General features: G+C 43.9%; 1 long non-coding RNA gene across 1 annotated transcript; it reads right to left on the bottom strand.

Moving 5' to 3' along the window:
• Nucleotides 1-49070: 49070 nt before the first annotated feature.
• On the bottom strand, nt 49071-71767 carry LOC129047860 (uncharacterized). The gene is made up of 3 exons (XR_008509702.2): nt 71645-71767; nt 69274-69391; nt 49071-49336 (listed from the first exon to the last, which is right to left on the bottom strand). It is a non-coding gene; the product is annotated as an uncharacterized LOC129047860 (long non-coding RNA).
• Nucleotides 71768-72089: the final 322 nt, after the last annotated feature.

Here is a 72089-nt window from a genome sequence, read left to right as displayed (position 1 = left end):
AATGTTTGGCTATAGAAAGAAAGAAAGGATTTGGAGCCATAAAATGCAATAAATCCATCAGAGTGGGATCCTCTCCCAATAATAGCTCCAGCCAGGATTTTGGAATTGCTCAGGAGACATACTTCTAATAACCTACTTAAATACCTGTGGGGAAGGGTGGAGCTAGGAACTCTGGTCCACCCTTGAAATTGATGACTGCAGAGCCTTTTCTGTGGTGGAGCCCTTTTGTAAGTTCTCAGCCACACCATTATCACTACCTTGAGTGCTGCCATCAAGAAGCCCCTAACCAGAGCCATCATCTGCTAAGTGTCCAGTGACTGTGAATGTAAGCGGAAGGTAGAAAATGGTAGCTTGTTGGAAAATATGGGGGTGGTAACCCAAAAATAGCTGTAAGAGAAGAGAGCTATCATGAAAGTCTTGGGAGCTAGTTTTTTGGGGGTTGTTTTTTAAAGCAGAGTCTCACTCTGTCACCAGGCTGTAGTGCAGTGGTACGATCTCAGCTCACTCCAACCTCTGCCTCCTGGGTTCAAGCGATTCTCCTGCCTCAGCCTCCTGAGTAGCTGGGATTACAGACATGTGCCACCATACCTAGCTAATTTTTGTATTTTTAGTAGAGACGGGGTTTCAACATGTTGGCCAGGCTGGTCTCAAACTCCTGGCCTCAAGTGATCCACTCGCCTCGGCTTCCCAAAGTGCTGAGATTACAAGCGTGACCACCACGCACGGCCTTGGGAGCTAGTTTCAGGTGGTATTTTTGAGGAGTACCGGGGTGAAGCACCAGTGAGGGAAGAATTCCGTCTCCAGCCTGTTTCCACTGAGGAGACTGCACCATAAAGCACTGGGGAAATCTGACCTCCACAGCCTTTGGCTTCCAACTGAGAATCAAAGCAGGGACAGACCTGAGTCATAGTAGAGTCCCCTTAAACCCTTAGCTGGTGAGCGTTATTTCACCACAAGCCATGGCTATTTCCTGTGGCCAACAGGAAAAGGCTGCATAGTCATTTCTGAATTCCTGTGGAAGAACTATTCTGAGGCAGTCTTATCAAGCAAGTCTAGCTCTGTTTCTGGGCAGTGACCTGAAGGCATCTTCCTTACCTTTGACAGCTGATCCCAGACTAACTTGACACATAGGGGTTGGACATTGGTTGTGCCATACTAACCCCAGTAGGAGGAAGTGGAGGAGCTGACCGAGAGGAGAGGTTACCACTTGCTAATGAAGTTAAGGGAATCCTCATTGCCCAAGGACGTTTCAGCTCTTCTGCCTGCTCTGAAGGTGGAGCATGCTGCAGTCATCACTTTGGTCAAACATGAACAACAGCCTAATAGGAGAGCAGGTGGAGCTAACGGAGGAACAAAGATAAAAATCGTGTTTAACATTTTCAGAAGCACTGAAGATGATGGGGTTAATCAGCCAGTGGTCTGGTCCTCCTTGTGCTCACAGAGGGAGGCTGAAACGCCTGACCACCTCTGGTTTCTCCCTGCAAAAACTGAAGAGATCCTGGAGCTAAGATAGGGGACTTTTTTTTTTGGGAGAAGGAGTCCCACTCTGTCGCCCAGACTGGAGTGCAGTAGCGCGATCTCCGCTCACTGCAACCTCCGACTCCCAGGTTTAAGTGATTCTCTTGCCTCAGCCTTCTGAGTAACTGGGATTACAGGCACCCACCACCACTCCTGGCTTTTTTTTTTTTTTTTGTATTTTTAGTAGGGATGGATTTTAGCCATGTTGGCCAAGCTGGTTTCGAACTCCTGACCTCAGGTGGTCCACCCGCCTTAGCCTCCCAAAGTGCTGGGATTATAGGCATGAGCCACCGCACCTGGCCAAGATAGGGGACTTCTCACACCTGCTTCAGAGAGAGCCGAGGGCAGGCAAGGCAGTCCACATGGCAGCTGGCTTCCAACCCCATGCACGGCTGCTTCTCTGTGCTGCTTCCCTGCTGAGCTTCAACTCCCTTCTAGGGATGCCATTTTCCTAACAACCAAAATGGCAGGCAGAACCAGCCTCGTTTGCTGAGGTTGAGAGGAGGGCACCTGACACACAGTAGGGTTCAGAACCTGTCCAATGAGGTGAATTTTGCAGGCTGTTTGTGGCTAGTCTTTTTTTTTTTTTTTTTTTTTTTTTTTTTTTGAGAGGGAGTCTCACTCTGTCACCAGGCTAGAGTGCAGTGGTGCGATCTTGGCTCACTGCAACCTCCGCCTCCCAAGTTCAAGCAATTCTCCTGCCTCAGCCTCCTGAGTAGCTGGGATTACAGGCGCCCACCACCACGCCCAGCTAATTTTTTGTATTTTTAGTAGAGACAAGGTCTCACACTATGTTGGCCAGGCTGGTCTCGAACTCCTGACCTCGTGATCTGCCTGCCTCGGCCTCCCAAAGTGCTGGGATTAAAGACGTGAGCCACCGCGCCCGTTCATGGCATGTCTTAAGGCTGTCAGTAACACATCTGAAGGGGGCCATTATGCCAACAGGAAAGAGACACGTTCTGTGCTTTTCCAGGAGGAAGAAGGTCCAAGTGCTGAGCTGAAAATCCAACAACTAGCACACATTTAAATGGGCTCCCCCAGGCAGGAATGAGGCAGGGAAGGTTTCTTCAAATAAACAGACACTTGTTCAACTAAACTCCAAACGAGCACCACTCGCCCCCCTGTGAAAGGCCTTAGTAAGGAGTGCAAGAGGTTAGCTGAGTGGGGTCCCAACCAGCACAGACATTACTACTACCTGCAACCCCACCAGTTCCCTTCACTCCTCAGCCTGACCTATCAGCTCCCTCTAGTGGCCAGTGGTAGACACATCCAAGCATGAGCCAGCCTCCCAATAACAACGTTTAATTTAATTTAATTAATTTATTTATTTAGAGACAGAGTCTCCCTCTGTCACCCAGGGTGGAATGCAGTGGCATGATTTCAGCTCATTGCAACCTCCACCTCCCAGATTCAAGCGATTCTTCTGCCTCAGCCTCCCAAATAGCTGGGATTATAGGCACACACTACCAAATTGGCTAATTTGTGTATTTTTAGTAGAGACGGGGTTTCACACCATGTTGGCCAGGCTGGTCTCGAACTCCTGACCTCAGGTGATCCACCTGCCTTGGCCTTCCAAAGTGCTGGGATTACAGGCATGAGCCACCATGCCCAGCCAACAATGTTTTTTAAACAGGACATAATGGGTTACAAAATTAATGTAACTACAAGCATTTTTTAAAGTTGAATAAATCCGAAATCTTGATTGTATCAGATATATTAATGGTCAACATTTCATGAAACTTTAAGTGTGTGTGTATATATGCATCATCTCAGTCACAAAATAAGATGCGTTTCCGGTTTTTTGGTTTCTCCTTAAGACAGGGACTCACTCTGTCACCCAGGCTGGAGTGCAGTTGTGCAATCATGGCTCACTGCAGCCTCAACCTCGTGGGCTCAAGCAATCCTCCCACTTAAGCCTCCCAAGTGGGTGGGACCACAGGCACACTCTACCACACCCGGCTAATGCTAAGGCAGGATCTCACTATGTTGCCGAGGCTAGTCACTTTTTTTTCTGGTAGCCTCAAGGTCTAGAAAAGTTTATAGCAAAGTAACTTTTTCTTTCAACATCAGCCTACTTCACTCTTCTTTTTAATTATGTTTGACTTTTTTATTGTAGTAAAACATACATAGTATGAAGTTTGCTATTTTTACTATTTGAAGTGTATAATTCAGCGGCATGAAGTGCATTTACAATATTTTATAACTAGAACCACTATCCAGATCCAAAACTTTTTCATCACCATAAAAGAAACTCCATAACCATTAAGCAATACCGTCCATATCCCCTCCCTCATCCCCTGGTAGCTTCAGTTCCACTTCCTGCCTCTATGCCTTTGCCTGTTCTAATTAGCTCACATAGTGGAATCACGCAACAGTTGTCCTTTTGTGTCTGATTTATTTCTCTTAGCATCATGTCCTCAAGGTTCATCCATGTTGTAGCACAAGTCAGAACTTAATTCCTTTTCATGGCTGAATAATACTGCGCTGTATGTATATTCTGCCTTTCGTTTATCCATTCATCTGTTATCACCACCTCATCTTATTTTATTTGAGACAAGGTCTTACTCTGTCACCCAGGCTGGAGTGCAGTGGCACAATCATGGCTCACTGCAGCCTGGACATCTCGGGCTCAGGTGATCCTCCCACCTCAAGCCTCCCAGGTAACTGGGATTGCAGGTGTGCACTGCCACGCCTGGCGAATTTTTTGTAGAGATGGGGTTTCACCGTGTTGCCCAGGTTGGTCTCAAATGATCCTCCTGCCTCGGCCTCCCTAAGTGCTAGGATTACAGGCATGAGCCACCACACCCAGCTACCACCTCATTTTAAAATAAAGTAAGTGAAGCTCAGACTGGCTCAGGGTGAGCCCACTACTTAGCGGGAAGGCTGATCAGAAAAGAGCAGGCCTCCTGCCTTCTAAGCCAAGACTTTTGTCACTCCTCCAAGCTACTGACAAGCCTGCTTTGCCTTGACACCCTTTATTTCATATTCTGTTCCAATTCCAAGTCGTGAAAAATAACAAACCCTTAGATAGCACTTAACCACACAGCAGGCGCTGTTCTGAGTGGTTTGTTCTTGTTCACTCATTTTCTCCTTTCCAGAAACATATAAAGTAGTTGAACACCATTACTATCCCCTTTTTATAGATGAAGCAACAGAAACATCGAGAGGTTAAGTAACTTGTCCGAGATTACACAGCTATTAGTGAGAAAGCCAGGCAGACCTGCGCCAAGTCCCTGCACTGAATCACTTCGCCGCACTGCCCCTCTTGCAGAGAGAAAAGCATTCTTCACCAAAGCAACATCGTATTTCTAGTGATAAGAGACTCAAATTCCAGACAAGAAATCAAATAAGGTGTCCTGTAACAGATGAACTTAGGAAGACAAACGTATTCCAAGGGCAAGACTGCAAGTTATACCTGCCTTTACACAAACACCGACGGTCCCAAATTCTGCATGGGGCTTGTGAGACAGTCTCTTCCTCTGACCATGACAATCTAGGAACAACAGGACAAATGACAATTCTTCAGGCCCAGAACTGGTTCCCTGACACATTCTAGACCCTGCTTAAGGACACAGAAGTCTGACTCTGGAGATGCCCTTGCTCTTGAAATCCCAACTGTGCAGTGTTCTGTGTGCCTGAGTCCCACACCCCAGCCCACAATGGCCACCATGGCAGGTTTGGCCAGTACTCTACAAAGCCCAGAAGCATCAGGCACCTGAGAACCCTGCCCTTGTTACATTTAAGTCATGTGACTCGTTGACTAGGAAGACAAACTTCTAGAAAGAAAGCCAAAGAGAATTCACAGCTGCTTTCTCCAAGCCAGATTTACTTGAAAATGCAAGTGATGAGGCTGTCACTCCCACCCTGAGGATGAGGGGAAGGAGGAGGGAGGCTTTGCTGTCTCCCAGAAAACCAACAAGGACACAATTTCCAGGCGCTGTGGAGAAAATATATTATTAGAAAGTCTGAGCTCCAAGAGACTCCTTGTCCTTGCAGTGGGGCCATCTATGTTCTCTAGGTTGTGGTTTTCCCTGGCAAGTCTAAACACTTCCATTGATAGGTCAACAAGAACAGATCTTATTTACCTGCCACAGTACCTCGGACTGTAGCTCTGATAAGGGGCCCTCAAGGTGCCCTTTCCAAGCGACCAGCCTGCTTGCTTCTGCTATTTCCTTTTTATTCAGGAATGCCTCACGCTAGTAAAATAGCAGACAAGGTTTAAATCCACTACTACTCTGTGTGTTTAGCCATTTTAAAAAATTATTTTCAATCTTACCACCAGTATTAACATCTCCTATATCGGAAGGAAGGTGCCACAGGAATCAGGGTGCTACACAGCATAGGGTTTGGGGGGCACAGTCCTGTAATACTCCATTGTATTAGGGCTCTCCAGAGGAGCAGAACCAATAGGATATATATAGATGTATAGAAAGTGATCGATTACAAGGGGCTGGCATATGCAATTACTGAGGCCGGGAAGTCCTGTGGTCTGCCATCCGTGAGCTGGAGGCCCAGGAAAGCCAGGGGGTGGCTCCAGCCCAGACTGAAAGGCCTGAGAACCAGGGAAGCCAGTGTCTGAGGGCAGGAGAGGATGGAGGTCCCAGCTCAAGCAGAACGGGAACTCTACCTTCCTACACGTTTTTGTCCTATTCAAGCCCTCTGTAGACTGAATGGTACCCACCCGCAGTGATGAGGAAAGCCTTCTTTACTCGGTCACCAATTCAAATGCTCATCCCTTTCAGAGACACCCGCGCAGAGGTTTGCCAGCTTTCTGGGCATCCCTTGACAGTCAAATTGACACATAAAAGAACCATTATACCTTCTTGTCCAGAAGTCTTTGCAGATAACCATCCTTGAATTCTAATGAAGCCTGGGAACCTATCCAGAGCTGGGGCAAGAAAGAATCCATGCAAGTAGGAAACTGGCAAAACCTGCACTCTCCAGCATCCTGCCAGTCATCTGCAGACCCCAGAGAGTCTACAAGCAAGTGCTCAACAACACTGTCCTAGTTACATTCAGGTCATGTGGCTTCTTGACCAAGAAGAGAGAAACCTCTCAAACAAAAGCTAAAGAGAATCCACAGCTGCCTTCTCCAAACCTGTTACAGCTGGAAAAGCAAGTGATGAGGAAATCACATGAGCTCATGCTTGTGAAACACTCTGTACAAACAGGCTCTGTACAAACTGTGGAAGCATTCGCTATTTTGCTAATGATAAGGTTATTTTTTTCCTCAAAGTCAGGTTGTTCATTCCAGTTTCACTCACTGGCATCTCTCCCCAGAGCACACAGGCACTCACACAAAAATAACTGTCTTCCAAGTCATCCCACAGGTATGGACAATAGCTGCTCTGACCATTGGATTGTCCACTGCCTTGCTGAGTTCCAGCAGGCTGCTCTGATGGGGAACAACAACAACAAAAAAAGCAACCTGTGGGCAGCGAGGAGGTTTTTCTAGGGAATCTACGTAGACTGTCTTTGTCAAATGTGTGAAGGAAAGGGGTCCTCCCAGGAATTAGGATCTGCTGTGAGGTTGCGCCAGGGCATCCACGCCTGCGTTCCTCTCAGTGTTGGCCTCGCTAATCCCACCATCCCTCCAGGTGCGCTGTAGAACTTCAAGACTCATTCCCATGAATATGTTAGCTAGGTGGTCGTCAAGTCTACAGGTTCTTCCTCCCCACAGCTCTTGGGTCCACCCTCTTCCACTGCTGCTAACACAGTTCAGAGCACCATCATTTCTTCTGCACTGCCGCAAGGCCATCTGAACTGGTCTCCCCACTGTCAGCCCCATCCCTTTCAGTACAGTCATGTCATTCCCTGTTGAAAGCCACTCAATGGCTTCAGCTTGGTCTGGCATGATGAAGCTTCCTCCGTAATCTGGGTTCAGCTCCATCACACTCCTCGCACACCTCCAACTGAGCTAAACCAAAATGCCACAGGAGTTCCTGACCTTAAGCCCTTGTGTCACTCACTTTATTATTCATAGTTTGTCCCCAGTGTTGCAACCAAGAGCTGAGGCTCCTTGGACTCTCTCATTTTTGAACATCAAATGCAGGTCTCCTTTGCCACGCAATGTGACTGCCTGATTCACAGGAGCACGGCCCTGCAAGTGTATGCCAGGTGGCCCTACCCATATCAGCAGATACATTGGCAGACAATCAGGATGGATCAGGACAATCTCTCTGAATATATCCATCCATTTGGAAGGAAGGCAATCAAGATGGAGATTAAAACCAGCTTAACATGGGACTAGAGAGGCAAAACAGCCTCCCTTGTGAGGTTCCGAGTTGTAGAGTAGGAAGGTGGCATGTCCTTGGCTCAGTGCCCCTTCGTTCCCATTCGGTGGCTGACAGCTTCAGTTTCCCATTTCTTATTAGACTAAAGCTTGACTCTTGCTCTGCTGTTTCTTTTCATTGATGAAGCTTAAATAACCAGTAATCACAGCATGCAAAATAGTGTGCTCCAGACTTCATATGGTTAAAGTGAGAGTCTTCATTTTTAAAAACATGCTCCAGGCAACTTTGGAAAAGGCAGAATTACTTCCTCATGTAGGCCACCGGACAGACCCTACTTCGTCCTAAAGTAGGTGAAGGCCAAAAGATGGGCTTCCAGGGCCAGCTACACTAGACCTACCTTTTGCCTTAACTTTATTCACTTGTGGGCAACATCAAAAGATGAGCCTATTTTGGGGCCGGGCACAGTGGCTCACGCCTGTAATCCCAGCACTTTGGGAGGCCGAGGCAGGTGGATCACGAGATCAGGAGATCGAGACCATCCTGGCTAACACGGTGAAACCCCATCTCTACTAAAAATACAAAAAATTAGCTGGGCGTGGTGGCTCACGCTTGTAGTCCCAGGTACTTGGGAGGCTGAGGCAGGAGAATGGCGTGAACCCAGGAGGCGGAGCTCGCAGCAAGCCGAGATTGCGCCACCGCACTCCAGCTTGGGCGACAGAGCGAGACTCCATCTCAAAATAAATAAATAAATAAATAAATAATAAAAATTCAAAGGGAACTACTTCTTTCAAAAACTAGGTGGAGGTCGGGCACAGTGGCTCATGCCTGTAATCATAGCACTTTGGAAGGCCAAGGCAGGCGGATCACTCGAGATCAGGAGTTCGAGACCAGCCTGGCCAACATGGCGAAACTCCCTCTCTACTGAAAATACAAAAAAATTAGCTGGGCATGGTGGTGGGCGCCTGTAATCCCAGCTACTCCGGAAGCTGAGGCAGGAGAATCGCTTGAGCTGAGGAGGCAGACGTTGCAGTAAGTAGAGATGGCACCACTGCACTCCAGCCTGGGTGACAGAGTAAAATAAAAATAATTTTTAAAACTAAGTGGAAATTAAATGAAATTTAATTAAATGAAATTTAAATGAATTTAATGTTTCCAAATAAAACATTACAATTTATTAAAATCTTTTAAAAAACTTTAAAAATCTTTTTGAAAAAACTTTCTAAAAAGCAATTTAAAGGGAATCTTTGCCTTTTACACTATTGAGTCCACTGCTCTTTTCCTTTCCACTTTCGTCTTTCGTTAATTCCTTCATGTCTCACAATAAAGGAAGAAACATGTACAGTTTGGGCATATATCTAGTTGCACATATCCTGGCCCTACTGTAAAAGACCACAGGGTTTACAGGAGCGCGTAGCCTTTTCTTAATTTAAAAGAATACAGGACGCAGGAGAGAACCACACCCCTCAGATCCAGGCGTACGGAGCTGTCTGCCCTGTGGCACTCTGCCACCTAGTGTCTGAATCTGCATACTGCACCCTCCTCGATATCCCTTGGTCTGCGAAGGATGAAGTTCCTTCCACCATATGGCCACCGCCATCACCAACACCATCACCTTATGACCAACCCCAATGCTCTGCAATGGAGAACAAGCGCCACCATGTTGCAGGGTTCCAGAAAGCAGCAGCGCTGGAACCAGACAGACCTAACTTAAGACTCCCAGCTTCCCGTTTACCAGCCGAGACTTTGAGCAAGGGACTTTACCTTTTTAAGCCCTAGTTTCTACATCTATAGAATATGGATGGTAAAAATGCCTGTCTCTAGACTTGTAACCACTGAACTTCTAGAAAGCCAAATGGGTATGATGTTATAAACATTAAATGAAATATCACAGATAAAGTGCCTGCAAAGCATAGATCAGGCTGGGTGCAGTGGCTCAGGCCTAAAATCCCAGCACTTTGGGAGGCTGAGGCAAGCAGATCACTTGAGGTCAGGAGTTCAAGACCAGCCTGGGCAACAGGGTGAAACCCCACGAGGACTAAATTATGTTTTTTTTATCTTGCCCAAACTCCTATCTAAGGGGTCTGGGGCATCACGCCCTACAAATCATAAATTCTCATCAGATGGGTTTTAATTAGCCCTATATATTGTGACTTACTTTCCAACCTGACTCTGGCGTAACATTATGAGACAAGGGAGAAAATCAAAATATTTTACCCCAAAACATGTTCGTCATATTTTGTAATGGCCATGCAAAGCTGTTCTGTATAGGGGAAAATTTGCCTCTGTAAAGAATCTATTAACATAGCTAGATCTTTTTCTTCCAGACCCTCCCAATCCTAAAGAGATTAACTAAGATCTAAAGAGGAAACATTTGTCATCTATTGTCTCTAAGGGCAGCACTATGAGACTCAAAAGAACTTAGGTCTCCACAATCTTTATCTTAACCTGAACATTCCTTTTCTATGAATCCCAGGTCTTCAGACAAACTCAACCAATTGTCAACCAGAAAATATTTACACTCACCTATAGCCTGGAAACCCGCGCCCCACCCTTTCAACTCTTTGACTTGCCCCACCTTTCTGGACTAAACCAATGTAGTTCTCAAATGTATTTGATTGATGTCTCTTGCCTCCCTAAAATGTATATAAACCAAGCTGCACCCTGACCACTTTGGGCACATGTTTTCAGGACTTCCTGAGGGCTGTGTCACTCATTTTTGGCTCAGAATAAATGTCTTCAAATACTTTACAGAGTTTGACTCTTTTCGTCGACACGCTCTAAACCTTGACTCAGTCTCTCCCTCTGCCTTATGCCCCTCAAATTCTTTCTTCTGAGGCGGCAAGCACTGAAGTTGCTGGAGACCCATACAGATTCGCTGCCAACATCCTGACCTGTCATTTTACGGGTAAGGAAACTAAACTACAAGGTCCTTAAATGGTCTCTGCACAGTATTAGCCAAACCTGAACAAGATCCCAGGTGTTCTGGATTCCCATCCAAAAGAAAAAGAGAAACCCAATCCCGTTTCCATCTCACCCAGGATCTCCTGTCTTCCCAAAGCACTTTACCTTCTTTCCTGCCCAGCTGTTGAAATATCAAACTGTACCAAGATTTTGGCCATGATGGACTCTTCTCTGCACACTAAGATATTTATCTTCCTGGTCATCATAAATATTAATAAGTAATATTTGTTGCCATTTACTGAGCAGTGTATAAGCATCCATATTATTTAATGGATGTTTTTCTAGCTGTGTTTTAAAGTTGCAGCATTTGAATGAATGAATGACTTCTGAGCCAAAGTGAGAAAAAGCAAACAAGACACAAATGAGTTTTCTAAACTATTTTTCTCCCCAAAATTAGCTCTGCTACTTTGCACAAGTCTCCTTTTCTAAGATCCAGCTTCTCATCTGTTCATTGGGGATATGAACATCTACAAGGTTATGGTAAAGTTTAAAAGCATATCTGTCTGATACTAAGTAGCCAATAAACAATCATTACTGTCATTACCTCAGTTGGCAATTTGGGCAGGGCTTGACAGGGAGTTTGGGTGACAGGCAATAAAGTAAACGACATCATGGAAAGTCTGAAAGGATGTAATAAGGATAATATATTTTAGATGTATTTTTCTCTTTTATATTTTGTGAATGACTTTTCCCCTAGTAAGCCTAAGGTGATTCTTATGCCTCAGGGAGGTTTGAGACTATAATAGGAGGAATGTAAATAGAAAAAAAAAAGATAGATCTAGTTTGATTTCCAATTTGAGTTCCTAGAAAAACTGAGGACTGGGGGTGGCTCTGGCAAGATGGCCAAATAGGAACAGCTTTGGTCTGCAGCTCCCAGCAAGACCAATGCAGAAGGCGGGTGATTTCTGCATTGCCAACTGAGGTACCCTGTCCCTCTCATTAGGACTGGTTAGACAGTGGGTGCAGCCCACAGAGGGCAAGCAGAAGCAGGGTGAGGCGTTGCCTTACCCTGGAAGCGCAAGGACCCTGGGGCCTCCCTCCCCAAGCCAAGGGAAGTTGTAAGGGACTGTGCTATCTGGCCCAGGTACTATGCTTTCCCCATGGTTTTTGCAATCTGCAGATGAGCTTCTCTCGTGTGCCTATACCACCAGGGCCCTGGGTTTCAAGTTCAAAACTAGGTGGCTGTTTGGGCAGACACCAACCTAGCTACAGGAGGTATTTTTCTGTACCCCAGCAGTGCCCGGAACCCCAGAGAGACAGAACTGTTCACTAACCTGGAAAGGGGGCTAAAGCCAGGGAGCCAAGTGGTCTCACTCAGCAGGTCCCACTCCCATGGAACCCAGCAAGCTAAAAACCACTGGCTTGAAATACTTGCGGCCAGCACACCAGTCTGAAGTCCACCTGGGACGTTCGAGCTTGGTTGGGGGAGGGATGTCCACCATTACTGAGGCTTGGGTAGGTGGCTTTCCCCTGACAGTGCTAAGGATGCCAGGAAGTTTGGACTGGGCGGAACTCACCACAGCACTGCAAAGCAGCTGTGGCCAGACTGCCTCTCTAGAGTCCTCCTCACTGGGCAGGGCATCTCTGAAAGAAAGGCAGCAGCCCCAGTCAGGGGCTTATAGATAAAACTCCCATCTACCTGGGACAGAGCACTTGGGGGAAGGGGCAGCTGTGGGCGCAGCTTCAGCAGACTTAAACGCTCCTGCCTGCTGGCTCTGAAGAGAGCAGCAGATCTCCCAGCACAGTACTCGAGCTCTGCTAAGGGACAGACTGCCTCAAATAGGTCCCTGACCTTGGTGCCTCCTGACTGGGAGAGACCACCCAACAGGGGTCGACAGACACCTCATACAGGAGAGCTCTGGTTGGCATCAGGCTAGTGCTCCTCTGGGACGAAGCTTCCAGAGGAAGGCCAGGCAGCAATCTTTCTGTTCTGCAGCCTCCGCTGGTGATACCCAGGCAAACAGGGCCTGGAGTGGACCTCCAGCAAGCTGCAGCAGACCTGCAGAAGACAGTCCTGTTAGAAAAGAAACTGACAGAAAGCAGTAACATCAACATCAATAAAAAGGATCCCCACACAAAAACCCCATCCAAAGGTCACCAGCCTCAAAGATTGAGGGTAGAAAAATCCACAAAGATGAGGAAAAAGCAGCGCAAAAATGCTGAAACTTCCAAAAACCAGAATGCCTCTTCTCCTCCAAATGATTGCAACTCCTCTCCAGCAAGGGCACAAAACTGGATGGAGAGTGAGTTTGACAAATTAACAGAAGTAGGCTACAGAAGGTGGGTAATAAACTCCTCTGAGCTAAAGGAGCATGTTCTAACCAAATGCAAAGAAGCTAAGAACCTTGATAAAATATTACAGAGACTACTAACTAGAATAACCAGTTTAGAAAAGAACATAAATGACCTGATGGAGCTGAAAAACATAGCACAAGAACTTCGTGAAGCGTACACAAGTATCAATAGCCAAATCAATCAAGTGGGAAAAAGGATCAGAGATTGAAGATCAACTTACCGAAATACAGTGTGAAGACAAGATTAGAGAAAAAAGAATGAAAAGGAATGAACAAAGCCTCCAAGAAACATCGGACTATGTGAAAAGACCTACAACTGATTGGTGTACCTGAAAGTGAAAGGGAGAAAGGAATCAAGTTGGAAAACACATTTCAGGGTATTATCCAGGAGAACTTCCACAACCTAGTAAGACAGGCCAACATTCAAATTCAGGAAATACAGAGAACACTACTAAAATACTCAAGAAGAACAACCCCAAGACACATAATTCTCAGATTCTTCAAGGTTGAAACGAAGGAAAAAATGTTAAGGGCAGCCAGAGAGAAAGGTCACGTTACCCACAAAGGGAAGCCCATCAGTCTAAGAGCAGATCTCTCTGCAGAAACCCTACAAGCCAGAAGAGAGTGGGGGCACTCGCTTCGGAAGTGAAGAATATTCAACATTCTTAAAGAATTTTCAACCCAGAATTTCATATCCAGCCAACTAAGCTTCATAAGCAAAGGAGAATTAAAATCCTTTATACACAAGCAAATGCTGAGGGATTTTGTCACCACCAGGCCTGCCTTACAAGAGCTCCTGAAGGAAGCGCTAAATATGGAAGAGAAAAACTGGTACCAGCCACTGCAAAAACATACCAAAATGTAAAGACCAATGACACTATGAAGAAATTGCATCAATTAATCTGCAAAATAACCAGCTAGCATCATGATGACAGGATCAAATTCACATATAACAATATTAACCTTAAATGTAGATGGGCTAACTGCCCCAGTTAAAAGACACAGACTGGCAAATTGGATAAAGAGACCCATCAGTGTGCTGTATTCAGGAGACCCATCACACGTGCAAAGACGCACATAGGCTCAAAATAAAGGGATGGAGGAATATTTACCAAGCAAATGAAAAGCAAAAAAAAAAAGCAGAGGTTGCAATCCTAGTCTCTGATAAGACAGACTTTAAACCAACAAAGCTCAAAAAAGACAAAGAAGGGCAATACATAATGGTAAAGGGATCAATGCAAGAAGAGCTAACTATCTTAAATACATATGCACCCAATACAGGAGCATCCAGATTCATAAAGCAAGTTCTTAGAGACCTACAAAGAGACTTAGACTCCCACACAATAATAGTGGGAGACTTTAATACTCCGCTGTCAATGTTAGATTGACGAGACAGAAAATTAACAAGGATATTCAGGACTTGAACTCAGCTCTGGAACAAGTAGACCTAATAGAATCCTACAGAACCCTCCACCCCAAATCAACAGAATATACATTCTTCTCAGTACCACATCTCACTTTTTCTAAAATTGACCACATAATTGGAAGTAAGACACTCCTCAGCAAATGCAAAAGAATGGAAATCATAACAGTCTCTCAGACCATGGTGCAATCAAATTAGAACTCAGGATTAAGAAACTCACTAAAAACCACACAACTACATGGAAACTGAACAACCTGCTCCTGAATGACTACTGGGCAAATAACAAAATTAAGGCAGAAATAAATAAGTTCTTTGAAATCAATGAAAACAAAGACACAACGTACCAGAATCTCTGGCACACAGCTAAAGCAGTGCTATAAGGGAAATTTATAGCACTAAATGCCCACATCAGAAAGCGGGAAAGATCTGAAATTGACACCCTAATGTCACAATTAAAAGAACTAGAGAAGAAAGAGAAAACAAATTCAAAAGCTAGCAGAAGACAAGAAATAACTAAGATCAGATTAGAACTGAATGAGAAAGACATGAAAAACCCTTGGAAAAAAAAAATCAATGAATCCAGGAGCTGTTTTTTTGAAAAGATTAACAAAATAGATAAACCGCTAGCCAGACTAATACAGAAAAGAGAGAAGAATCAAACAGACACAATAAAAAATGATAAAGGGGATATCACCACTAATCCCACAGAAATACAAACTACCATCAGAGAATACTATAAACACCTCTACACAAATAAACTAGAAAATCTAGAAGAAATGGATAAATTCCCAGACACATACACCCAAGACTAAACCAAGAAGTTTAATCCCTGAATAGACCAATAACAAGTTCTGAAATTGAGACAGTAATTAATAGCCTACCAACCATAAAAAGCCCAAGAACAGATGGATTCACAGCCAAATTCTACCAGAGGTACAAAGAGAAGCTGGTACATTCCTTCTGAAACTATTCCAAACAATAGAAAAAGAGGGACTCCTCCCTAACTCATTTTATGAGGCCAGCATCATCCTGATACCAAAACCTGGCAGAGACACAACAAAAAAAGAAAATTTCAGGCCAATAGCCCTGATGAACATCAATGCGAAAATCCTCAAAATACTGGCAAACCAAATCCAGCAGAACATCAAAAAGCTTATCTATCATGATCAAGTTAGCTTCATCCCTGGGATGCAAGGCTGGTTCAACATATGCAAATCAATAAACATAATCCATCACATAAACAGAACCAATGGCAAAAACCACAATTATCTCAATAGACACAGAAAATGCCTTCGATAAAATTCAACACCTCTTCATGCTAAAAACTCAAACTAGGTATTGATGGAACATCTCAAAATAATAAAAGCTATTAATGACAAATCCATAGCCAATATCATACTTAATGGCCAAAAGCAGGAAGCATTCCCTTTGAAAACCAGAACAAGACAGGGATGTCCTCTCTCACCACTCCTATTCAACTTAGTATTGGAAGCTCTGGCCAGGAAAATCAGGCAAGAGAAAGAGATATAGAGTGTTCAAATAGGAAATCAAATTGTCTCTGTTCATAGATGACATGATTATATATTTAGAAACCCCATTGTCTCAGCCCCAAAACTCCTTAAGCTGATAAGGAACTTCACCAAAGTCTCAGGATACAAAAATCAATGTGCAAAAATCACAAGCATTTCTATACACCAATAATAGAGAGCCAAATCATGAGTGAACTCCCATTCACAACTGCTATAAAGAGAATAAAATACCTAGGAATACAACTTACAAGGGATGTGAATGACCTCTTCAAGAACTACAAACCACTGCTCAAGGAAATAAAAGAGGATACAAACAAATGGGAAAAAAAAAAATTCCATGCTCACAAATAGGAAGAATCAATATCGTGAAAAATGGCCATACTGCCCAAAGTAATTTATAGATTTAATGCTATCCCCATCAAGCTACCATTGATTTTCTTCACAGAATTAGAAAAAACTACTTTAAATTTCATATGGAACAAAAAAAAGAGTCCATATAGCCAAGACAATCTTAAGCAAAAAGAACAAAGCTGGAGGCATCATGCTACCTGACTTCAAACTATACTACAAGGCTACAGTAACCAAAACAGCATGGTACTGGTACCAAAACAGATATATAGAACAATGGAACAGAACAGAGTCCTCAGAAATAACACCACACATCTATAACCATCTGATCTTTGAGAAACCTGACAAGAACAAGCAATGGGAAAAGGATTCCCTATTTAATAAATGGTGTTGGGAAAACTGGCTAGCCATACGCAGAAAACTGAAACTGGACCCCTTCCTTACACCTTATACAAAAATTAACTCGAGATGGATTAAAGACTTAAACATAAAACCTAAAACCATAAAAACCCTAGAAGAAAACCAAGACAATACCATTCAGGACATAGGCATGTGCAAAGACTTCATAACTAAAACACCAAAGGCAATTGCAACAAAAGCCAAAATTGTCAAATGGTATCTAATTAAGCTAAAGAGCTTCTGCACAGCAAAACAAACTATGAGAGTGAACAGACAACCTACAGAATGGGAGAAAATTTTTGCAATCTATGCATCTGACAAAGGTCTAATATCCAGAATCTACAAGGAACTTAAATTTGCAAGAAAGAAACAACCCCATCAAAAAGTGGGTGAAGGATATGAACAGACACTTCTCAAAAGAAGACATGTATGCAAGCCAACAAACATGAAAAAAAGCCCATCATCACTGGTCATTAGAGAAATGCAAATCAAAACCACAATGAGATACCATCTCACACCAGTTAGAGTGGTGATCATTAAAATCTCAGGAAACAACAGATGCTGGAGAGGATGTGGAGAAATAGGAATGCTTTTACACTGTTGGTGGGAGTGTAAATTAGTTCAACCATTGTGGAAGACAGTGTGGCAATTCCTCAAGGATCTAGAACCAGAAATACCATTTGACCCAGCAATCCCATTACTGGGTATATATCTAAAGGATTATAAATCATTCTACTATAAAAAATACATGCACACATGTTTATTGCAGCACTATTTACAATAGCAAAGGCTTCAAACCAACCCAAATGCCCATCAATGATAGAATGGATAAAGAAAATGTGGCACATATACACCATGGAACACTATGCAGCCATAAAAATGAATGAGTTCATATCCTTTGCAGGGACATGGATGAAACTGGAAACCATCATTCTCAGCAAACTAACATAGGAACACAAAAACAACCACCACATGTTCTCACTCATAAGTGGGAGTTGAACAATGAGAACACATGGACACAGGGAGGGGAACATCACACACTGGGGCCTGTCAGGCGGTGGGGGGCAAGGGGAGGGAGAGCATTAGGATAAATATTTAATGCATGCGGGGCTTAAAACCTAGATGAGTTGATGGGTGCAGCAAACCACCATGGCACATGTATACCTATGTAACAAACCTGCATGTTCTGCACATGTATCCCAGAATTCAAAGTAAAATGAAATAAAAAAGAAAAGCTGAGGATTAAGAATGCCCCTATCTATAGACTCTAGATATTGAACTTCTAGAAGGCTAAATGGTATAGATTGATTTTTTTCATCCATCTGCCTCTAAAGAGTCAACTGGTTCAAGTATCATTTTTATCCCTATCTTAAATATAAGAAAATTAGGCCGGGCACAGTGGCTCACACCTGTAATGCCAGCACTTTGGGAGGCGGAGGCAGGTGGATCACCTGAGGTCAGGAGTTCGAGACCAGCCTGGCCAACATGGCAAAACCCTGTTTCTACTAAAAATATAAAAAATTAGCTGGGTGTGGTTTCACATGCCTGTAATCCCAGCTACTCGGGAGGCTGAGGCATGAGAATTGCTTGAACCCAGGAGGCAGAGGTTGCAGTGAGCTGAAATTGCGCTCCAGCCTAGGCAACACAGCAAAACTCTATCTCAAAAAAAAAAAAAGAAAAGAAAAGAAAAGAAAATTAATGCCCAGAGAAGTGAACCCAAGTCCTCCACATTCTAGTTTAGGTCTCCTTCCATGATAGCCTCCAGAGAAAACATTTGGGTTTTTAGAGACAATTCCATGAAGGCTTGATGAGAGGCTTCACCTTCTGGACATGACACCCATTGCCAACTAGTATGTTTTTAATCTTTTTTTTTTTTTTTTTTTTTTTTTTGAGATGGAGTCTCACTGTGTCGCCCAAGCTGGAGTGCAGTGGCATGATCTCGGCTCACTGCAACCTCCACCTCCCGGGTTCAAGCAATTCTGTCTCAGCCTCTGGAGTAGCTGGAACTACTGGGGCCTGGCACCATGGCCGGCCTTTTTTTTATTATTATTACTTTTTATTTATTTATTTTTTTTAAAGTAGAGACAGGATTTCACCATATTAGCCAGGCTGGTCTCGAACTCTTGACCTCAGGTGGTCCACCCACCTCAACCTCCTTAAGTGCTGAGATTATTTTAATCTTTGATGACCCTCCACCTATTTGAGGTAAGGATTCAGAAGAAAAAAAAAAAAAAAAGCCTGTAATCCCAGCACTTTGGGAGGCTGAGGCGGGCAAATCATTCGAAGTCAGAAGTTCAAGACCAGTCTGCCCCGTCTCTACTAAAAATACAAAATTAGCCAGGCATAGTGGCGTGCACCTGAAATCCCAGCTACTTGGGAGAATGAGGCAGGAGAACCACTTGAATCCAGGAGGCAGAGGTTGCAGTGAGCTGAGATCGCACCATTGCACTCCAGCCTGGGCAAGAAGAGCAAAACTCCGTCTCAAAAAAAAAAAAATTCGATCTTTCCTATTAGCTTTATTAAATACACTTTAACTTTAGAAGCACAATAATTAGAAATGAGCATAACTTTTAAAAAATTTTTCACAAGGAAATTAGTAACTTGTAGGGTCATTTATAGTCTTTTTTTCTGTTGATTTTTAAAGTTTTAAAACTTTAATACAACATTTTATTTATTTTTTGAGACGGAGTCTTGCTCTTGTCACCCAGGTTGGAGTGCAGTGGTACAATTTTGGCTCACTGCAACCTCCGCCTCCCAGGTTCAAGCGATTCTCGTGCGTCAGCCTCCCGAGTAGCTGGGATTATAGGCACTGGCCACCACACTCAGCTAGCTTTTTTTTTTTTTTTTTTTTTTTTGAGACCAAATCTTGCTCTGTCGCCCCAGCTGGAGTGCAGTGGCACAATCTCAGCTCACTGCAACCTCCACCTCCCAGGTTCAAGCCATGCTCCTGCCTCAGCCTTCTGAGTAGCTAGGATTACAGGTGCATGCCACCACGCCCAGCTAATTTTTATATTTTTAGTAGTGACAGAGTTTCACCATGTTGACCAGGCTGGTCTCGAACTCCTGACTTCAGGTGAGCCGCCCGCCTCAGCCTCCCAAAGTGCTGGAATTACAGGCATGTGCCACCACACCCCAGCCAATAGTTTTGTACTTTTAGTAGAGACGGGGTTTCACCATGTTGGCCAGGCTGGTCTCAAACTCCTGACCTCAGGTGATCCACCCACCTCAGCCTCCCAAAGTGCTGGGATTATAGGCATGAGCCACTGCATCTGGCCCAATATTTTTAAAATAGTACATTATTACAGAAGCTAGATGTGTACTTTAAATTATTAGAAAATTGGCCCAGTGCAGTAGCTTACACCTGTAATCCCAATACTTTGGGAGGCCAAGGCGGGTGGATCACCTGAGGTCAGAGTTCGTGACCATCCTGACCAACATGGATAAACCCTGTCTCTACTAAAAATACAAAATTAGTCAGGCATGGTGATGCATGCCTGTAATCCCGGCTACTCAGGAGGTTGAAGCAGGAGAATCGCTTGAACCTCGGAGGCAGAGGTTGCAGTGAGCCAAGATCACGCCATTGAACTCCAGCCTAGGCAACAAGAACAAAACTCTATCTCAAAAAAAAAATATATATATATATATATACACACACATATATATACATAATCAGAAAATTAGTGTGGCAGACAGATTCTATGCTTGTCCCATCATCTGGGCCTGTGACATTCACACCTTTGTGATGTGCATCTCCGACTGTGGGTGGGACCTGGGACTTGCATCAATCAAAACAATATGGCAAAGGGTGATAGAATGTCACTTGTGATATTACGTAGCGGCCTTTTTTTTTTTTTTTTTTTGAGACAGTCTTGCTCTGTTGCTCAGGCTAGCAACGTTACCATTGCAGTGATCCATTCTCGGCTCACTGCCTCCTAGGTTCAAGTGATTCTTGTGCCTCAACCTCCCGAGTAGTTGGGATTACAGGCATGCACCACCACACCCGGCTAATTTTTGTATTTTTAGTAGAGATGAGGTTTTGCCATGTTGATCAGGCTGGTCTTAAGCTCCTGGCCTCAAGTGATCTGCCCACTTTGGCCTCCGAAAGTGCTGAGACTAGAGGAGTAAGCCACCGCGCCTGGCCCATATTACGTAGCTTCTAATGCCTGTCTTGTGAAAAACATTCTTCCATGTTGGCTTTGAGGAAGACCAAAAAAAAAAAAAAACAAACAACTGTATTATGACTAGAGTGATGGAGAAAAAATGCTGGAAAGCACCATTGGAGTGGTGAAATCCCTGCAGGGCACAGAAGCTCAGGATGGCACCACAGAGAGGGACGTGAGACATCCTGCCTCTGACACACAGTCTCCCCAACTGGATTCAGCTCAGAGCCAGAGGAGACCTCTTCTTACGGGGGAAAAAGGTAAGCTGGAGACCCTCACAGGTCCCCACCACTGCCACAAACGCCAGAAGTCATTGCTATAGGAGGGTCTCCCAGTCCTCACAGGCCTTAAATCCAGGAGAAACTGTTGCCAGGAGTCCACACCACTACCTTGCCCCAGGACAGGGACACTCTTGGCACTCCCAACCTCCATGATCTAAGCTGGTAGGGCACAAAACCATCTTGAAACCAGACCCGCAGCTGGAGTACATCCTGTCCTAGGGGCCAGTAGCCACTGACACCCCTCCATTCCTGAGGCCCTGCCATCATCCCACTACGTTCACATGGTACTTACAGCACCGATACTCCAACTGCTCAGAGCCTAGGCCTGGAGGAATGACCAAAACCACAATATCTGAACCCATGAGAAACCCTATTCCCCAGGGAAACAGGAGGATCTGCATAGTGGGGAAGCCGTGACAGCAGCCTGGCCTGCATGTGCCTGCCCCTGGCATGACAACCAGCCTAGAGATGCCCCCTACTTGCCAAAGAGCTACTCATAGCTACCCAGCTCTTATGTACCCACCCTCAGCCAAATATCCAGCCAAGAGGATGCAATCCTGTTCCTCCAGAGAGCCCCACACAGCTCCCTGGCATGCATGCCCGCACCCAGCCTAGTGCTGGCCCTGCTCTTCTGCAGAGCTCACTGCACAGCTTGCCAGCTCATCACACACACACACACACACACACCCCTCCTCTGACCTGACAACCAACCCAGTGCCCCCAGCCCCAGCAAAACTGCAACACCACTGTCACGAACCCCCATGGCCTAGGTCACTGAGACAATTGCAGACATCACAATCAAGTATTACAACGGAAGAATCTGTACAAAGACCATGTTACTGAGTTCATCCAGAACCAAAAGCAATGCACCATTCCCAATCAACATCCTAGGACCCAATTACAGGGAAAAAACCTCTTCCTATAAAAGCCACTCCATAAAATTGGAAAAAGTGCCTGTTCCACTAGATGCATAGATCTCAATGTAGGGATATAAGAAACATGAGAAAAATCAAGGAAACATGACAACCCCAATGGAACACGATACATCTCCATAACAGATCCCAAAGAAAAGGGTATTTATGAAATGGCTGAAAAGAAAAAGAAATTCCAAGTAATGATCTTAAGGAAACACAGCAAGATACAAGAGAATACAATTTAGTGAAACCAGGAAACAATTTATAATCTGAATGAGAAATTCAACAGAGATAGATATCATAAAAAGGAATCAAAAAAGAAATCTTGGAGCTGGAGAGTTCAATGAATGAAACAAAAAAATACAACTGAGAGCTTCAACAGCAGACTAGATTAAGCAAAAGAATTTCTAAACTTTAAGACAGGTATTGACTGGGCATGGTGGCTCTTGCCTGTAATCCCAGCACTTTGGGAGGCTGAGATGGGCGGATTGTTTGAGCTCAGGAGTTCAAGATCAGCCTGGGCAATATGGCAAAACCTCATGTCTACAAAAGACATAAAAATTAGCCAGCCATGATGGCAAGTGCCTGTGGTCCTAGCTACTCAGGAGGCTAAGGCAGGAAGATTGCTTGAGCCTTGGAGGTTGAGGTTGCAATAAGCCATGTTCACACCACTGCATTCCAGCCTGGGTGACAAAAAATAATAAAAAAAAAAAAGAAATGAAAATTTAATACTTGTTTAAGCAAACAAGTATTTATATTATAGAAATGTCAAAAGGAGAGGAAATAGAGAAAGGAATATAAACCTTATTTAATGAAATAACAGCTGAAGACTTCCTAAATCTTGAGAGAGAGATGTATATCCGAATCCAAGAAGCTTAAAAGTCCCCAATGAGACCAGGCATGGTGGCTTATGTCTGCAATCTTAGCACTTTGAGAGGCTGAGGCGGGAGGATCACTTGAGTCCAAAAGTTTGAGACCAGCCCGGGCAACACAGTGATACCCTGTCTCTACAAAAAAACAAAAAAAACAAAAAAAACCTAATACTAATACTAACTACTAGCTACTTGGGAGGCTAGGGCAGGAGGATCACTTGAGTCCAGGAATTTGAGGTTGCAATGAGCTATGATCACACTACTACACTCAAGTCTGGACAACAGAGAGCAAGATCCTGCCTCAAAAAAAAAAAGTCCCCAGTAAGATTCAACCCCCAGAAACCCTTTCAAGGTACATTATATCAAACTGTCAAAAGGCAAAGGCAAACTAAGGATTCTAAAAGCTGTAAGAGAAAACATCAAGTCATATATAAGAGAATCTCCATTAGACTATCAGCAGATTTATCAGCAGAAACTTTATAGGTCAGGAGACAATGGGATTATAAACTTCAAGGTGTTGAAAGAAAAAAAACTTTCCACCAACAATAAACTATTTGGCAAAGCTATCCTTCAGAAATGAAGGCAAAATGAAGACCTCCCCAGACAAGCAAAAGCTAAGAAATCTCAGTAGGCCACAAAACAAGTTTTAACAAACTGAAATAGTAAGTATCTTTTTGGAATGCAATGGTATAAAACTAGAAATCAATAGGAAAAACTTTAGAAACTATAAATAAATGGAGCATGCTTCTAAATAACCAGTGGGTCAACGAAGACAATAAGGAGGGGAAATTTAAAAATTCCTTAAGACAAATGAGACTGGAAGCACACTCCAAAACCTATGGGTCACAGCAAAACAGTTCTAAGAGGGAGAAGTTCATAACAACAATTGCCTACATCAACAAAGGAGAAAGATTTATAATAAACAAGCTAACCACGCACCTCAAGGAACTACAAGAACAAACTAAACCCAACACTGGTAGAAGGGAGAAAAGAATAAAGCTCAGAGCAGAAATAAACAAAATATAGACTAAACATTTCAGAAGATCAACAAAATGAAGAGTTGGTTTTTTGAAAAGATAAACAAAAATCAATAAACCTTTAGCTAGACTAAGAAAAAAAGACCCGAATAAATGAAATCAGAGATGAAAAAGTAGACATTACAACTTATAGAAATACGAAGGATCATAAGACACCATTATGAGTAACTATATGCCAACAAATGTGAGAACACTCAAGAAATGGATAAATTCCTAGACACATACAACCTACCAAAATTAAATTATGAATAAATAGAAAATCTGAACAGACTAGTAACAACTCAGAAAATCTGAAGTCTTCCCAAAAAAAACAAAAAAAAGGCCCAGAACCTGATGACTTCACTACTGAATTCTACTACACATTTAGAGAAGAACTAACACCATTCTCCTCAAACTATTTCAGAAACTTGAGAGGAGGGAATACTTTCAAACTCATTTCATGAGGCCAATATTACCCTGATTCCAAAACCAAACAAGGACACAACAAAAAAGAAAACTACAGGCCAATATCTCTGATAAACATAGATGCAAAAATTCTCAGCAAGATACTAGTAAAGGAAATTCAATAGCACACTAAAAAGATAATTCATTATGATCAAATAGGATTCATCCAAGAGATACAAGGATGGTTCAATATACTCAATAAATGTGATATATCACATTAACTAAAAGAAACAAAAATAACCATTATCATTTCAATCAATATAGAAAAAGTATTTGACAAAATTCATCGCTTCATGAAAAAACTCTCAACAGATTACACAGAGAAAGAATGTACCTCAACACAATAAAGGCTATATATGACAAACCCATAGCTAACATACTGAATGGGGTATGATCAGGAACAAGATAAGGATGCCCACTTTTACCACTCCTATTCAACATAGTACTGGAAGTCCTAGTCACAGCAATTAGACAATAAAAAAAGGCATCCAAATTGGAAAGAGGGGAGTCGAACTGTCCCTCTTTTCAGACTACATGATCTTACATATAGAAAACCCTAAAGACTCCACCAAAAAGCTGTTAGAACTAATAAATGAATTTAAAGTCACAGGAAACAAAATCAACATACAAAAATCGTTTCTATTTGTTAATAGTTAACTATCTGAAAAAGAAATTAACAATTCTATTTACAATAGCTACAAAACCAATAAGATACCTTGGGATAAACTTTACCAAGACAGTGAAAGATCTCTACAATTAAAACTATAAAACAGTGATGAAAGATGACACAAATAAATGGAAAGCTATCCTATGTTAATGGATTAGAATAATTTTGTTAAGATGGCCATACTATCCAAAGTGATCTACAGATTCAATGCAATCCCTATCAAAATGCCAATGACATTCTTCACAGAAATAGAAAAAATACTAAAACTCATATGGAACCACAAAAGACCTCAAAATAGCCAAAGCAATCCTGAGCAAAAAGAACAAATCTAGAGGTATCATACTACTTTATTTCAAATTATACTCTAGTAAACAAAACAACATGATTAAAGTTGGCATACATACAGACACACAGAACAATGGAACAGTATAGAGGGCCCAAAAATAAGTTCATACACCCACAGTCAACTTTTTTTTTTTTTTTTTTTTTTGAGACAGAGTCTCACTCTGTCACCCAAGCTGGAGTGCGATGGCGCCATCTCGGCTCACTGCAGACTCCGCCTCCCAAGTTCAAGCGATTCTCCCATCTCAGCCTCCTGAATAGCTGGGACTACAGGTACAGATCACCACACCTGGCTAATATTTTTGTATTTTTAGTAGAGAGGGGGTTTCACCATGTTGGCCAGGCTGGTCTCAAACTCCTGATCTCAAGTGATCCACCCACCTTGGCCTCCCAAAATGCTGGGATTACAGGCGTGAGCCACCATGCCCCACCTGATTTTCAATAAATGTATCAAGAACATACATTAGGGAAAAGGTAGTCTCTTCAATAAATGGTGTTGGGAAAATTGGATATCCACATACAGAAAAATGAAACTAGACCCCTACCTCTCACCTTATACAAAAATCAATTCAAAATGGATTAAAGACTTAAACGTAAAACCCAACACTATAAAACTACTAGAAGAAAACATAGGGGAAATGCTTTACAACATTGGGCTCCACAAGGGTTTTTTAAAGAAGACCTCAAAAGCACAGGTAACAAAAGCAAAACTAGACAAATTGGATTACATCAAACTGAAAAGCTCTTGCATAGCAAAGGAAACAACAGAGTGAAGAGAAAATCTACAGAATGGGAGAAAATATTTACAAACTCTACATCTGACAAGGGATTGATATCCAGAATATATAAGGAATTTTTCCCCCACCCAAGACAGAGTCTTGCTGTGTAGCCCAGGCTGGAGTGGAGTGGCCCAATCTCGGCTCACTGCAACCTCTGCCTCCCAGGTTCGAGCAATTCTCCTACCTCAGCCTCCCAAGTAGCTGGGATTAGAGGCGTGTGCCACCACACCTGGCTAATTTTGTATTTTTAGTAGAGACAAGGTTTCACCATGTTGGCCAGGCTGGTCTCGAACTCCTGACCCTCAGGTGATCCACCTGCCTCGCTCTCCCAAAGTGCTGGGATTATAGGCATGAGCCACCACTCCTGGCCCAGAATATATAAGAAACTTAACAGCAAATAATAATAACCTGATTTTAAAATGGGCAAAATACCTTAATAGACATTTCTTAAAAGAAGACATATAAATGGCTAGAGGGTACAGGAAAAAATTTTCAACATCACTAATTGTCAGGGAAATGCAAATCAAAGCCACAATGAGATACCACCTCACTCCAATTACAATGACTATAATAAAAAACAAAGAAAACATGATTTGTCAAGGATGTGGAGAAAAGGGAACACACAGTGTTGATGGGACTGTATTTTAGTATAGTGGAAAATAGTACAGACGTTCCACAAAAAATTAAAAATAGAACTACCACATGATCTAGCAGTCTCACTACCAGATAGCTAAAGGAAATCCAGTATGTCGGAGAGATAGCTGTACATCCATGTTTATTGCAGGACTAGTCACAATAGCCAAACTATAGAATCAACCTAAGTGACCAGCAAGTGACAAATGGATAAAGAAAATGTAGTATCATAGAAAATACTATTCCACCATAAAAAAGAATGAAGTCCTGTCATTTGTGACAATATGCATGAAGCTGCAGGACATTATGTTAAGTGAAAATAAGGACTGGGGAGGGGAGAAGGAAAGGGGAAAATGGGGAGAAGCTGGGCAACATGTACCAGGTTACAATTAGATAGAAGTAAGTTCTGATGTTGTGTTACAGTCAGGTGATGACGATTAACGGTAAGGTACTGTATATTATAAAACAGCTAAAATAGAGGCTTTTGCATGTTCTCACCACAAAGAAATAAGTGCATGAGGTGAAACATTAAATACCCTGGTTTGATCATTATACAGTATATAATATCAAAACATCAAACTGTATTTCATAAATATCTATAATTACAAGATGTCAATTAAAAAAAAAAAGCACCTGAAAATGTTCTGTGCTAAGCAGGTCTATGTAAACCTACCCTCAAAGTCTGAGGAAGCTGAGGGGCCAGAGGAGGAGGCAACAAATCCAGTTTATCAGGGGGAAAACAAAACAAAACAAAACAAAAAAACGAAAAACAAAAATGTAATGGGCCCTTAAAAACACAAGCCATGCCTCAGGCTGCACGCGAAGAGATGGTGTATCCCCTCTCTGTTACCCCCATCCCAGACCCAGGGCTTATATATTAGAGGGAAAATTGCCTCAGGGCAGTATTTGTGGTAAGTATGTGTTTACATTAACATCAGGGTAAACAATCTAATGGCAGGATTTGTGATACAGGAAAGTAGAAATCTTACAGGCATTCCTGGGACTAGCATTGAAGAAGTCAACGTGGCAGATGAGCATCAAAGATGGAGCTGCTTTAGCCTCAGCACTGACTAGACTAAAATAGTCAAGAAGTTAACTATGTTTTTAAAAGAATCACTAGCCTAGCCTAAAAATGTTTGTGACTGCTTGAGATTTTAAATGATCCTTGTAATGATGTCTTGTAATTATAGATATTTATGGGATACAATTTGATGTTTTGATATTATATACTGTATAACGATCAAATCAGAGTTTTTAATGTGTCACCTCATGCACTTATTTCTTTGCAGCGAGAACATGCAAAAGCCTCTATTTTAGCTGTTTTATAATATTCAGTACCTTACCATTAATCATCGTCACCTGACTAACAGAACACCAGAACTTACTTCTGTCTAATTGAAACCTGGTACCTGCTGGCCAGCTTCTGCCCATTTTCCCCTTTCCTTCTCCCCTCCCCAGTCCTTAGTTCACTTATTCCTCCCCTCCCCGCTGCCCACCATCACTTTGGAGCAGCAAACAGTCTGAGAATGCTGTTCATCCCCCAAGGAGGTTGTGAGGTCAAATCACAAACTGTCTTTCCTCTATGCTCATTCCACAATAATCAACACTGAGGGCTTCTGTGGCCAGATGTGTTGGGGTTTTTCCCTAGGTGCCAAGCAAGTAAATCAACGTGCAGTGACATCATCTGGGTATCCTCCAATCCAGTCCAACTCCAACACTATCTACCTGGAGACAGTGTCAGACACCACATGCTGAGGGCTCAGTCCCACAAGACTGCCCCCAATTCTGATGCCAGTTGAAAGCCTAAGGTTGTGTTACATGCTTCCAACCAACTAGCCGTAAACTGGGGATCCCACAACCTCCTCTTTGAGTTTGATTTGCTAGGATGGCTTACAGAACTCAGGGAAACACTTAGGTTTACTGGTTTATTAGAAAGAATATTACAGGCCAGGCGCAGTGGCTCACTCCTGTAATCCCAGCACTTTGGGAGGCCAAGGTGGGTGGATCACCTGAGGTCAGGAGTTCGAGACCAACCTGGCCAACATGGTGAAACCCTGTCTCTACTAAAAATACAAAAACATTAGCCAGGCATAGCAGTGCACACCTGTAACGCCAGCTACTCAGGAGGCTGAAGCAGGAGAACCACTTGAGCCCGGGAGGTGGAGATTGCAGTGAGCTGAGATCACGCCACTGTACTCCAGCCTGGGTGACACAGCGAGATGCCATCTCAAAAAAAAAAGAATATTACAAAGGATACAGATAAAAAGATACATAGAGATGTATGGAAGGGGTATGGAGCTTCCATGCCCTCCCTAGGGACACTGCATTCCAGGAACCTCCACATATTCAGCTATCCAGAAGTTCTCCATACTTTTAGAGAGGTATGGAGAATCCACCCCCTTGGGCCTTTTACAGAGACTTCGTTCAATAGGCATGACTGAAAGATGGATAGCCATGTGGAAATGGCTGGACAAAAAAGGTATGATCTAATAAATACTAATAGACTGAGTGGGGAAACCCAGCAAGGCCTGTCTGTTCAGATTCTTCTTGGCCTCTCTGTGCAGCATTCCTTCCTCCTGGGTATGGGGCAGGACCCTTTCTTTACATCTTATGGCCTATAATCAGACAAGATAGATCAGAGAATTTCTTTATGGTCAGCTCCAAGACCAAAAGGCTGGGGAAGATTCCTACCTTGGAAAGGAAACAAGCAAGTGATAGGAGGGCAGGAAAAAGAGAGATTCTGTTTTCTAAGGCCTAAAGTGCCCTAACATTATAACAAGGGCTGTGGGAGTTATGAGCCGGGAAATGTGGATGAAAACCTGTGTGTATTCTTTCAAATATATGACATATATATTGTAATATATAACAGAGCATCTCACTAATGCCCTCTTCAGATGATACCCAGGAAAGTAAAGAAAAAACAAAGCAGAACCAAAGGACATGGAGAACACAGACAGGGAACTACTCGTGGGAGCTGACCCAGGGTTGCCGATTCAAGAAACATACCGTCTCCGCAAGAGTGGAGGTCTCGGAACGTCTGCCCACCCTTAGTCTACTTCAGAATTGCTATGGACCAGCAAATGCTGTGTATCTCCCACTTCTCTCATTTCCACTGGGAGAATTTAATGCTGTTATCCCAGCCTTATTCAACGATTGCATTTTTAGAGAGAGGAGAACACGAATAGCTCATTTTCCTAGTTCGCTGGTTTCAAAATCAAGAGGAGCCGTACTCCACATCAGTGAGACTGTGCCTCACTCACTAAAGTAGACACCATCATGAGATCCTAAACTTTGAGCTGAATACTGAAACTGGATGGGATGCTTGGGCTCCCTGGGAAATGGGAGGGGGATGGGTATATTGTGTGTGAAGGAGGGCTGAATTGAATATTTGGTTACCAGATGGGTCGACTGTTACAGATATTAGTGATGTTCACCAAGAATTCTAGTTCTTTCTTATTCTGGGGACAGGGTAGGACTGTACTTCCTGTCCCCCTTATAGTTGGTAGAGACTGAATGACTAGTTCTGACCAATGAATCATGAGCAGAAGTGACATAGGTCACTTCTGAGCCTGAGCATGTAATTGTCAGTGTGAGACCCTCGAGAGCTCCCTTTCCAATGACTGGGAATGTTCTAGAGAGTGGCTGCTCCATTAGCCTGGGGCCTGCAGGAAGGATGCAAAGCAGAGCCTCCAGCCAACGGTGCACTGATGGACAAGTTGGATGAGCAAAAACCCAACAGGCCAGGCTCAGTGGCTCACCCTGTAATCCCAGCACTGTGGGGGTCTGAGGGGGGTGGATTGTTTGAGCTCTGAAGTTCAAAACCAGCTTAAGCAACAAAGTAAAACCTGTCTCTACAAAAAACAAAACAAAACAAAAAAACAAACATTAACCAGGTATGCACCTAGAGTCCCAGCTATTTGGGAGGCTGAGAGGGGAGGATCACTTGACCCTCAGAAGTAGACGTTGCAGTGAGCTGAGATCATGCCACTTCTCTCCAGCCTGAGCAACAGAGCAAAGCTGTCTCAAAAACAAAAAAGCAAAAACATCTTTGTCATTTTAAGCCACTGAAATTTTTCACTTGTAGGTTTCTACAGCATAACCTAGCCCATCCTAATACTAGCGCAGAAAGGACTAAAAATCAAGCCTCTTCCTAACAGCTACTCCAAAACTCTTTCTACAGTGATTTAATCCCTAATAAGGGAAGAGTCTGCTCAGTTTTTAGGGAATTTCAATAAAGCTGATTCCACAATACCCTTTGGGAGCTAAAAGTTTTATAAATCTTAGCATCTTCACTGATTGTCTCACACTGTAGTTCAGGCCTTTTTGTGTGGATATCCCTGAAGACTTTGATTAAACCACAAAATCTCCCCACCTCCCCAACCTTCTGGAGCCTAAAGTTTCCTGTTAATGTGCAAGCCACTGTATTCGGTTTCTAGGGCTGCAGGAACAAAGCGCCACAGACTGGGCGGCCTCACAGCAGTGTATGCCTCACAGTTCTGCAGGATGGGTCTCACAGCAAGGTTTCTGGAGGGTCGGTTCCTTCCAAGACCACACAAAAAAAGGATCTGTTCAAGCCTCTTTAGGTTGTACATGCCATCTTTCCCAGGTGTATTCACATCTTTCCATGTATGTTTGTATCCAAATTTCTTTTTTTTTTTTTGAGACAGAGTTTCACTCTTGTCACCCAGTGTGGAGTGCAATGGCCTTATTTCAGCTCACTGCAACCTCCTCCTCCTGGGTTCAAGCAATTCTCCTGCCTCAGCTTCCCAAGTAGCTAGGATTACAGGTGCCCACCATTACACCTGGCTAATTTTTGTATTTTTAGTAGAAAAAGGGTTTCACCATGTTGGCCAGGCTGGTCACGAACTCCTCAGGTGATCCACCCACCTTGGCCTCCCAAAGGTCTAGGATTACAGGTGTGAGCCACCGTGCCCGGCCAAATTTCCTCTTCTTAGAGGGCCACCAGTCATACTGGATCAGGGCCCACCCTATTGATCTCATGTTAATGGAATTACTTCTTTAAAGACCCTATCTCCAAATATAGTCACATTCTAAGGTCCTCCAAGGTTAGGACTTCAACACAGGAATTTTGGTGGGAAGCACACAATTCAGTCCATAATAGCCACCCTCCAAAAGGTACTGTTTGGAGTCTTCATGAACTTGCGAAGATATTTGTATATAGTCAGTTCGTTTGCAGGATGCATTTGGTCGAAGAAAGATGAAAAGGATTGAGAAAATCTTAGCTCTCTTCTCATCTATGGGGTCTTATCCTATCACAAGCTTCTGTAGCAGGGGAGGCCGCCCTTTTGAGGCCCCTTTTGCCCAGTATGTAGCAGAGAGCACAACAGAAAGGGGTGTCATGACCTTGAACCCACAAAACTGAGCTGAATACACCTGATTCCATGACAATAAATGAATACATATTTGGAATCAATTAATATAAGTTGTTATTTCTTCCATTCAACAGACACCTTGGAGCGCTCAGCTTATCACTCTTAGGCATCACTTTACTTACCAACAGTTCTAAGAAGCTGAAAGTATTAGAGTTCATATTTTATAGATGAAGAAATGAAAGCTGAGGTATTCTGGCCAGGATCAAAGCTTTTAGGAAAAGGTGCTGGGAAGTTTCCAGATGGGCTCCTTGGAGGGTGGGATTGTATCTTATTCTAAGAGACACACAGGCCTCAGTGGTAAAGAACACAGGCCTTGAGCTGGTCTAGCTCTACGACTTTGAACAAGTCACCTGCCATCACTGTGCCTGTTTCCTCACCTGTAAAATAGAAAATTTTCTATTATCTATTTAGTGGGGTTGTGAAGATTGGAAGAGATAATATATGCAAATCCTTCAGCACAGTGCCTAACAGAGTGCTAAGTATCTGCTGTTATTCCTAGCTTGTCCAGTGTCCAGCACATAAATGAGCTCCGTCTATCTATGCTGAATAAGGAAATGGACATTTGAATGGGGAAAGGTGGTTGGCTAAATGGCAGTAGCTAGGGCTGCAAGATGGAGGAAAAGTATTTTTGTTGTCGCTTCAGTTGATTTTGTTTAGGAGAGATATAGATATGTAGTAAGCAAATAAAGGAACAACATGCTGTGCGGCGCTGGAATCCAGCTAGGATGCTATGGTAGGGTGTGGCTGCTTCTTGGGCCACTGCACATACCCTGCAGGTCAGGGCACAGGGTCTAATGAGGGAAGGCTAGTGTGACTGGCACCTCTGCACCACACTGAGTGGTGCTGGTTTCTCACTTGTTTTCTGTTGATGAGCACTTTGCCCTGTAAAATACCCTAACTGCACAGTGCTACACGGACTCTTAAAAAGTCACACGGGGCACAGTGCGGTGGCTCATGCCTGTAATCCCAACACTTTGGGAGGCCAAGGCGGGCAGATCATGAGGTCAGGAGCGTGAGACCATCCTGGCCAACATGGTGAAACCCCATCTCTACTAAAACTATAAAAATTAGCTGGGCATGGTGGCACACACCTGTAGTCCCAGCTACTCAGGAGGCTGAGGCAGGAGAATCACTTGAACCTGGGAGGTGGAGGTTGCAATGAGCCAAGATCGCGCCACTGCACTCCAGCCTGGCAATAAAGTGAGACTCCAAAAAAAAAAAAAAAAAAAAAAAGTCACAGGGACTGGGTGTGGTGGCTCACACCTGTAATCCCAGCTCCTTGGGAGGCCAAAACAGGAGGACTGCTTGATTCCAGGAGTTTGACACCAGCCTGGGCAACATAGTATGACCTCATCTCTACAAAAAATTTTAAAATTAGCCAGGCATGGTGGCACATGCCTGTAGTCCCAGCTACTTGGATGGCTAAAGTGGAAGGATTGCCTGAGCCCTGGTTGAGACTGCAGTGAGCCGTGATGGTGCCACTGCACTTCAGCCTGGGCAACAGAGTGAGACCTTGGCCAAAAAAAAAAAAGTCACAGAGAAAGCTTTTGTCAGTGCTGCTGCTGCAGCGTTTCTGAGTTCAGTAATTAATGTTCTAAGTAATTAATGCATGTTCTAAGATCCTCCTCAATCTGCTCGCATGCCTGACAATCTAATAAAGTATCAGCTACAGCCCATTTGTCAAAACCCTAAAGTCTTGTTCTCTTCATCTCATTCATGCTAAAGCTTCCCACTAAAGAAAGGAAGGGGCTTTAGCTGAAGGCAGGGCATAAGGCCTGCTCAATGCAGTGTAATCTCTGCTAAATGACTATTAGCTTGCTAGGACTACTATAACAAAATTACCACAAACTGGGTGACTTAAAACAGTATAAATTGATTGTCTCACAGTTCTGGAAGCTGGAAGTCCAAAATCAAGGTGCTGGCAGCACTAAGCTTTCTTTGGAGACTCTAGGGGACAACCCTTGTCTCCACGCACTTCCAGTGGTGGCCAGCAACCCTGGCATTCCTTGGTGTGTAGATGCATCACTGCAAACTCTACCTGTCTTCATCCCATCCTCTTCCTTCTGTGTCTGGGTCTTCACATGGTATTCTCTCCCCTGTGTATCTGTGTCCACATTATCTCTCTTCATATAAGGATACCAGGAATTGAATTAGCCCTCTCTAATCCAGTAATCCAGTATGACATCAATTTGTTTTTTGTTGGCCTTTTTTTTTTTTTTTTGGACAGGGTCTCTGTCACCCAGGCTAGAGGGCGGTGGATCATGGCTCACTGCAGCCTTGACCTCCAGGGCTCAAGCAATCCTCCCACCTCAGCCCCTTGAATAGCTGAGACTATAGGTGCTCACCACCACATCAGGTAATTTTTGTATTTTTGGTAGGGATGCAGTTTTACCATGTTGCCCAGGCTCCAACTCCTAGGCTCAAGCAATCTGCCCGCCTCAGCCTCCCAAAGTGCTGGGATTATAGGCATGAGCCACTGTGCCCAGCCTGACCTCACTTTAAATTGACTAATTACATCTACGAAGATCCTATTTCCAAATGAGATCACATTCTGAGGTTCCAGGTGAACATGAATTTGGGGGGCGGGGGTGGTACAACACTTGTCAACCCAGGACAGTGACTAAATCTTCCTGTGTGAGAGCTGGGGGCATGTTCCAAAGTGGCTGATTAGCTTACTCTCCTGAGGATACCTTTACCTTAGCCCCTGGTCTGCCCCTAGGTAATGATAGTTGAGCACTTACTCTGGGCCAGGCCGTATCTAATTTTACACACAGTGTCTCATTACATTACCACAAAAATCTTAAGAGGCTGTCATCATCCTCATCTAAAAAAGGAAGACACTAAATGCTTTGAGATGTTAAATGAACTACAGAGGCCCCCACAGGTGAACCAAACTACCTCCATGCCCATGTTCTTAACCCACGTGCTCTGCTGCATATGGCGGGAAACTAGGGTATCAGAGCACTTAAGTCTGAACAAAGTATGCTTCTTTTCTGCTTATTTTGCTTTTTGTAGTTTTAGGAAATGTAAAACTATAATATGTGGGGGAAATACTACCTCAATGTTCACATTTTTATCTTTATTTTTTGAGACGGAGTCTCAGGCTGGAATGCAGCCGTGTGATCTTGGCTCACTGCAACCTCTACTTCCCAGGTTCAGTTTCAAGCGATTCTCCTGCCTCAGCCTCCCAAGTAGCTGGGACTACCGGTGCACACCACCACGCCCAGCTAATTTTTGTATTTTTAGTAGACAGGGGTCTCACCACATTGGCCAGGCTAGTCTCAAACTCCTGACCTCAAATGATCCACCCGCCTCGGCCTCCCAAAGTGCTGGGATTACAGGTGTGAGCCACTGCGCCTGCCCAATGCTCACATTTTTAAAACAAAAATATCTGAAAGGAAATTAACCAGGATAATTAGAACTGTGTAGCAATGAGAAAGCAAAAGCCTACCTATGAGAAACAGTACAAATCTCTTTAAATCCGTCACACACAGCAAATTTAAACCAAAGACCCCAGGTAAGATACCTTCGTGTCATGATTTGGGTTTCTTCCCTGAAGCTATGAGCACCACGTAAGGAAGGTGCCGCCTCTAGTTTCTCCTTGATTGAGAGAGCAGCTGCTGATTTCCAGGTTCAGGAGTAGGCTGGAGGAAACAATCCTTCTGGCACAAACACGATCCTTCCCGAGGCCGTGCACGAGATGCCTCTTCCACGGGGTGCCTCCCTCCTGGCCGTGTGCTGTGAGCCCGCTCTACCCGTCTCTAAAGAACCGGCAGAATTTTTTTGAGACACGGTCTTGCTCTGTCACCAGGCTGGAGTGCAGTGGCGCAATCTCGGCTCAGAGCAACCTCTGCCTCCCAGGTTCAAGTGACTCTCCTGCTTCAGCCTCCTGAGTAGCTGGGATTACAGGGGTGTGCCACCATGCCTGGCTAATTTTTGTATTTTTAGTAAAGACAGGGTTTCACCATGTTGGCCAGGATGGTCTCCATCTCCTGACCTCGTGATCCACCCACGTCGGCTTCCCAAAGTGCTGGGATTACAGGTGTGAACCACCGCACCGGCCGGCCAGAACAGGCGGATATTTTAAAGGAGCCACATCCCCCAGCATCACCTCTCCCACCTGCGAGGTGAGTGATAGCTTCCCACCACACTCTAGTGACATCAGCACTGCAGCCCTGGGGCCACCCAAACTCACTTGTTCATTCCACAATAGTCACTGCATTGCGGGCCTATTAGACTTTGGAGAAGGAAGGCATGGCGCCGCCATGGTGAACAAGATGGACCAGTCCCTCCCCCATGGAGCTTCTGTTCCGCCAGGGAAATAAACATAAACATGAGCTCATTTCAGAGTGCTAAGTACTGAGAAGCTGCTGATGCAGGGCATTGTGATCCACGGCGACCTCTGGGTGGACAACGTGAGCTGTGTGCTCAAGCAGAGCCTCTTTAAGGAGATGATGTTTGAGCAGAATTACAAGGAGGTACAGCGTTGTTAGGCTGAAGCGGGGCCTCAAGAGACACAACGCTGGATTTATTCAGTCTTCCTGGCCTGCCTCCACCTGGGGCAGGCAGAGCCTACCAAGTAAATGAACTTCGGCTGTTGGTAATGAGCCTTGATATACCTTCCAGTCAGTATTGTTAAAGCAACGCTACTTAATAGGGCAAGTGTAAACACAAAAAAACGTATTGACAAAGATTTTGCTCTGATTGTGAAATAAATGTGTGCACACAGTTGGATGTAAGCTTGTTAACTGTTCAGTATTGGGAAACGATCCACTTCATCAAGGCAGGGAAGGGATGTTCCCTTGGGAACAACTTCTACCTCAATTTACTATTTTAAAAGGGAGCTAGGAAGGACGTTATTTTCTTTAAACCACAGGCCACTTCTGCCATTCTTCTGTCATGGTTATGGTAACTCAGACAGTCTGAGTTAAGGCTCCCTGAAATCTGGGAGAAGTCTTTGGATTCCATGCAGTGGCTGGGGTTCCTATGGGGTGTTGTCTGTCCTGTGTGGAGCCAGGGCTGGGTGGCCAGTCTCAATAGCTTTCATTTTCTGTACCCACCTGCTGTAAAAGGCTGCCTTACGTGTAGTCATGGGCATCCACAAGAGGAAGGGGACATGGAGTCAATGGCTTGATGTTGGCTCTCTCAATGTCCATTCCAATTGCTTTCTAGCTATATTCTGAGCTGAAGATTATGGAAAGCTAAATTACATTTTTTTTTTTTTTGAAACAGGGTCTCACTCTGTTGTCCAGGCTGGAATGCAGTGACACAATCTTGGCTCACTGCGGCCTTGACCTCCTGGGTTCAAGTGATCCTCCCACCTCAGCCTCCCAAGTAGCTGGGATTACAGGCACATGCCACCCTGCCTAGCTAATTTTTGTATTTTTTGTAGAGATGGGGTTTTGCCATTTTGACCAGGCTGGTCTCAAACTCCTGGGCTCAAGCAATCCACCTACCTCAGCCTCTCAAGATGCTGGGGATACAGGAATGAGCCACTGTGGCTAGCCTAAACTTGATTTCTTGTGTCCTCTGCAGCTAGGGTGCAGATACGTAACATGGTTCTGGTTCTCCCCAGAAGATGACTTCCAGGAGTCTCAAAGCTAGAAGTGAGCAGTGTGATGCAGCAGCCATATATAGGCGGGGGGAGGGGGATGAGTTCTTTTGGCAAACACATGGGCAGACACAGCTGATTCTTCTGCATTAACTTTGGCAGAATCTCCAGCATCCAGTCCCTAATTTTGCAGGTGCCAAAGAGTGGGAAGCAGCAGCATTAGTGCTTGCATTAGAATCATCAGGCAGTGGTTTGCAAACTTCACTGTACATCAGAATCACCTGGAAAGCTTATTAAAACACAGATTGCTGGGCCTCAACTCCATAGTTTCTCCTTCAGTAGGTCTGAGGAGTGGCCTGAGAATTCCCACGTCTATGAAGTTCGCAGGTGATGCTGATGCTACTGGTTGGGGGACACACTTTGGAAACCACTCTTTAAAAGTGTGGTTCATTGCTTGTGGCTGCTCTATCTGTGGCTGCATTGTTCCTATGTATAACTTCCAAGGTTGTGTGGCTTTCCTGGGGATTCTGTGAATCCAGTAATACCCACTGGTAGACCCCTTTCTGCTTAAACTAGCTTGAGTGAATTCTGTTGTCTGCAACTAAGAACACTGATCCACATAAGATCCTTGGTTTTATTTACTGATGCTGTAGTCACTTGCCATTTTCTACTGAATCCTCCTCTTCTCCTCATTAGGATCCCTATGTCAATGCTCTGTCCCTGCCTCTAGTTCTTAGAGGAGTCACATGACTCATGCTGACACAAACCCTGTCCTACCTGAAGTTGTTCTACTTTCCAATCATATCTAAGTAACTCCCTCTCATTCTGCAACATTTCCAATCTCCCCACCTTCTCCAAAAATAATCCATGAATCCTCACTGAACAACAGGGTTGGGGTCTATTGCCATAAAGGCAAAAATATTCTGAATTTAGCACTGAAGTAGCACCACAGAAGAATAAGTGAAAGAAGTCTTTTTATCTACTAAAGGTAAAAAAAAAAGTCAGGTGCCAGATGTTTGCTTCAAACCCATTTTTAAAGATTTGACCCTTTCTTTTTCCTTTTTTGGTAAAATATCTTACTGTGAAACTTACTACTTTTTATTTGTATTTATTTATTTTTTTGAGACAGAGTTTCACTCTTCTCGCCCAGGCTGGAATGCAATGGCACAATCTTGGCCCACTGCAACCTCTGCCTCCTGGGTTCAAGCGATTCTTCTGCCGCAGCCTCCCAAGTGGCTGGGATTACAGGTGCCCACCACCATGCCTGGCTACCTTTTTTTTTGTATTTTTAGTAGAGACAGGGTTTCCCCATGTTGGCCAGGCTGGTCTTGAACTCCTGACCTCAGGTGATCCACCCGCCTCAGCCTCCCAGAGTGCTGGGATTACAGGCGTGAGCCACCGCACCTGGCCTTAATGTGAAATTTAAAACTAAAATGACCTAAAGGAGCCCTCTCTGAAGGGTATGAGAGATTGTAAGGGTATGTAAGATTGATAAAATGGCATCTTGCTAGACACATCTATTTAAAAATTGGTTAAAAGATATTATTTACCCAATGAACCATGAGAGCTCAAAAAAAAAATCAAACAAACACAATAACAGTCCCTCAGGTAAATGCTCCTTCAGACAGTTTTTTAAATGTGTATCATTTACTTGATAAAGCATAGCAGCCTATCAAGAGAGGAGTTATGGTCTGCTGCATAAATAGGCATTTGGACAGCTTTAAAAATGCATACTCTTTACATCCAAATGCCGAGTGAAAACCCCAATGGCAAGTGGTTGTTATAGGCAAAGAGCAACCACTTTTCTTTTTTTTTTTTTTTTTGGAGACAGAGTCTGACTCTGTCACCCAGGCTGGAGTGCAGTGGCACAATCTCGGCTCACTACAACCTCCACCTCCCGGGCTCAAGCAATTCTCCTGCCTCAGTCTCCCAAGTAGCTGGGATTGCAGGTGTGTGCCACCATGCCTGGCTAATTTTTGTATTTTTAGTAGAGACGGGGTTTCACCATGTTGGCCAGGCCACCCACCTTGGCCTCCCAAAGTGTTGGGATTACAGGCGTGAGCCACTGCGCACAGTCAGGAGCAACCACTTTTCAAAACTGATGGGTGATCTGGCCACATTGTGTCTTTAAAGCTCTTCTTCTTCAAGATCTGCACAAACATCTACTTATTTACTTATCTAAATGATCACTCTGGGCCTGGGTGGAGGGTGGGGCCCCTCCCAGAGCTCAGGCTGGCTCAGTGTTCTCAGCCTTGTCTGCTCATCAGAATCACCTGCTGAGCCTTCCCAGGCCCCACCTCAGAGGGGCTGGAACACTGATTGCTTTAAAGCCCCTAAGGTGATTCTGATGTGTAGTTAGGTTTGAGGACCCCCAGGCTAGATGCAGAACCTGAAGCCCAGAAAGGTAGAGTGACTTGTCCCAGATCACACAGTTTAAGCCTCGGGGAGAAGTCAGGTGTCTGGATCCTGAGTTTCCACTCCTACGGCTGCTCCACATTCTCTCCTTTCCTTTCAGAGTCGCCTTTTTAATTTTAATATGATTTCATTCCTTCTTTCATTGCATCTATATTTAAAGTATGTTAATAGTGTATAGTAGCTACGCAATCAAATTACCAAGCATTTAGAAAATACAAAGGGAAAAAAACATATTTCCATTCCCCAAACACCAGTTCAGTTAGTACTATTTTAATATTCCTTGAGATCCTGTTTTCTACTTCTACATATAAAATTTTCTCTATTTATAAATATGACTTTATATGTTTGCATATTTAAAATGTTTATTTTAATATTATTTTTTAGAGACAGGATCTTGCTCTGTCATCCACACTGGAATGCAGTGGGGTGATCATGGCTCACTACAGCCTCAACCTCCTTGTCTCAAGGGCTCCTCCCACCTCAGCCCCCTGAGTAGCTGGGACCACAGGTATATGCCATCATGCCCAGCTAATTAAGATACAATTTTTTTATTTCATTCATTTATTTTATGTTTTGAGATGGAGTCTCGCTCTGTCATCCAGGCTGGACTGCAGCGGCACGATCTTGGCTCACTGCAAACTCCGCCTCCTGGGTTCAACCGATTCTTCTGCCTCAGCCTCTCAAGTAGCTGGGACTACAGGCACGCGCCACCACACCTGGCTAATTTTTGTATTTTTAGTAGAGACAGGGTTTCACCATGTTGGCCGGGCTTGTTTCAAACTCCTGACCTCGTGATCTGCCCGCCTCAGCCTCCCAAAGTGCTGGGATTACAGGCGTGAGCCACCGTGCCCGGCCTATTTATTTATTTATTTATTTATTTTGGAGAGATGAGGTCTTGCTGTGTTGCCCAGACTAGTCTTAAACTCCTGGGCTCAAGTGATGCATATTTTAAATTTTTATAATCCAACTGTTCTACCTTACTATAAAGTCTCTATTGATTTTATATTAATTTTAAAAGTAACATACGTTCACTGAAAATTTCAAGGAAATATACACAAAATAGAAAATGGGGCCCAGTGCAGTGGCTCACACCTGTAATCCCAGCACTTTGGGAGGCTGAGGTGGGCAGATTGAGGTCAGGAGTTTGAGACCAGGATGGTCAAGATGGTGAAACCCCATCTCCACAAAAAATACAAAAATTAGCTGGGTGTGGTGGTGCACACATGTAATTCCAGCTACTCTGCAGTCTGAGGCAGGAGAATCGCTTGAACCCGGGAGGCAGAAGTTGCAGTGAGCCGAGATCTCACCACTGCACTCCAGCCTGGATGACAAGAGTGAACACCATCTCAAAAAGAAAACGGAAGGCCCTAAACTCTATCCATCCCAGTTTCTTATTTATTTATTTATTTATTTATTTTTGAGACGGGGTCTCACTCTGTTGCCCAGGCTGGAGTGCAGTGGTGTGATCTCAGCTCACTCCAAGTTCCGCCTCCCAGGTTCACGCCATTCTCCTGCCTCAACCTCCCGAGTAGCTGGGACTACAGGCGCCCGCCACCATGCCCAGCTAATTTTTTTATTTTTAGTAGAGATGGGGTTTCACCATGTTACCCAGGATGGTCTCCATCTCCTGACCTCGTGATCCGCCCGCCTTGGCCTTCCAAAGTGCTGGGATTACAGGTGTGAGCCACCGCACCTGGCCCATTCCAGTTTCTAGAGGAAATCTTTTCTATGCATCTTCTGAAATGGGATCATATGATGGGTGCAGTTCTGTAATTTGTTCTTTGTTTCTTTTTTTACGTAAAAGAATGCCTTGGTCATTTTTCCATGTCAGTGTATACTGATCTACCTCATTCATAGTATCCCATTGAATGGATATTCCATAATTCAGTTAACTGATCTCTCATCGAGACATTTAAAAGCCTTTTCTATAAAAAACAAATAGGCTGGGCACAGTGACTCACGCCTGTAATCCCAGCGCTTTCGGAGGCCAAGGAGGGTGGATCACCTGAGGTCGGGAGTTCAAGACCAGCCTGGCTAACATGGTGAAACCCCGTCTCTACTAAAAATACAAAATTAGCTGGGCATGGTGGTGCATGCCTGTAATCCAAGCTACTCGGGAGGCTGAGGCAGGAGAATCGCTTGAACCTAGGAGGCAGAGGTTGCAGTGGGCCAAGATCACGCCATTGCACTCCAGCCTGGGCAACAGAGTGAGACTTCATCTCCAAAAAACAAACAAACAAACATACGAACAACCAACCAACCAAGTAAATCTCTGGGCTTTCTAGCTCAGGCTACTATCTGGTCCCTGCTGCCCTACCGAGGGGCACCTCCCCCATGCTAGCGTCCTAGTGTACATACTGTGCTCTGAAGACAGAGGGCTGGGGAGGAATTCTGTCATTGCCTCCCAGACATGTGGTTTAAAAAAAAAGAAAAGCCCAAAAGGAGTGACACTGATAATTCGCCTCACATCCAAGGCAACTCAAAGAACAGGGAGGCCAAGCCCAGGATGTGCCTGTTCTAAATGTGCTTTTAGAAATCTCCAAAGCTGTCATAATTCAAGGACTTCAGGTCTCCTGTGCAGACAAATCTTTGTTTCTCTGGTCCCTTCTCCTGCTGCCAGCTCAGGAATGGGAGACAAAATGTAAATAGAGCTATTCAGCTACAGCAACACAGGTATTTCGTTTTTTTTGTTTTGTTTTGTTTTTGTTTTGTTTTGTTTTGTTTTGAGGTGGAGTCTTGCTCTGTTGCCCAGGCTGGAGAGCAGTGGCCTGATCTCAGCTCACTGCAAGCCCCGCCTCCTGGGTTCACGCCATTCTCCTGCCTCAGCCTCCCTAGTAGCTGGGACTACAGGCACCTGCCACCACGCCCGGCTAATTTTTTGTATTTTTAGTAGAGACGGGGTTTCACCGTGTTAGCCAGGATGGTCTCGATCTCCTGACCTCGTGATCTGCCCGCCTCGGTCTCCCAAAGTGCTGGGATTACAGGTGTGAGCCACCATGCCCGGCCTCGTTTTGTTTTTAAACATCAAGGAAGCAAATGAAGAGGAAACGCATTGCCAAAGGAGTAAATTTTACAGAGAGCAATTTAGCGATGTTTCAAGAGCCTTAAATATGCTCTTGAACTTTGGACCCAGAGATACTATCTTAGGGAAAATAGCCTCAGAAAACAATTTGTGCAGAAACATTAAGAGCCCACGCCCTGGAGACAAACTGCCAGGGTATGAATCTTGAATTCACTGTTGTCTAGTGTGTGGCTTTGGACAGGTTATCCCCCACTGCCTCTTTCCTCATCTCTAAAATGAGAATAATACCTGTACCTCCTCATTGGGCTGCTTTAAAGATTGAGTGAATTAAATGACAGCAGCCATTTAGAAAAGAGCCTAGAAGGCTTTGTAAATGTTAGATATTATCACTTGTAATAGCAAAAATTGATGGGGAATTGGTAAAATAAATGACGGGATATTATAGGGCCATGAAAAATCACCATGGAAAATTATTAGATATCTCTGGACTGTAAAGATTATGGGCATTTTTAGTATTTTACACATTTTATAAAGTTTTCTACCCTAAGTATCAATTACTTTTATAATCAGGAATTGTTTTTAATAAAGAAGCATCTTAGGGTATATATGTACAGTCAGCCGTCCACATCTGTGGGTACCCTCATCAGTGGATTCGACCAACGGCAGATGGAAATATTTGGGGCAAAAAATGGATGGTTGATTCTGTACCTAAAATGTACAGACTTTTTTTTCTGTTATTATTCCCTTCCAATACAGTATAACAACTATTTACATAGCATTTACATTGTTTTAGGTATTATAAGTAATCCAGAGATGATTTAAGGTACATGGGAGAGTCTATGTAAATTATACGCAAACATTACGCCATGGGACTTGAGCATCTGTGGATTTTGGAATCTGAAAGGGGTCCTGGGCCGGGTACAGTGGCTCATGCCTGCAATCCCAGCACTTTGGGAGGCCGAGGCAGGGAGGCCAAGGCTTGAGGTCAGGAGTTCAAGATGAGCCTGGCCAACATGGTGAAACCCCATCTCTACTAAAAATTAAAAAAAAAAATTAGCTGGTCATGGTGGCGCACATCTGTAATCCCAGCTACCGGGGAGGCTGGGCGACAGAGTGATACTCCACCTCAAAAAATAAAAATAAAAAAGAAAGGGGTCCTGGAACCCATCCCCCATGGAGACCGAGGGGCGATTGTGCTGCACCCTCCATGGTAATGCTTTTCTTCCACATCAATGCCCCCTCAATGCAGTTTCCTGCTCTCTGGGTATCTCCAGATGTGTGGCCCTTCTCCCATCACAACTGTCTCACCCTTCACTTCCCTCCTCTCCTCCCCCTTACACGGCGTCCTCTCAGGATGGGATTCTGTGAACTCAAGCTCAACTGTAAAAAGGCATAAAGCATTATGCTTGCCAAAAAAATGTACGTTTTACCAGGAAACAAAGGATGAAATTCCTAAGAGTGGCATTTTAGGCAACACCAAGACAATGGAGGAAACTGTGGAATAAGCAGGAAGGAAAATGGCTTCCTGATGCTCCTGAAATCAAAGCCTGTTAATTCATTTGGTTAAGTTATTCATTCTGGCTCGGCTCAAAACCACTGACAGCTCAAAGTGAGAAAAACCTTATTTCCTAAGAGGTACAAAACTTGCTAAAATAAACATGAATGTTGGGAGGCCAAGAAGGGCGGATCACCTGAGGTCAGGAGTTTGAGATCAGCATGACCAACATGGTGAAACCCGCCTCTCTACTAAAAATACAAAAATTAGCTGGGCATAATAGCGTGCACCTGTAATTCCAGCTACTTTGGAAGCTGAGGCAGGAGAATCACTTGAACCCGGGAGATGGAGGTCGCAGTGAGCTCAGATCTCACCACTGCATTCTAGCCTGGGTGATGGAGTGAGACTCCATCTCAGAACAACAACAACAACAAAAAATGAACATGAATGAAGAAACCAAGTCAGAGGCAGGGTGTAAGAGGGTTGGAGAAAGAGCTAGTTCACCCAGGAGAGTTTTATTATTTGTAATATAAGATAGGTTTAAATGAGCCTTTAGGGTGTCTAAAAGGAGTCTCAGGGGAATATGCCAATTCCTTAGTGAGGGCAAGAAAAACAACAATGACCTCTAAGAACTAGACATGCCTGGCTTTCTGCCCGCTACGGGTAGAAGGAGGAAAAGGATGAATGCCCTTTTGAGTTCAGAGGGCACTGTCCTGGGAAAAGGAAATGATTAGAATTTACATCTGAGCCCAGGTTTGTAACAAAGAAATTGCTTCATAATTTAAAAATTATTCATCCCTGCCTATGCTGTGGCCTCATCCCAGGAAGTAGCAAGTCAGCTGTATCCAATGAGGGATTAAAGACAATAAATAAAAGAGTAGCAATTAATTGTGCATCCTGATTTAACAGGCTGGGTTGCCTGGGTCATGCTTGAGTGGCTTATCAAATTTAGCTCTATTATGACTGTCTTGTATTTCAATTGATGTCTGTACTCACATCTGAAGGCACTTGTACCACAAGGTGCTTTCAAATACAAAAGAATTTAAACATATAGATTGTTATAGGATTCTATCATTCTTACAGCACGAGCCAAAAGTGTTGGAAATGGCAGTTTAATGAGTCATGCAAAGCGGCTCAGTATTCAAAGTCAGTGATTCAATTACATGTCCCCCTCCAAAGGCCATTGGAGGCAGAGCGATAAAGTTGTTTTTGAAATGCCTTGGTTCTGACTTGCCTTTTTGTAATTCTTGCCCATTTTCTTGCACTTTAAAAAGCAAAGGCATCCCAGTGGCCCACCTGATAATCAAAATCATTATCAGAGCCAAACAAGAAAAATAAATACATCATAACGGTGAGGGGACTGGCAAGGGGACTTTAACTGCAGTGCCCACAATGAATCCACCCCTTCCTGTACTCTTCTTGCCAGAGCAGAATTAGGAGGTGAGTGTGGGAAAGGGCTCTTGCTGAAATGTGGGTACAAATGTGCTCCTCTCTGGCCCTGTCAGCGTCCTTGGCCCAAGACCTTTGAAGGTGCCCTCGACAGCCCCAACAGGCAAAAGTTTCTCTGCTTGAATGACAAATCTCATTTTGACAGTGCACTAATTCTTTCATTTGCTGCCCTACATGTTTTTATCCTCAGGCCATAATTTTACCTGCCCACTCAGGTAAATAGCCTTTAATAGGACAAAGGCTTTAAAAGGTTATACTGTACTGGATTTTGTGCTGAGACTGTATACTTTCACTGCTGAGTCCTCAGAAGAGAGATTTTGTCATCTAAATCAAGTGTGAGTCGCCCCAAAGGGCCCCCTCCTTGTAGCGCTTTGGGAAGGGAAGGGTGGCTCTATCTGCCCATCAGATGGCTTGGCCACTGCTCCTTCAGTAAATGCTTTCCTCCCCTTGGTGTGAGTGAGCCGGGGGGCTGGAGACTGTCCCCACTGTGTCCACTTGTCATCTTCCTCCATAACATCACTGCACACTGTTATGCAGGAATATTAGACCTGATGAGCTGGGGACAGCTAAAGGAAATCACAATTTAGAAGAGGAGAATTTAAAATTGAACAGGAATGTGACTTTTCCCATGTACAAAGGTATAGCTCTCAAGAAAGAAAAGGAACAAAATGTAAAATAACTGCCATGTATTATACCACCTAGAAATCAAAGAAAAACATGAAAACCTTCTAAAAATACATAGAATTAACCAAGATGCTTACATTCATTTCCTAGATCCTCCCTCCAACAGCATTAATATGGGGTAGCAGAATATGTCGATAACACACCATAGCTGGGCAAAGCCAGACCATTCAGTCTCCAAAAACCACATGGGCTTTAATTTGAATTTTGGGAAATCTTTGTAATTTGTAGTTTGGCAATTTGTGGCACTCAAGCCCACAGCCACAAATCGGCTTCAGATGAATATCACGTATTGATGGGCTTTATTTCTTCTATATTTTCCAAGACACAGTCACATATTTTTGGACTCTCTAATTCATTAGCTATCCAGCAGGCACAGATATTATGTTAGCTTGCTAGGGTTTCACACAAACTGGGAGGCTTACACAACAGAAACTTGCTGTCTCACAGTTCCAGAGGCTAGAAGTCCAAGATGAAGGTGTCAGCAGGGTTGGTTCCTTGTGAGATGTGAGGAAATGATCTATTCCGGGCCACTCCCCTGGGTTCTGATGTCTGCTGGCAATCTTTGCTGTTCCTTGGCTTGCAGAAGCATCACCCTCATCTTTGCTTTCATCTTCACATGGTGTTCTCCCTGTGCGCATGTCTGTGTCCAAACTATTTCCTTGTTTTGCTTTGTTGTTGTTGTTTTTGATTTTTGTTTTTGCTTTTTTGAGACGGAGTCTCACTCTGTCACCGAGGCTGGAAGTGCAGTGGCGTGATCTCGGCTCACTGCAATCTCCACCTCCCAGGTTAAAGAGATTCTTATGCCTCAGCCTCCCGAGTAGCTGGGACTACAGGAACCCGCCACCACGCCTGGCTAATTTTTTGTATTTTTAGTAGAGATGGGGTTTCACCAGGTTGGCCAGGTTGGTCTTGAACTCCTGACCTCAGATGATCCGCCTGCCTCAGCCTCCCAAAGTGCTGGAATTATAGGCGTGAGCCACTGTGCCTGGCCTACATATTGCCACTCAGGGATATTTGTTAAGAGGACATGCTTTTCACGGGGAAAATGGTTAAGTAAATTATTATCCACTTGATGGAATTATATGTATTGATTTTAAATGATGGCTTTGAGCTCTATGTAATGACATGGAGAAAGTGTATTAATAATGTCAAAGGGAAAAAGGCAGAAGGATAAATGTGTTCTTACAGACTCATACACAATGATTAACAGTTATAATAAAGTCCCACACCTTTGTCCAGGCCTGCATGATTCAGCCCTCTGTACAGCTCTCTGACCACATCTCCTCCTTCTCTCTTGGTCTCTTGCTGTGCTCCAGCTACTCAGGACCTCTTTTGGTGCCTTATACACACGCAGCTTGTTTGCACCCTGGGATCTCTGCACAGCTCTTCCCTCTGCCTGGAATGCCCTTCTCCCTCTCTTCACATGCTACATCCTTCCTAGCAATTCAAGTCAAGCGTGGCTCAACATCATGCCTTCATGAGGCTTTCCCCAAAAGCCCGATCTAAAGAAGAGAACACAAGCCTCCTTATCACCTTGTTCAATTTTCTTCTCTGGTGAATGTGAAATTATCCTTATTTCAGCTCATTCATTAATTTTCTTGTTTACTTTATGATAACAGGAGCTTTGCCAATTGTTTGCTATTAGATCCCCATATCCCAGAATAACATTTGGTCAGTTACTATCTGTTCTATGAATAAATGAAAATATGTGGCCGGGTGCGGTGGCTCATGCCTGTAATCCCAGCACTTTGGGAGGCCGAGGCAAGTGGATCACTTGAGGTCAGGAGTTGGAGACCAGCCTGCCAACATGGTGAAACCCTGTCTCTACTAAAACACAAAAAATTAGCCGGGCATGGTGGCAGGCACCTGTAATCCCAGTTACTCGGGAGGCTGAGGCAGGAGAATTGCTTGAACCTGGGAGGCAGAGGTTGCAGTGAGCCAAGATCATGCCACTGTACTCCAGCCTGGGCAACAAATTGAGACAACATCTCAAAACAAACCAAAAAAAAAAAAAAAAAAAAAAAAAGAGAAGACAAAGAAAATATGCGAAGGAAAAGAAAGGCAATAGCTGCTCCAAAGAAGACATGTTTTAGACAAATACTCATGTGTATGGGCAAAACACTCAAGGACTGTATTTGTGACTAATTGTATAACAGGTAATTTTAGTTTCTGCTCTGTGGAAAGTGAAGAGCATTCCAACAAAGGGTATTAATGTAGTTTTTTTTTTTTTTTTTTTTTTTTTGCACCCATGCTGTTGATTGCTAAATGTAATACTCTGATCATGATGCTGAATAAATGTCTTTTTGAAAAATGTGCTGTGTAAAGTTAGTCTATTCTGAAGCCATCTTGGTAAATTTCCCCAACAGTGTGAAGTTAGAATTCCTTCAGGGTGATGACAGGTTCTATTCGGAATTTATTTACAACCTGCTTGGGTGGAGATGCCATTGTCTTCAGAAATCTTGGTGTAGTTGATCTGATAGTTACTGTTGTGACCTGAAGTTCACCGTTAAAAGGGATCAGTCAAAATCATGTGGTTATAAAAATAGTTGTTAGCACATTCTTTGCAATGTATCTAAATTGAATAATGCTACCAGATAAAATTATAGATGGGGATGAAGCTTGTATCATCTATTATCATGTGTAATCAATAAGTGATTTAATTTTCTTAAAAAAAGAAAAATGAAGGTAATACCTCAAATTGCTAGCATTTTCTACAAAGATACTTGAGTTAAGATTTTTTTTTCTCTTTCTTAATATTTGTATATGCTTTCTATAATATTATTTCCCTCCCTCCCTTCCTTTTTTTTTTTTTTTTTTTTTTTTGACAGCATCTCTCTCTGTTGCCTAGGCTGGAGTGCAGTGGGGTGATCTTGGCTCGCTGCAACCTCTGCCTCCTGGGCTCAATCAGTTCTCCTGCCTCAGCCTCCCAAGTAGCTGGGATTACAGGTGTGAGCCACCATGCCAAGCTTGGGAGTATTTTAATTTTTAATCTATTTTCTAGAAAACAATATAATGAAAATTGGGTTTACATGGTTCACCTCAATGTGAATCAGCCTTTCTTTAAATATGGTACTATGGTCTGAATGTCCTGCAAAATTCATGTGTTCAAACTTAATCACCAATATGATGTATTAAGAGGTGGCCTCAGGCCGGGCACAGTGGCTCACACTTGTAATCCCAGCACTTTGGGAGGCTGAGGCGGGCGGATTATCTGAGGACAGGAGTTCGAGACCAGCCTGGCTAACATGGTGAAACCCTGTTTCTACTAAACATACAAAAAAATTAGCCAGGCCTGGTGGCACGTGCCTGTAATCTCAGCTACTCCAGAGGCTGAGGCCGGAGAATCACTTGAACCTGGGAGGAAGAGGCTGCAGTGAGCTGAGATTTCCCTATTGCACTCCGGCTTGGGCAACAAGAGTGAAACTCCATCTCAACAACAACAACAAAAAAAAGAGATGAAGAGGTGGCCTTAGCACCTCGGGCATAGTGGCTCACAGCTGTTAATTACCCAGTCTGTGATATTTCGTTACAGCAGCACACATGGACTAAGACAATGAGCTCATACTTGCAAAGCAGTCAACCTTCTTTCTGGAGAGGTGCTTAGTTATTATATCAATTGTAAATAGTTTGCTTTGATCTAAAGACAAGTCTAATCACATTAAATAAAGATCACATAAAACTGCTAACAACAGTGTTGGTGAAATGGGCAGCTTAAGGAAGGGAAGAAGAAAAAAAGAAAATCCCCAAATCCAAAAAAAAAAAAAACAAACAAAAACCAAAACAAAAAAACGACAAGTGGAACTCCATATGAATGGCGTATTTATGCCACCTACTGGATTCTTGTTGCACTGCTTAGTTGTGCCCTAATTTCCAGCGTTCTTTCTTGTCCTCTGACAAACCACAATTCTACCAGTCTTTTTAATACCCAACTGAACTTCCTTCCTTCCTTAAAGTTCCAGAACTGTTAATTGATGTGTACTGGGCACATCTGAAAATCAACTCATTCTGCAAGTCCTTGCTCAAGGCTCCTCCTCTGCAAAACCCTACCTGACCCACTGAGGTGCAGGATCAACCCCTCCTTCGGCCAAGTCTTTCTCCTCAGTTGACAGCTCACCTAACCTTGTGTTGTGAGGGCTGGTGTGTCTCCCCCTTAGCGTGTAAGTATCTAGGGGCACATTGCTTCTTCCTAACTGCTTTGTACCTGGAGTGTCATAAGGATGGTGTTAATTCAGTCAGACCTTGTTCAAGTGCTATAATTAATTCTATCCTCACAACCCTATGAGCAGAGATTATCATGCGTGTTTCACAGATAAGGAAATCAAGGCACAGAAGGGTTAAGGAACTTCACCAAGGCCACCAATGTGTAAGTGGCAGGGCAGTCTTCAAGCCAGGAAGTCCAGCTCCCTGTGTCCTTCGTTGCTATGCTCCCAGCCACTTGATGAAAACTGAGGTATCCTCTGTGCTTCATTTATGAAACTGGCCCTGTGTTCACTTGTCACAGACGGCCACCATGCTAGGCTGTAGCACTGCCCTCCAGGTCCCCTGTGCCCTCTTCTCCACTCTGCTCTGTGTCCCAAAATCTGGCCTCTATGGACTGCATCAACAGGCCCCTTGTCCTCTGGCTTTAGTTTGCGTGTGGTCATAAGAGGTACCCTAAAAGTAGGAGGGTAGGACAAGGGCAAGGAAGGAGTCTTCTTTCCCTGGTTTTCTCCCTGCTGGGTGGCCAGAGGTTGGCTGCAGGTCTCTGCTGAAGCCACGGCCTCTGCCAGGTGGCGTTCTCCAAAGCTTCAGCCCCTTTCTTGGGTTCCTAGGGCTATTCCTTGTCCCTTCAGGTATCGGATGGTGATGGCTCCCTGTGTTGCCATCCCCGGGAAGCCTGTTGCTATCCCATGTTGGTTTCCCTTAACCTTCCTCAAACCTCTGTAAATTATCTCTTTATTAAATTCTCCTCCATTCCCCACCTAAGGGTACCACCCAACTCCTGTCAGTAGCCTAACTCACATAGCCTCCAAATACTTTACCCACCTGCTGAAATTCCTCCCCCCTGCTCAAATCCCACCACCCACTTTTTGGGAGTTACAGGTATCCTTTGTTGAAAGGCAAATGCTAGGAATCCCAAGCCAATAATAACTATTTATCAGATTGCTTTCCAAGCCTGATTCAGGAGGAATAAGTTTTATACTGGGTAATAGGAACAAGGGAGCAGGCCAGGAGTGGAAGAGAAGGGGAATGAGAGGTGAGATGGCCCCAAGGACAAAATTCGCATGGATACTAAGAACACTTCCAGAGGATGCTATCCTCTGCAGTGGCTGCAGCCTGGGCGCTGTGTGGCGAACAGAGATGAGTAGGATTCACAGCTCTGCTACTTAAAAGCTGACAGCTCTTAATCTCTCAGAGCCTCTCTTAATTTATAAAAGGTGAACAACAGTAGTATATGCTTCATAGGGTTGTTCTGAGGATTAAACAAATAATGCAGGCAAAATGCTTACTGCAGTGACCATCCTGGCCAACATGGTGAAACCCTGTCTCTACTAAAAATAACAAAAAAATTAGCTGGACATGGTGGCTTGTGCCTGTCGTCCCAGCTACTAGGGAGGCTGAGGCAAAAGAATCGCTTGAACCAGGGAGCAGAGGTTGCAGTGAGCTGAGATTGTGCCACTGCACTCCAGCCTGGTGACAGAGAGAGACTCCGTCTCAAAAAAAAAAAAAAGCAAACAAACAAAATAACCATCACAATGACCATTTAGGCCCCATTTAGTACAATCCTTTACAGATTATAAGATAATGCTGCTCTGCAATGTGTGTGTGTGTGTGTGTTTGTGTGTGTGTGTTTTCTTTGTTTCTCCTTTAGGCCATGAATTCTCAGAAGTTAAAACTGGTTCTTGGGGAGCCAAGAAATCCTAGATATTACAATGGTGTGTAGCCCTCCAAAGTCAAATCCTACCTGACAAAATCTTCTTCTTTAATATTTCTCTCACTAGGGAGAAATTAAATTATATATAGTTATAATTTCCTATTATGGAACTTAATTTGTTTAACTTTAATTAGTTTAAATTTATTAAATTACCATAAATTTTCTCCTTAGAAAGTGTGTTATAGACCGAATGTTTGTATTCCCTCAAAATTCATATATTGAAATCCTAATCCCGGCGGGGCGTGGTGGCTCACGCCTGTAATCCCAGCACTTTGGGAGGCCGAGGCAGGCGGATCATGAGGTCAGGAGTTCGAGACCAACCTGACCAACATGATGAAACTCTGTCTCTACTAAAAATACAAACAATTAGCCGGGCGTGGTGGTGCAAGCCTGTAATCCCAGCTACTCTGGAGGCTGAGGCAGGAGAATCGTTTAAACCCGGGAGGCGGAGGTTGCAGTGAGCTGAGATTGTGCCACTGCACTCCAGCCTGGGCGACAGAGTGAAACTCCGTCTCAAAAATAAATAAATAAATAAATAAATAAATCCTAACCCCAAATGTAATGGTATTAGGAGGTGGGGCCTTTGGAAAGTGATTAGGTCATGGGGGGTGGAATCCTCATGAGTGGGATTGGTGCTTTTATAAGAGACCCCAGAGAGGCCGGGCACGATGGCTCACACCTGTAATCCCAGCACTTTGGGAGGCCAAGGCGGGTGGATCACGAGGTCAGGAGTTCAAGACCAGCCTGGCCAAGATGTTGAAACCCCGTCTCTACCAAAAAATACAAAAATTAGCCAGGTATGGTGGTGCACCCCTGTAATCCCAGCTACTCGGGAGGCTGAGGCAGAAGAATCGCTTGAACCTGGGAGGCGGAGGTTGCAGTGAGCCGAGATCGCGCCACTGCACTCCAGCCTGGGCGACAGAGCAAGACTCCATCTCAAAAAAAAAAAAAGAGACCCCAGAGAGCTCTCACTGTCTTCCTACCGGGTGAGGATAAAGAAGTCACCAGTCTGCAACCCAGAAGAGGTCCCTCACCTGAATCTCACTGTGCTAGACCCTCATATTGGATTTCCAGTCTCCAAAATTGTAAGAAAATAAATGTCTATTGTTTAAACTATTCAATCTATGGCGTTTTGTTACAGCAGCCTGAGCTAAGACACAGTAAAAATTAATAATATCAAAAAACATGAGAAACACTGCTTTAGGCCCTTTTGCAGAAAATATTAGAACTATCTCTAGCAATAAAAGGAAAGGTGTCTCACGCCTGTAATCCCAGCACTTTGGGAGGCTGAGGCAAGAGGATTCCTTGAGCCTAGGAGTTTGAGATCAGCCTAGGCATGTAGTGAGACCACGTCTCTACAAAAATTTTTTTTTAATTAGCTGGGTATGGTGGTGTGCACTTGTAGCTGCAGCTATTCAGGAGGCTTAGATGGGAGGATCACTTGAGCCTAGGAAGTTGAGGCTGCAGTGAGCCACAGTTGCACCACTGCACTCCAGCCTGGTCAACAGAGCGAGACCCTGTCTCTCAAAAACAAATAAATACACACATAAAAATAAAGGGAAAGGTACGGTGCAGTGTTTTTCATTGACTAGGTAGGTTTTTCAACTCTGTTTGCTGTTTCACCTTTAATTTTATGAACGATGAGAGGAGTTAGTGTTCTTTGATTTAGCCAGTCTTTAAAAAAATTGTGGCCATTAAGTTGTAGTAACTCAATATTAAAAGTAATTTCCATAGAAATTTGTTTTGTTGTCAATAGCTGTAGCACTAACACTGCATTACTCAATTTCTGACAGCAAAACCAGCACACGCCACCCACAAGAACCTTATTACAGCTCTGATGAAACCAGTTATATTTATGATGATGACTTGCAGTTAAATCTACCTCTAGGACCTCTTCCTCCTGAGCCTCTGTCCTATTCAAAATGCCATTTATTTCGAGAGACTGCTAGTCATTTCTGTTGGGCATCCAATAAGCAGCAGGCTGCTGCCAGGCTGCTGTTTCTGGGGGCCTTTCAAAGTTTCCCTTTAAACACAAGCTACTTAAACAACCAGAGCACAACCTCCAGCTCCATGACTCTTTTTTTTTTTTTTTTTAGACAGAGTCTTGCACTGCTGCTGAGGCTGGAGTGCAGTGGAGCGATCTCGGCTCACTGCAACCTCCACTTCCCAGGTTCAAGCAATTCTCCTGCCTCAGTCTCCCAAGTAGAAGTAGCTGGGACTACAGGTGCACACCACCACACCCGGCTAGTTTTTGTATTTTATTAGAGACTGGATTTCACCATGTTGGCCAGGCTGGTTTCCAACTCCTGGCCTCAAGTGATCTGCCCGACTCAGCCTCCCAAAGTGCTGGGATCACAGGCATGAGGCACTGTGCCCAGCCTTATGACTCTTTAAAATATGTGACCTGGGCAGGTAGCCAGGCACCTCAGAGCCTTGCTACCTTCATCCTGAAAGTGGAGATGATGATGCCGGGCTGCCCAGCTCAAGGAAAACAATCAGTGAGCCGCCACATGCCACCGCATGGCAGGTAATATTATAATGAAGCAAAAGCTTCAGTATTTTCTGCATAAGTTTATGACTAATGAGAAACTGCACACAGGCTGTTCCTTCCACCGTTTGTTCTTCTGCATGCTATTGGCCTGACTAACACGGGCCCATCCTTCTGATCTCTGCATAGAGCTGCTTCCTCTGAAAAGCCTCTCTTGATGCTCCTTGATTTCCCTTCCCTACCAACCCCAGGTTATAGTCTTTCACCACACTCTTTAATGGACTTGCATTCCTAACACGCTTCATAATCTGTACGTATACATCTCTTTCTGTGATTATCTGTAAAATGGAATGGAAGTACCATAGAGCCAGGCCCTTATTCCATGTTCCCAGCTATAGCCCTGTGTCCAGCACACGGCTTGGCACTCAGTGGGTGTTCAACAAATATTTTTACTAAGAGTTAGTAAATATGTCTGCCCCTTCTAAATCTCACCACCCACACATTTGAAGAGAAAATATGGAGTTTCTTTTCTCTTCCTAATTTTTCCAAAGGGACCCTTTTTTAAAAAAAAACAAAAAAGGAAGAAAATTGAGGAAAGCAAGCTTAACCTCTGTTCACACATTGCCACATTTTCTTATCAAACTTCTAGAGACTTTATAAATGGAAAAGTGATACTCAAGAAATTTCCCTCCATATAATAATTTGCAAAAGTTGGGACTGGGTTCCCAGAAGCCCGTCCCTTTAATGAAATCACAGTGACCTGCTGCCTGACAAACCTGTCCCTTTCCCTAACCTACCAAGGACCTGCCTGGGCCTGACTTTTGAATCTTGCCCTTGTCTTTCATTTCTTCCCTATTTTCCACTAAAGATCCCGTATCTTAGATGTGCTGTATCTGTTAAGGGAATGAATCTGGTGTCAGTGCAAAATGAAAATATGATAATCAAATATATTTTCATGGAATAATATGTTATCGCTTGGGAATAGCATGGATATTCATTTAATCATTATTTATGATTAAGCAATCAATCTGTATACAATACAGTGTTGGGTATTGAAGAAAATGTAAAGACATAAAAATGTGGTTTTTGGCAGATTTCCATTTCCAACAAAACAGCAAGGTAGATACTTTGAACAACTCCCCAAAACAAAAGACCTATACATTATGAATAAAATATTGTAAATATCCTATAAATACATGGTTGATCTCACAAGAAATGAAGGAAATCCCTAGAGGTCAAACACAAAGAAGCAGCTAAAAAACTGAAGGTAAGAGAATGGACACTTTGGATACCCTAAGTGTGGATTGCACCTGTTTTAGTGATGAAGGGACTTGGGTTTTAAGGGCCTCACAGGGCCAGGAGACAAGGCCTTTGGCTTCTCCTAAAAATGAGTTTGAATTGATAACCAACACAAACCTGGGGCTTTCAAAGGGATACATCCTGAATGAAAGAGTGGACTAGAAAATCATACCCATTGGCCAAGAAAGATGATGAGGGACCTTGTCTGCCTAGGCCTTGGCTTTGGATGCATGGGACAAGATATGGGGAAGACATCTTCCATGAGAATTTGTAACCACAAATCTATCTTCACAGAGTTTTAGGGCTGGAAGTTAAACTACCTGTGAGGGCTGAGATATTATTAATGTCAAGAAGTGGTTATGGGCTGTTAACACCCTTAGGAGTAGCTGGCAGAAGGAAATGCAAAATTTTTCTGGAGGACCATACCCTCAACCTAGATTGCCTTTCTCACAAATAAAGCTTCACAGACCATGAGCCCAGAAGCCCACATTTTAAAATGCATGCAAAAAGAAAACATGATTCCAACCATCTTGGAGTTGGATAATAATTCAAAATCATTCAGAAAGAGTAGGCCTAGATTCACATTCAATGAAACGCTATGGGCCTGGCGTGATGGCTCACACCTGTAATCTTAGCACTTTGGGAGGCCAAGGTGAGTGGATCACTTGAGGTCAGGAGTTCAAGACCAGCCTGGTCAACATGGTAAAACCCTATCTCTACTAAAAATACAAAAATTAGCTGGGCATGGTGGCACACGCCTGCAATCCCAGCAACCAGGGAGCCTGAGGCTAAGCCACAAGAATCGCTTGAACCCAGAAGGCGAAGGTTGCAGTGAGCTGAGATTGCGCCACTGCACTCCAGCCTGGGCAACAGAGTGATATTCTATCTCAAAAAAAAAAAAAAAAAAAAGAAAGAAAGAAAAGGAATGTTATGTTAAGATGAATTTTTCATCAAGGATTTTACAGTACTAATGCTTCATCCCAAAACATATAACTATCAAAGGTAGAAATTGTAGGTACCCTACAGAGCTATGAAAAAAACTTTTGGCAGGGTGCGGTGGCTCAGGCCTATAATCCCAGCACTTTGGGAGGTCAAGGCGGATAGATCAGCTGAGGTCAGGAGTTCGAGACCAGCCTGGCCAACATGGCGAAACCCCATCTCTACTAAAAATAGAAAAAATTAGCCAGGTGTGGTGGTGGGTGCCGGTAATCCTAGCTACTTGGGAGGCTGAGACAGGAGAATCGCTTGAACCAGGGAGGCGGAGGTTGCAGTGAGACGAGATTGTGCCACTGCACACCAGCCTGGGTGACAGAGCAACACTGCCTCAGAAAAAAAAAGAAAGAAAAAGAAAAAACTTTTATACAAGCAAGACCCAAAAATCACTTAAGACTTGTTGATCCCACAGCTAGCTCCCAGCGAGTAGCTGAGAATCAGGAGGCTTATACTCGTGCATTCAGATGAGGCTCACAGAATTCTGGAGCCAGAAATTTAAGTATTACCCACCATGGAGTGAGTATATCATCACGATCGAGCATACTTGCACTATCGTTTCCGACTGCCTGGGTTACAACCCTTACTTCATCCCTTTACTTATCCTCTCAGTCCTCAGTTCCCCCATCTTTAACACAGTGATAATAACAGTGCTTACTCCAGAGGTTGTGTATCATGATTAAGTGAGATGTGTTCATTTAAAGAGCTCAGCCAAGTGCCAGTTTAATAAATATTAGCCATTCTTATTCTCATTATAAACTGATTACCAGATTTAAATTATTTTTCATGAGATATGCATTCAAATATTACCTCAAAAAGCATTCAGAAAGCTAGTTCTAAACCAACAACACATAGAAATGTCACCTCCTAGGGCCATGCTGGGCATGGTAGCTCATGCCTATAATCCCAGTGCTCTGGGAGGCCAAGGAGGGAGGATCACTTGAGGCCAGAAATTTAAGACCAGACTGGGCAACACAGTGAGACTCTAATAAAAATAAAAATAATTAACTGGGCATGGTGCTGTGCACCTATAGTCCTAGCTACTCAAGAGGCTAAGACAGGAGGATTCCTTAAGCCAAGGAGTTTGAGGCTGCAGTGAGCTGTAATCACAGCACTGTACTCCAGCCAGGGTGACAAAGACCCTGTCTCAAAAAAAAAAAAAAAACTCCTAAAGCAATCAACTTATCCTTTCCTCTCCAACTGTATATTCAGCAAAACCAGGTCTTCCTTTGGGTTAGGCAGAGTTCTTAGCTAGAACATTCAAAAACACTAGACATAATAGAAAATAATGGATAAATTAGACTTGATCAAAATTCAAAACTTTTACACTTCCAAAGAAACCATTAAGAAAATAAAAAGAGGCCAAGGGTCCCAGCACAGTGGCTCATGCCTATAATCTCAGCACTTTGGGAGGCCAAGACAGGAGGATTGCCTGAGCCCAGGAGTTCAAGATCAGCCTGGACAACAGAGCAAGATCTTATCTCTACAAAAATTTTTTAAAAAATTATCCAGGCAGGTGGCACGCACCTGTAGTCCCAGCTACTCAGGAGGCTGAGGCAGAAGGATCACTTGAGCCTGGGAGGTAAAAGCAGCAGTGAGCCATGATCATGCCACTGCACTCCAGCCTAGGTGATAGAGTGAGACTCTCTCAAAAAAAAAAAAAAAGACAGAGTTATGGACATAAGACCCTTATCAGATACATGACTTGTGAATATTTTCTCCCAGTCTGTGGCTTGTCTTTTCATTTTCTATTCTTCTTTTTTTGAGATAGAGTCTTACTCTGTTGCCCAGGCTGGAGTACGGCGGCACGATCTCAGCTGACTGCAACCTCCGCCTCCCGGGTTCAAGCAATTCTCCTGCCTTAGCCTCCCTAGTAGCTGAGATTACAGACACATACCACCACGCCCAGCTAATTTTTTGTATTTTTAGTAGAGATGGGGTTTCACCACATTGGTCAGGCTGATCTCGAACTCCTGACTTCAAGTGATCCACCAGCCTCGGCCTCCCAAAGGGCTGGGATTACAGGTGTGAGCCACTGTGCCTGGCTCATTTCTTCTTTTTCTTTTTCTTTTGAGAGAGGGTCTCGCTCTGTTACCTAGGCTGGAGTGCAGTGGTGTGATCATGGCTGACTGCAGCTTTGACCTCCCGGGCTCAAGCGGTCCTCCTGCCTCAGCTTCCTGAGTAGCTGGGACCACAAGTGTGTTCCACCACACCTGGCTAATTTTTATTTTTAGTAGAGATGGGATCTCACTATGTTGCCCAGGCTGGTCTTGAAACTCCTGGGCTCAAGCAATCCTCTTGCCTCAGCCTCCCAAAGTGCTGGGATCACAGGCATAAGCCATTCTGGCCTAGAATAAGAACTCTTAAACTCAGTAAGAAGAAGACAAACGATCTCATATTAAGATAGCAAATAATTTGAATAGATTACTAAAGAAGGTATAGGAATAATTAATAAGCACATAAAAGATGCTTAGCATCATTAATTAGCCTTAGGGAAACACAAATTAAAAGCACAATGAGATATACTTTACACCCACTAGGATCACTATAATAAAAAATACAGACAATAGTAAGTGTTGTGGAGGATGTAGAAAAACTAGACCCCTCATACATTGCTGGTGGGAATGTAAAATGGTGTAGCCACTTTGTTTTTTTTTGTTTTTTTGTTTTTAGACGGAATTTCGCTCTTGTCACCCAGGCTGGAGTGCAATGGCGGCATCTCAGTTTACTGCAATCTCCGCCTCCTGGGTTCAAGCGATTCTCCTGCCTCAGCCTCCCGAGTAGCTGAGATTACAGGCGCCTGCCACCATGCCCAGCTAATTTTTGTATTTTTAGTAGAGACAGGGTTTCACCACGTTGGCCAGGCTGGTCTCGAACTGCTGACCTCAGGTGATCTGCCCACCTCAGCCTCCCAAAGTGCTAGGATTACAGGTGTGATCCAACATGCCCAGCCAGTGTAGCCACTTTGGAAAACAATTTAGCACTTTCTTAAAACGTTAAATATAAAATTACCCTATAACCTAGCAATTCCAATCCTAGGTATCTATCCAAGAGAAATGAAAACATAGGCCTTTACAAAGACTTATAGCAGCTTCATTCATCACACCACAAACATGGAAACAATGCAAATGTCCATCAACTGGTTAATAAATACACAAAATGTGGTATTCCATATCAGTATGGATGAACCACAAAATCATTATATTAGGTAAAAGAAGGCCAGTTCCAAAATCTCTATATTGTATCATTTCATTTTCATGAAATGTCCAAGAAAGACAAATCTTGGAGAGAGAAAGTAGATTAGTAGCTACCTTGGGCTGGTAGGAAGGATAGCCAATAACTGTAGATGGATAAGAGGAATCTCACTGGAGTGATGAAATGTTCTAAGACTGTGACTACAGAGATGTTTGCACAACTTGTACATTTACTAACAATCATCCAATTCTACACTTGAATCAGGTGAATTTTATGATTTATAATTATACTTAACAAAAGTTATTTTTAGGCTGGGTATGGTGGCTCACACCTATAATCTCAGCACTGTAGGAGGCCAAGGTAGGTGGACTGCTTGAGGCCAAGAGTTTGAGACAAGCCTGGGCAACACAGTGAGACCCTATCTCTACACAAAAATTTAGAAATTAGCTAGGCATGGTGGTGTGCAGCTGTAGTCCCAGTTACTCAGGAGACTGAAGTGGGAGGATCCCTGGACCCTGGGACGTTGAGGTTACAGTGAGTTATGACTGTACCACTACACTCCAGCTTGCGACACAGCGAGACCCTGTCTCTTCAAAAAGAAAAAAGGCCAGGCGCGGTGGCTCACACCTGTAATCCCAGCACTTTGGGAGGCTGAGGCAGGTGGATCACGAGGTCAGGAGTTTGAGACCAGCCTGGCCAATATGGTAAAACCCTGTCTCTACTAAAAATACAAAAATTAGCTGGGTGTGGTGGCGCATGCCTGTAGTCCCAGCTGCTTGGGAGGCTGAGGCAGGAAAATCGCATGAACCTGGGAGGCGGAGGCTGCAGTGAGCCAAGATCACGCCATTGCACTCCAGCCTGGGTGACAGAGTGAGACTCCATCTCAAAAAAAAAAAAAAAAAAAAAAAAAAAGTCTGTTCTGTTAGCCTATGAATTTTTGTCTAGGTTTTTAAGAATTAATGCAAAATTTAAAGTTTTGCATTTTTTATGTTGATTCAATCTGCATTGTAAAATACAAATGAAAAAACCACATGTAAAAGATGAGAAAAAGAAAACCAAGTATAAAAACTACTGATCCAGACAAAATGAAATTCAAGAAAAAAAATCATTAAAAGTGACAAGAAAAGACATTTCATCCTCCATAACAAGTATAATCTACTGAGAAAATGTAATAATCATGAGTCTTTATGCCCCAACAACAGAACTTCAAACTATACAGGGAAAACCCCAATTAATTCAAGAGAGGAAATGAACAGCTCTGTGTTCACACTTTCCTCAGAAATCAACAAATCAAGTGGGCATAAAGTAAGAATGTGGAGCATTTGAAAACAAAATGAGCCTGACTTTATGTATCTGTGTATAAATAAAATTTTGAACCTACCAGAGATAACACAGTCTTTTAAAATAGCCATAGACCACGCTCCCAAATTATCATTAAGGATTAAGTTACACAGGAAAGCTCAATAAATTCGAAATATCAGAATTTATTTTGAGGAAAATACCATTACATGAATTTTGTTGTTGCCGGAAAGTCCATAAAATTCACTTTGAAAATTATCTGCCGGGCCAGGTGTGGTGGCTCACGCGTATAATCCCAGCACTTTAGGAGGCCGAGGTGGGTGGATCACTTGAGGTCAGAAGTTTGAGACCAGCCTGGCCAACATGGTGAAACCCTGTCTCTACTTAAAAATGCAAAAAAATTAGCTGGGTATCGTAGCTCGTGCCGGTAGTCTCAGCTACTTGAGAGGCTGAGGCAGGAGAATCGCTTGAACCTGGGAGGTGGAGGTTGCAGTGAGCCAAGATCGCACCACTGCACTCCAGCCTGGGCAACAGAGTGAGAGAAAAAGAAAAAGTCACCTTCCTAGGCCGGGTGTGGTGGTTCACACCTGTAATCCCAGCACTTTGGGAGGCCAAGACAGGGCAGATCACTTGAGATCAGGAGTTCAAGACCAACCTAGCCTGGCCAACATGGTGAAACCTCGTCTTTTCTAAAAAATACAAAAATTAGCCAGGCGTGGTGCCGGTCGCCTATAATCCCAGCTACTCAGCAGCCTGAGTCAGGAGAATCACTTGAACCTGGGAGGCGGAAGTTGCAGCAAGCGGAGATCATGCCACTGCACTCCAGCCTGGGCGACAGAGCGAGACTCCATCTCAAAAAATATATATATAAATAGGCTGAACGCGGTGGCTGATGCCTGTAATCCCAGCACTTTGGGAGGCCGAGGCAGATGGATCACGAGGTCAGGAGTTCAAGACCAGCCTGGCCAAGATGGTGAAACCCTGTCTCTACAAAAAATTAGCTGGGTGTGGTGGCGGGTGCCCGTAATCCCAGCTACTCGGGAGGCTGAGGCAGATAACTGCTTGAACCCGGGAGGCGGGGGTTGCAGCCAGCCGAGATGGCGCCACTGCACTCTAGCCTGGGCGACAGAGCGAGACTCCGTCTCCAAAAAAAAATATATATATATATACATATATATATATATAAACAAACAAAAATATACTCCTTGCTTTCCTTTTCTTTAATTTTCATAGATTCTATTTTGCTAGAGTTAATGAAAAGGCTTTTCCCTCATAACCTCTGGCTAATTCTGTCCCATTCCAAGTGTTTATTTCTCTTACAAAAAATAAAAAAATAAAAAAACTCTAAGGCTTATTTCCCCCTTTCTAGGTACCTACGCTTGGAAGTGCCAGCACTATTACGTTTCACTCTGAATAGGTGACTGTCTCCCTAGTGACCCTTCTTCCTTGCCTCCTGTCCTCCTTGCGTTGGCCCTTTTCTCCAGTTACGAGGGGGCCTTTCAACTGGTTCCTCTATCCATGGCTTCCTGGTTCTTGACTGTTTGCCATGTGCCAGGCACTTGTGTTCGGCTCTTTTTTCACTTGTGGTGAATAAAGCACACCGGCTTTCGCAGGGCTTCAGGAAAAGGTAAGAAATGCCAAGAGCCAATTTGCAGGCAGAAAAGGTAGAGTTGAAGATCGGGGGCAGTTGTGGGGTAGTGTTTGTTTTTGTCTGCTTCTGGATTTCCTGAATAGAGCTGTGTAACCTCTCCCTCTCTGGGATTTATATGATCCTTTTCCAATTTTTCCTTCTTCAAGTGTCCTTTATTATCTATTTTCCCCAGTTTCCTATTGGTTTCTTTCTTAGTCTGATGAATTATACTCTTAACTCCTATGCTTCCTCCTTCACCCACAACCAGCCCAAATTTAAATACTAAAAAGAAAAATAAATCACAGGCTAATGCTAACCTTCTATAGCTTTCAGCTTCTGTTACAGAATGATAAAGTGGGCTAAAATGTCATTTCTAATCCAGCTACAGAACCAGCAAATATTTTGAAGTCCCTGATGGAGCATAAGTGTAGATGCCTTACCCAGTAGATTACCTGGCAGGGAGTAGAATGTATCTTCTGCATTTTGTTTAGCAAAAGGATTGTTACCATTGTCCCATCTGCAGTGAGAATTAGAGCACATTCAGAATTCTTTAATCTGGAAACTGGCCCTGGGTTGTGCAACACGGGGATTCCATCCGACTGGAGGAGAGCAGATTCTCTGCAGAGCAATGTGTTCACTGTGCTAGCACAGTGCCTTCCTGCCAGAGTACACTGGGACCTGAACCTTTGGGAATGAAACATTGAGATACTAACTATGCAATTTGCAAAGCCACTTAAGTTGCTTGCAAAAGAACCACGTTTGTTTTTTGTTTTTTCTTCGAGCAAAGACTTAAATTTAGCAAAAACAAAAAGCATAATTGATGAGAAGGAGTAAGCGGAAGACTTCTGGTGTGCTGTAAATAGTCAGTATCATAATCTGAGTGGCAGTTATATGGATACATACAAATGTAAAAACTGACGGGTGAACACTTAAGATTCTTGCACTTTATGTGTATTATACTTCTTTTTTTTTTTTTGAGATGGAGTCTCGTTTTGTCACCCAGGCTAGAGTACAGTGGTACAATCTCCACCTCCTGGGTTCAAGCGATTCTCGTGCCTCAGCCTCCTGAGTAGCTGGGGTTGCAGGTGTATGCTACCTCACCCAGCTAATTTTGTATTTTTAGTAGAGACGGGCTTTCACCATGTTGGCCAGGCTGGTCTTGAGCTCCTGACCTCAGGTGATCCGCCTGCCTTGGCCTCCCAAAGTCCTGGGATTACAGGTGTGAGCCACTGCTCCTGGCCTTATACTTCATTATAAAAATGTAAAAACAGATGGATGGTGGTGATGGTTGTGCAACCACATGAATGTATTTAATGCCACTGAGCTGTACCTTTTAAAAAAGTTTAAAATTGAACATTTTATGTATATTTTACTACAATAAAAAATTGAAAGGCACATATGTAATTGAGTACAGCCCACTACCATATATTAAAGGATGCTACTGGTCGGATGCAGTGGCTCATGCCTGTAATCCCAACACTTTGGGAGGCTGAGGCAGGTAGGCTGCTTGAGCTGAGGGGTTCAAGACCAGCCTAGGCAACATGGCAAAACCCTGTCTCCACTAAAAATACAAAAACTAGCTGGGTGTGGTGGAGCACACCTGTCTCAAAATTTTTTTAAAAAAGTAAAAATAAATAAATAAATAAATAAATAAATAAATAAATAAAGGAGGCTACTTGACCCTAATGATGGAAAAGTTAACATTATAAGTAGATGGAAAAAACACCTCTCTGCCTGGAACATTTGCCTTGGTTCTTCATTCATTTTCCCAAGTTGCTTCCTTCCCAAGGTCTATAATCTCTACTAGAAAATAGAATGGTATTGGACAGTGTGCCTCCTGTCCCAGCCTCCTCATGACCCGCACCTGACCCAACCCTCATACTCTCCCCTGCATGCATGACTTTCAGGGTTGGGGGAAGCTGAACAAAGGCCTAGGGTTCAAGGGGAGGGCAGGGTGCAAGCAGGGCAGAAAGGAGGGAAACGCCCTGCAAGGATCTCTGCTCTCCTATCTCTGGCTTCCCTTCGCCTCTCCTCCCCCAGCCTGAGGCAGGGGGCAAATTGTAGACTTTTAGTCAGGAAAGAGACCCTAGGTCATCATTTTATTTCATTTTTAAATGAGGCGAACAAAGTACAGAGAGGTGAAAGAGCTTTTCCAAGGTCACAGTCAGCTGGAGGCAGAGCCAGGACTAAAGTTTAGGCCCTCTGGTGCCCAGTGCTGTCTGAGACCTGTACCTTGTGTGCAGTCTTATCTCTCTGCTGCTCCAGAATCCTCTCCTTTCTTTCTCCTCTACCTTCCTGCTGGAGTTTTTGTTTTTGTTTTAGTTTTTTGAGACAAGATCTTGCTATGTTGCCCAGGCTAGAGTGCAGTGGCATGATCACGGCTCACTGCAGCCTCGACCTCTGGGGCTCAAGCAATCCTCCCACCTCAGCCCCCAGGTACTTGGGACTACAGGCGTGTGCCACCATGCCAGCTAATTTTTAAACTTTTTGTAGAGATGGGGTCTTCCTATGTTGCACAGACTGGTCTTGAACTCCTAGGTTCAAGAGATCCTCCTGTCTTGGCCTCCCAAAGTGCTGGGATTATAGGTGTGAACCACTGCACCTGGTCTGGAGCACTTTTTAAAGGCACTTTACTGAGTTGTTGGTTTTTGTTTGTTTGTTTGTTTTAGACGGAGTCTGGCTCTGTCGCCCAGGCTGGAGTGCAGTGGTGCAATCTCGACTCACTGCAAGCTCTGCCTCCCGGGTTCACACTATTCTCCTGCCTCAGGCTCCTGAGTAGCTGGCACTACAGGCGCCCGCCACCATGCCCAGCTAATTTTTTGTATTTTTAGTAGAGACGGGGTTTCACCTTGTTAGCCAGGATGGTCTCGATCTCCTTACCTCGTGATCTGCCTGCCTTGGCCTCCCAAAGTGCTGGGATTACAGGCGTGACCCACCGCACCTGGCCTAGCACTTTACTGAGTTTTAATTCACATGTCTTAAAATTTACCCATTCAAAATGTACAATTCAATGAGTTTTAGTATATTGAGTGTTATGCAACCATGTCAATTTTCAAACACTCTCATCACCTCAAAAAGAAACCCTGTACTCATTAGTGGTCACTTCCCATTTTCCCTTAACCCCTAACCCTAGGAAACCATCAATCTATAGATTTGCCTTTTCTGCACATTTTATATTAGTGGACTCATATAATATGTGGGTCTTTGTGACTGGCTTTTTCCACTTAGCGTAATGTCTTCAAGTTTTATCCATGCCATAGCCCTCCAGATTATTCAATTGCTCTTGTCAAGGTAAGTGGAATAAAGGGACAGAGAGAAGAATAAGAAAGAGAAGAATAAGAAAGAGAAGAATGAGAAAGAGAAGAATGAGAAAGAGAATTCTGAGGGCTACGACACAACAGCACAATGAGATGATGGCAGGAATAAATTCCCTTCTATGTACCATGTACCTAAGCAATCTATTAATATTCATTGTCTTATTTAATTTAATCTTCATAGTCTAGGAGCACTACCATCCCCTATTTAGATGAGAAAATCTGAAAAGAACTTTGATAGGTTTTCCAAGGGAATTCAAGTCATAAGGAGTAGAACAAGGGTGGGAATTCAAGTTTGTCTGGCCCCAAAGCCCACTGTCTTTCTTTCATTAGACTGGGCCACTTTTTGGGCTATCAGATTCTGACAGTGGGTGGTTTCACACCCATGAGTGGCGGGGACTTCTGGTTAGTCAAAAAGAGTGATGATTTTAAATCATTATACTTCCCTAGCCCAAAATCTCCTCATTCATCATCCTTACATTCCTCATTGCAATACTGTTTCCAAGAGCCAAGGAAGAACAAGACCTACATGACCAATGTAAAGGACTGGATAAAGTGTGGCACATCCATGCAGTGGATTCAGCGGTCAAATAGGTTGAAAAAGATCCTTCTGGACTGATAGGGAATAATCTTGATATACACAGGGAACAAAAGCCACATACAGAGCAGTATGCATACTATGCCACCATGTGTATAAAAAATGTGGAGGGGAAGTAGAAAGTAACACACATATGTATGTTTTTACTTGTGTATACACACAGTAACTCTGCAAGAAATCTCAGAAAATGTAAAACCAGCCAGGTGCAGTGGCTCACGCCTGTAATCCCAACACTTTCGGAGGCCAAGGCAGACAGATCATCTGAGGTCAGGAGTTCAAGACCAGCCTGGCCAACATGGTAAAACCCTATCTCTACTAAAAATACAAAAATTAGCTGAGCATGGTGGTGCGTGCCTGTAATCCCAGCTACTCAGGAGGCTGAGGCAGGAGAATCGCTTGAACCAGGAGGCAGAGGTTGCAGTGAGCCGAGATTGTGCCACTGAGCTCTGGCCTGGGTGACAGAGCAAGACTCTGTCTAAAAAACAAATAAATAAATAAATAAATAAATAAATAAATAAATTTAATGAGCCCCTTAGGGATAACAGGTTTTGGTCTGGGTGCTGGGGATAGAGATAGGAACAAAGCCAAATAGAAAAGATGGGAAAGACTTTCGTAGGCGTCACACCTATTGTTGTTTTGTTTTGAGAGAGGGGCTCACTCTGACACCCAGGCTGGAGTACAGTGGCACAATCATAGCTCACTATAACCTCAAACTCCTGGGCTCAAGTGATCTTCCCCTTCAGCCTCCCTGTAGCTGGGATTACAGGTGTGCACCACCACACCCAGCTAATTACAGCCCCTTGTTTCCTGTATCCAAAAGACAGTTCTTTTGACACCAGTCATAACTCCTCTATGAACAGAAATCTTGCACTTCTCTCCTGATTTTTCTATAGCATTTAGAACTGGTCTGCACCACACTTAACAATTACTTACCTGCCCCTTTGTTTCATTTGCTGTGGCTTCAAGAGTGCTCAGTGTAGGTCACCCACACTCAGCTGTTGTCACCGTTCACACAATTGTCTAAGATCATCCCAGGACCTAAGAAATATCCCACTTCTCCCTTCCCACTACCCACTTGTTCCCACTGCCACCATCTGAGGAACAAGAGATAAGCAATGGGAACTTGCTAGGATGCGGTTGAAAGTGTGAACCTGTCCTAGGTTCACATTTGGGAGGGCAGAGGTGGGAGGATTGCTTGAGGCCAGGAGTTCTAGACCAGCCTGGGCAACCTAGCAATACTCCCCTGTCTCTAAAAAAAATAGAAAATTGAAAGAAAATTACCCACGCATGGTGGCACATGCACACCACTGCACTCAAGCTTGGACAATAGAACAAGACAGTTTCTTAAAAAAAAAACAAAAAAAAAACAGTGAACCTGGGTCCGACTGCTCTTCCCCTTTTTTCAGATTGGGCAAATCAGTCAACCTCTGTACACCTCAGATTCCACAAGTCTAAAGTGGGGATAATGACATGACTTCTGTCAATGGCTATTGTGATAACTAAATAAATTAATATACAGGCCACATAAGTAAATAAATTAATATACAGGCCTGGTACAGTGGCTCATGCCCCTAATCCCAGCACTTTGGGAGGCCAGGGCAGGAGAATCATTTGAATCAGGGTTCAAGACCAGCCTGGGCAACATAGGGAGACTCTGTCTCTACAGAAAAAAAAAAAAATTAGTCAGGCGTGGTGGCACATACCTATAGACCCAGCTACTCAGGAGGCTGAGGTGGGAGGATCACTTGAGCCTGGGAGGTTGAGGCTGCAGTGAGTTGTGATGGCACCATTGCATTCCTGCCTGAGCAACAGAGCAAGACTCTATCTCAAAAAAATAAAATAAAAATAAAAATGAATACACAAAGCACTTGTAATAGTGTTAGGCACATAGAAAGCAATATGTGGATTTTGTTAATGATTGCTATTATCTTTAGTCATTCCTTCCCCACCTACCACCCCTCTCCCTCAAGTTCAGCCAAACATAACACGTCTCCATTTCTGCAATATATCATGCACCTGCCTGCTTGGCTGACTAGGTTTCTTGTCTTCCCTGTCTGCCTGGTAAGGCTGGACTCTCTGCATAACTCTCCCCATTTTCCCAGGTGAAATTAGCTGCTCCCTCCTCAAAGTGCCATTGTCCTATTTAACTTACACGGCCACCTTTCCTGGTAATCATGAGATCTGCAATGGCAGGGTCTATGTCCTGTTCATCGGCTAAGCTAGCAGGGGCCTGGGAAAGGGGGACTGTCTGAGGGGCAAGGACAGGATGACCATTTTAGACCATGACTGCCATTTATAAGACTTTGGACACACCTCCAAATGTTAGACCCTTTTGACTTATCTTCATTTAAAAAATCATACTGGGGGTCTAAAAAAAAGCAAAAGGAAAGTTTACAGCAGGAGTCATGCACTGTTTTGTAAAGGACCTGGTAATACTTTAGGATTTGTGGGTCATCTGGTCCCTGTTGCAACTATTGAACACTGACTGTCCATGTATCTTCAAAGTAGCTCAACAGTACAGGAATGGGATGAGTGTGGCTGCGTTTCAATAATATTTTATAAATGGACCCTGAAATTTGAATTTCATACCATTTTCATGTGTCACAAAATAGTTTACTTTTGACTTTCATTCACCCATTAAAAATGTAAAACTCGAGGCCAGCCTGGCCAACACGGTGAAGCCCCTTCTCTACCAAAAAACACAAAAATTAGCTGGGTGTGGTGGCGCAAGCCTGTAGTCTGAGGAGGATGAGGTGGGAGAATCGCTTGAACCCAGGAGGCAGGGGCTGCAGTGAGCCATGATTGTGCCACTGCACTCCGGCCTGGGCGACAGAGTGAGACCCTGCCTCAAACAAAAAAAAAAAGTAAAACTCGGCGGGACACAATAGATCACACCTTGTGATTCCAGCACTGTGAGGCCAATGCAGGAGGATCATTTGAGCCCAGGAGTTCTATACCAGCCTGGGCAACATAGCTAGGCACCGTCTCTACCAAAAAAAAAAAAAAAATTTGCCGAGTGTGGTAGGATGCTCTTCTAGTACCAGGGTACTCAGGAGGCTGAAGTGGGAGGATTGTTTGAGCCTAGGAGGCTGAGGCTGCTGTTAGCCGTGATCACACCACTGCATTCCAGCCTGGGCAATAAGCAAGACCGTGCCTCAAAAAAAAAAAAGTAAAACTCATTTTTTTGCTGCAGCCCATACAAACACAGAAGGTAGGTGGATTTGGCGGAAGTGCCTGCAGCTTGTAGACTACAGGTATAAAGGATCTTTTTTCCTACTGCTTTTCAATTGTTGTTTGTTTATGTTAGAGACAGGGTCTCGCTCTGTCGCCCACGCTGGAGTGCAGTAGCTCAATCATAGCTCACTGCAGCCTGGACCTCCAGGGCTCAAGCGATCCTCTCGCCTCTGGACTATAGTCATGTACCACCATGCCCGTGCCCAGCATTTTTTTTTTTTTTTTTTTTTTGGTAGAGATGGTTCTTGCATGCTAAGTTGCCCAGGCTTTTCTTTCTTTTTTTTTTTTTTTTTTTTTTGGCAGAGTCTCACTCTGTGGCCCAGAGCTGGAGTGCAGTGGCGTGATCTTGGCTCACTGGAGCTTCTGCCTTCCAATTCAAGCGATTCTCCTGCCTCAGCCTCCCGAGTAGCTGGGGCTACAGGCCGGTGCCACCACGCCTGGATAATTTTTGTATGTTTAGTAGAGACGGGGTTTCACCATGTTGGCCAGGCTGGTCTCGAACTCCTGACCTCAAGTGATCTGCCCGCCTTGGCCTCCCAAAGTGCTGGGATTACAGGCGTGAGCCACCGCATCAGGCCTTTTTTCTATTTCTATGAATCCTTGGGGGAAATAGTGTATCCAAGGACCCTTAAAAGTAGGACTGCCAGATTTAGCAATAAAAATACAGAACACCCAGCTAAATTTGAATTTTAGGTAAACAAGGGATACTTTTTAAAAGTATATGTCTCATGCAATATTTACGTATCTGACACGCCTAATTTAAATATTATAGTACTCTCCAGGTGCAAAGATATTCTCATCCTCCACCCCCACCTCCCACACTACTGGCCCATGGCCCACGTCTCACCATGCTCCCCGTCTTCTTCCTTCCTCCCTTCCCTTCTTTTCCCTTCCCCACCCCGCTCTCCAGCCCCATTTCCCCACCTCCATCCCCTCCCCCAGTGAGAGTTATCAGTTACCGCTGTATATTGCCACGTGGAGAGCCCTTTGACCTCACCGTGTGGGCGGGAGAACAAAGACACTCCCTGTCAATCAGTGAGGAGCGGGCCTGAGGACCACCTCTCCCCGGCACGGGAGCTGCAGGAAGATGGCGCCAGTCACGTGGGGCGAGCCCATGCGGGCAGGCGCAGCCTGGCTGCAGGCTGGTAAAGCCCCAGTCAAGAACGATTTTTTGGGGGGTTCTCAGGAAGAAGAACAGGAGATTACACTTTGCAGGCCCCAGCGTGTCAATTCATGGCACTATGATAATCTCTTCTGTGGCTGTTTGCAGCTTTCATTAGTATTT

The sequence above is a fragment of the Pongo abelii genome, chromosome 13 (genome assembly GCF_028885655.2).
Source record: "Pongo abelii isolate AG06213 chromosome 13, NHGRI_mPonAbe1-v2.0_pri, whole genome shotgun sequence".
Lineage (NCBI taxonomy): Eukaryota > Metazoa > Chordata > Mammalia > Primates > Hominidae > Pongo > Pongo abelii.
This window is presented reverse-complemented; position numbering and strand designations above follow the sequence as displayed.